The sequence below is a fragment of the Salvia splendens genome, chromosome 4 (assembly GCF_004379255.2).
Source record: "Salvia splendens isolate huo1 chromosome 4, SspV2, whole genome shotgun sequence".
NCBI classification, from domain to species: Eukaryota; Viridiplantae; Streptophyta; class Magnoliopsida; order Lamiales; family Lamiaceae; genus Salvia; species Salvia splendens.
Genome location: NC_056035.1, coordinates 22162678 through 22234766, shown reverse-complemented (window position 1 = coordinate 22234766; position 72089 = coordinate 22162678). Strand labels below are relative to the sequence as shown.

General features: G+C 37.9%; 3 protein-coding genes and 3 pseudogenes across 6 annotated transcripts; 2 read left to right on the top strand and 4 right to left on the bottom strand.

Moving 5' to 3' along the window:
* Positions 1–1477, bottom strand: part of LOC121800835 — a 3171-nt pseudogene extending 1694 nt beyond the window's left edge.
* A 339-nt stretch (positions 1478–1816) lies between these two features.
* LOC121800834 lies at positions 1817–5655 on the bottom strand (annotated as a pseudogene).
* A 9764-nt stretch (positions 5656–15419) lies between these two features.
* Positions 15420–20152, top strand: LOC121797857 (nuclear transcription factor Y subunit A-2-like). Of its 3 annotated transcripts, none has more exons than XM_042196611.1 (6): positions 15420–15506; positions 16306–16538; positions 18826–18893; positions 18974–19030; positions 19098–19214; positions 19624–20152. In XM_042196611.1, exons 2-6 carry the CDS (start codon positions 16313–16315, stop codon positions 19807–19809), a joined length of 654 nt encoding a protein of 217 aa, XP_042052545.1. In that variant the 5' UTR covers positions 15420–15506; positions 16306–16312; the 3' UTR covers positions 19810–20152. The 3 variants fall into 3 exon arrangements, with proteins under 3 accessions (XP_042052545.1, XP_042052546.1, XP_042052547.1); XM_042196612.1 differs by having other exon boundaries at positions 15491–15506; positions 16244–16538; XM_042196613.1 differs by lacking the exon at positions 15420–15506 and having other exon boundaries at positions 15524–16538; positions 19630–20152.
* A 484-nt stretch (positions 20153–20636) lies between these two features.
* LOC121801527 (putative deoxyribonuclease TATDN1) lies at positions 20637–23821 on the bottom strand. The gene is made up of 12 exons (XM_042201035.1): positions 23716–23821; positions 23604–23624; positions 23423–23523; positions 23069–23126; positions 22947–22990; positions 22748–22828; positions 22481–22551; positions 22189–22299; positions 21665–21747; positions 21365–21581; positions 21035–21118; positions 20637–20907 (listed from the first exon to the last, which is right to left on the bottom strand). The coding sequence occupies exons 1-12, from the start codon at positions 23744–23746 to the stop codon at positions 20838–20840; spliced, it is 972 nt and encodes a 323-aa protein (XP_042056969.1). The 5' UTR covers positions 23747–23821; the 3' UTR covers positions 20637–20837.
* A 14381-nt stretch (positions 23822–38202) lies between these two features.
* Positions 38203–39508, top strand: LOC121799139 (annotated as a pseudogene).
* A 2307-nt stretch (positions 39509–41815) lies between these two features.
* On the bottom strand, positions 41816–56051 carry LOC121799137 (trafficking protein particle complex subunit 8-like). Of its 2 annotated transcripts, XM_042198478.1 has the most exons (28): positions 55748–56051; positions 55559–55653; positions 55125–55224; positions 54685–54789; positions 54382–54544; positions 53218–53338; positions 53084–53146; positions 52922–53002; positions 52746–52840; positions 52494–52644; positions 52007–52093; positions 51452–51571; positions 51250–51378; positions 51072–51169; positions 50860–50983; positions 49958–50065; positions 49227–49368; positions 47936–48046; positions 47769–47832; positions 47309–47384; positions 46291–46476; positions 46054–46164; positions 44788–44952; positions 44536–44694; positions 44023–44256; positions 43327–43494; positions 42692–42804; positions 41816–42572 (listed from the first exon to the last, which is right to left on the bottom strand). In XM_042198478.1, exons 1-28 carry the CDS (start codon positions 55908–55910, stop codon positions 42029–42031), a joined length of 3876 nt encoding a protein of 1291 aa, XP_042054412.1. In that variant the 5' UTR covers positions 55911–56051; the 3' UTR covers positions 41816–42028. The 2 variants fall into 2 exon arrangements, with proteins under 2 accessions (XP_042054412.1, XP_042054413.1); XM_042198479.1 differs by lacking the exons at positions 55559–55653; positions 55748–56051 and having other exon boundaries at positions 54681–54789.
* Positions 56052–72089: the final 16038 nt, after the last annotated feature.

Genomic DNA, 72089 nt, shown 5'->3' with positions numbered 1-72089 from the left:
GACCTTACCCATGCTCCTTTGTTAGCTCTTCTCAACTTTGACAAAACTTTTGAGTTGGAGTGTGATGCTAGTGGGGTAGGAATTGATGGAGTTCGCATGCAAGGAGGGAAACCCATAGCTTATTTTTCTGTGATGGTCCATTCTTTGTGTTGGAGCGCGTCAATGACAACGCCTTTGTGATCGACGTGTCCGGTGAGTACAATGTGAGTTGTACGTTCAATGTGGCTGACTTGAGCCCCTTTGATTTTGTAGGTAGTCCGAATTTGAGGACAAATCCTCTTTAAGAAGGGGAGGATGATACAACCCCACGTGGAGGACCTACGATGAGGTTCATTGCGAGGCGGATACGTGAAGGGCTCTTTACTTTTATTCAAAAGGCCATGCAGGAGGAGTCCATGAAGAAAAAGGAGTCCACGATGTGGATAGTGCCGAAAAATGAGGGAGGAAAGCTTCCACCCGGCCGGGTGGGATTTGACGCACCAAATCACCCGGTCGGGTGCTACTCGCTGGAGGAGCCGCAGCCACATTGTCCCACCCGGCCGGGTAGCCTCAGTGCTACCCGCCCGGGTGCCTCGTCGACGGCGTGAAGGAGCCAGGAAGACTCACCCGACCGGGTAACTTGTGGCAAACCATGCCACCCGGTCGGGTGACTCGCGTTGTTCGGATAGGACTTTGTGTCACACTTTTCTCAACACCTGAGATAATAGTACAAACTTTATGTTAAACTTTGTATTAAGACTTAAGTATCGAAAGAAGTTGATGTTGGTAGCATACTACTACCAGATTAGTTGTGAAAAAACTTCGTAATCTACTTAACACACATCATCAATCATTTGAAAAAAACCTCAAAACCAAGAAACCTGATAACAGAAACTAGGATTGGAATTGGCCAAATATTGGCTATTTTGAACCGAAACCCGAACCACTATGATCACTGGTCTTGGAACTGTAACCACCTGCGGTTCCAAGACAAGCAAGCAATCACAGTGTTACACATTATTTAAAATACACATATCAAGCAAGGTAATTTACTTAAAATAACCAAATCTTGTAAAATCTCTAGTTATTTTTATATTTTCCACACTAAAATTACATAATATTTACAACTTAGGAAATAATACAAGTGTCAATTTCGAACATCAAAAAATAACAACATACTAAAACAAAAATACTATAACTTTTATAGTTAGTTGCACATACATGTTAGTTAAGACTTGTGATCTTTAAATCACGAAAATGTCGTCCTGCAACTCATCTGACAACATTACTAGAGCTATGTAATTTTGGATCGAAGCTCAATGTCAGTTTGGAAGTAACATTGCTTTCGCTCTCTAATGTAACGAACATTACCTTTCATCATGCCGACAAGCATCTGGGAAATGTTCAACGCCATTCCTTCTTGTGTCATACAATTGCTTTCCGCGCCAAACATATCCCCAATCAGAGAGTGAGGCAAGCCTTGGCCAGGATCAGCCATTCTCTATATACAAGTAAACAAAATCTTGTATATCAATTTTTCTTATATATAGTGAGATATTCACATCATAAACTATATATATGAGCTATAAATTAAGAAAACCAACATGACTGTGTTTATACTACATGAATTTTTCAAATGAAAAAATTTATTTCCATCTTGTATTACTTTGAATTGAGATGATACATCCATTTCCACCCAGCCATCTGGAGAAGGCGCGTAGTCCACAACGCATAGCAAGAAATCGGACAAGGCCAATTGGAGCTTCATTTGGTCGTCGTATACACATAGACTCTTTACTTGCTCGGGAATGTCATGGATAAGATGCAAATCCTTTTCTCATAAAAAAATTATAGCTTGGCTCAATATAGCATTCACAATTATCTCGTGCTTCATCCAACCCGTCAGCTTTTCCATGACCGCATTCTATTCAGAACAACGTGCATTCTCATCAGAAGCGAATATGGGTGGAATCACATTATTTACACTTTGTATTATAGCCTTGTAGTCACCTTGCATACGGATGATATTAGTCGTCACTGTTTTCTCAGCGGTGATATCTTGACCTACAAAGCATGCCCCCACGACGTTGTTTCTGTAGTCCCAGCTAGTGCACGCATTTACCAGAACGTATACGACTGAGTTTGGTGCATTTGCTTCGAACTTCTTTAGCTGTATTTCCACATTTTTATCCTTAATACCTAGAGAAAGTCGAGATATGTGAGTCGTGCAATAATAAAAAATATTCGAGCACCATGAAAAAGTCAAAAAATATGAACATGATTAAACAAATAACAATATCAGCAATCTCTTACGATTATCGTTTGATTTTGAACACAGAATGTCATTGAGTAGATAGAAATAGCATAGTTAAACGACAAGTTACCTTCAAGAGCTCGGGCCAGAAGGTTCTAGACATCATCACGCGAATTCTCATGGACAACATCAAGAACTAGTGACTTCCCAAGAACTTCAAGCAACTCCAATCCAGTTAACTCACATATTTTGCAATTCCATCCATTTATCAAACCAGATGAGTCGATCCCAAGAATTGGAGCAACTGATGTTTCGATTAATCGAGCCATTTCAGCTGCCATTAGAGAAATTTCATCCACTTGTTCACCTTCCGGATCAGAGTTCACACCTGGTTTACAACCACTATCTTCACTCTCTTGAAAACTATCCCTCATTATAATTTGCAAAAAATGAATTACATTGATCTCTGCAGCCTCCCACGGCATACTCTTGCATTTCGTTATTTCAATAAAGGCGTTAAACAATGATCTGGGACGCATCTTTCCACCATCATCTTTTTCATCCGGATTTTGTTTAGCACCTCCCCACTTGATTTCCTTTGCAACGTGAGACCTAAACCAAAAGACGAAGTTTCGAGTGAAAATTCTTGCAGCAGCCATGCCACAAATGGCATCACCTAATAAGGCTGCTCGTGGATAGCCAGCATCAACAAGATTGTCGATACTCAACCCCATGGCATCTCGAAGTGTACTCAACAACCATTCCATGATATCATCCATCTGCATTTCTGTCGGAGTGACACCAAGCAATCAACATTTCCCACCGTAAAAGAGTGCATCCCCGTCACATTTCACAAGATCCATGATGTTAGGAGACTGAGTCACTATGCAAGCCGGAGCTTCTCTAAAGAGCATATCAGTCAGCAACGTCTGCATATGGATGCTCCTCTTCTCCGCCATCTGTGAGGCTGCTTGAATTTCCATGTGCTGCAAACCAAACGCATTCATCAAGAACTCACAAGCATACTGGAGAGGAAAAAGGGACATAGTGTGGAGACGTGTGGTGGCACACTACCAACCCCCACTACTTTCTCGAGCCACCATTCTTTACCATAACCGCCATCACCAACGAGGCAATAGACCCCAAGGTCTAGCAAGTTTTTATAGGAGGTCTGTGAGGGAGTTTTCTACTAAGGCCCCCTTTAAATCACCTTGTGAAGAAGAATGTAGAGTTTAAGTGGGGAGAGGGGAAGAGAAAGCCTTTAACACCTTGAAAAATGACCTTACCCATGCTCCTTTGTTAGCTCTTCTCAACTTTGACAAAACTTTTGAGTTGGAGGGTAGGAATTGATGGAGTTCTCATGCAAGGAGGGAAACTCATAGCTTATTTTTCCGTGATGGTCCATTCCTTGTGTTGGAGCGCGTCAATGACAACGCCTTTGTGATCGACGTGTCCGGTGAGTACAATGTGAGTTGTACGTTCAATGTTGCTGACTTGAGCCCCTTTGATTTTGTAGGTAGTCCGAATTTGAGGACAAATCCTCTCCAAGAAGGGGAGGATGATACGACCCCACGTGGAGGACCTACGATGAGGTCCATGGCGAAGCGGATACGTGAAGGGCTCTCTACTTTTATTCAAAAGGCCATGCAGGAGGAGTCCATGAAGAAATAGGAGTCCACGATGAGGATAGTGCCGAAAAATGAGGGAGGAAAGCTTCCACCCGGCCGGGTGGGATTTGACGCACCAAATCACCCGGTTGGGTGCTACTCGCTGGAGGAGCCGCAGCCACATTGTCCCACCCGGCCGGGTAGCCTCAGTGCTACCCGCCCGGGTGCCTCGTCGACGGCGTGAAAGAGCCAGGAAGACTCACCCGACCGGGTAACTTGTGGCAAACCATGCCACCCGGTCGGGTTGTTCGGATAGGACTTTGTGTCACAATTTTCTCAACACCTGAGATAATAGTACAAACTTTATGTTAAACTTTGTATTAAGACGTAAGTATCGAAAGAAGTTGATGTTGGTAGCATACTACTACCAGATTAGTTGTGCAAAAACTTCGTAATCTACTTAACACACATCATCAATCATTTGAAAAAAATCTCAAAACCAAGAAACCTGATAACCGAAACTAGGATTGGAATTGGCCAAATATTGGCTATTTCGAACCGAAACCCGAACCACTATGATCACTTGTCTTGGAACTGTAACCACCTGCGGTTCCAAGACAAGCAAGCAATCATAGTGTTACACATTATTTAAAATACACAAATCAAGCAAGGTAATTTACTTAAAATAACCAAATCTTATAAAATCTCTAGTTATTTTTATATTTTCCACGCTAAAATTACATAATATTTACAACTTAGGAAATAATACAAGTGTCAATTTCGAACATAAAAAAATAACAACATACTCAAACAAAAATACTATAACTTTTATAGTTAGTTGCACATTCATGTTAGTAAAGAGTGTAGCTCGACTTGTGATCTTTAAATCACGAAAATGTCGTCCTACAACTCATCCGACAACATTACTAGAGCTATGTAATTTTGGATCGAAGCTCAATGTCAGTTTAGAAGTAACATTGCTTTCGCTCTCTAATGTAACGAACATTACCTTTCATCATGCCGACAAGCATCTAGGAAATGTTCAACGCCATTCCTTCTTGTGTCATACAATTGCTTTCCGCGCCAAACATATCCCCAATCAGAGAGTGAGGCAAGCCTTGGCCAGGATCAGCCATTCTCTATATACAAGTAAACAAAATCTTGTATATCAATTTTTCTTATATATAGTGAGATATTCACATCATAAACATGTAACATTTCAGAAAACATTGAATCTATATATATGAGCTATAAATTAAGAAAACTAGCATTATTGTGTTTATACTACCTGATTTTCAGATGAACAAATTCATTTCCATCTTGTATTACTTTGAATTTGAATTGAGATGATACATCCATTTCCACCCAGCCATCTGGAGAAGGCGCGTAGTCCACAACGTGGTGTGATAGAATAGAGTAATTGTGTAATCAAGATAAACAGAAACGTAAAGACACACAAAATTTACGTGGTTCACCAATTGGCTACATCCACGGGCAGGAACGGAGAACAGATTTTATTCAGAGTGTTTTCAGATTATGGCTATAGATTTTAGATTGGATCTAAGATCACAGAATTATGTTCTCTACTCCCATATAAATATGCACACATGGGATCCTATCCTAAGTAGGAAACATAATCCTATCCCAATTAGGAAACATGATCTGAACAGATTCAAGACATACTAACAAATCTCCACCTTCACTTGAATTCTCCCTTGCAGATGCATCATTACAATGCCAGACGAACAAACTTCTCCATTCCTGCTTCAAATTTTCCCTGGTCCGAAAACCAGACTTCACGTTCAAAGCAGACATCTTGATCGATTAAGATAGAAACCTTAACAGATGCGGAATTCAAATCCCTAGTTCGAAAACCAGGCTCTGATACCAGTTTGTTGTGACATAATAGAGTAATTGTGTAATCAAGATAAACAGAAACGTAAAGAGTCACAAAATTTACGTGGTTCGCCAATTGGCTACATCCACGGGCAGGAACGAAGAACATATTTTATTCAGAGTGTTTTCAGATTATGTTTACAGATTTCAGATTGGATCTAAGATCACAGAATTATCTGCTCTACTCTCATATAAATAGGCACACATGAGATCCTATCCTAATTCGGAAACATAATCATATCCCAATTAGGAAACATGATCTGAACAGATTCAAGGCACACTAACAAATCTCCACATTGACTTGAATTCTCCCATACAGATGCATCATTACAATGCCAGACAAACAAACTTCTCCATTCTTGCCTCAAATTTGCCCAAGTCCGAAAACAAGGCACTCCCACTGAATTTTCGACCTTAACGTTCAGAGCAGACATCTTGATTGATTAACACAGAAACCCTAACAGATGCGGAATTCAAAACCCTATCCGAAAACCAGGCTCTGATACCAGTTTATTGTGACAGAATAGAGTAATTGTGTAATCAAGATAAACAGAAACGTAAAGAAGACACAAATTTACGTGGTTCGCCAATTGGCTACATCCACGGGCAGGAACAGAGAATAGATTTTATTCAGAGTGTTTTTAGATTATGGCTACAGATTTCAGATTCGATCTAAGATCACATAATTATGTGCTCTACTCCCATATAAATATGCACACATGGGATTCTATCCTAATTCGGAAACATAATCCTATCCCAATTAGGAAACATGATCTGAACAGATTCAAGGCATACTAACACAACACATAGCAAGAAATCGGACAAGGCAATTGGAGCTTCATTTGGTCGTCGTATACACATAGACTCTTACTTGATCGGGAACGTCATGGATAAGATGCAAATCCTTTTCTCTTATCAAAATCATAGCTTGGCTAAATATAGCATTCACAATATCTCCCAAAACAAACTCTTCGATTTTTAGCTCGGTCACGCTGCGCGACCAAAAAAAAAACATCGTGTAAATAATGTATTCGAATTCAATACTTTTACATGCAACTAACATTGTGCTAGATAAAAAGACTTGTCTTTCTTCAAAACTTCCTGCATTAATATTGTCGATGATGGATAAAATCTGTCGTTCACAGGCATCGCTGGTATGAGAAATTTCTTATGATCATCTGAAGTGAGTGAGCCTTGCAGGAGTTTATAGGTGAACCGGATGCCATTAAGAGGATTTTTAATCTCTTGCGTAACGTAATCCAACTCTTTCCCTAGCAAAACCTCTTCTTTTTCTTCATGGTTATCAATTGTGGGCTCCTTTTGACTTATCACTGTCGTCTACAAAAAGCACAAACATCCAAATATTTGTCCGCTCTCGTCTGCTCTCTTATACGCAGTCAAGTATACCTCGACAAACTCTCCTCCGCGGTTGAAAAAACCAAGGCTAGCTTTTCGGTTTCATGGCCACTGATAGTACGGTATAAAAGGATCATAAACTTGGTTATTGCGTCTTGGCCTTTCAATCAACATAAACTTCCGAAAATCTCCCCAGGCAGTGTTTTCCCAATTATCTCGTGCCTCATCTAATGTAAGGAACACTACTTGGAGGACACTTTTTTTTATCAAGTTTAAACCTTTTCCAAGTCTATATATATCCCATAACCTAATTCATAATATACACCTATTCATAGCCTCCAAAATTGGGGAGCCTCCACTCTTTAACCCTAATTCCTTCGTCCATCATTCCATCCACCATTCTTGGATATTGGAGCAAGGCAAAAGAAGACTAAAGATTGCACAACAATTCATCATTGGGTTTTGTTTGCTTTTTCTTTATGTTTTGTACTTTAATTTGTAGGTTTTGCTATTTGTCTATGAGTACCTAAACTATAAGAATTCTTGGGATGTGTTAGTAACTTTTATTGGTTTATATAATATCCGTTTTGTTCAATATTTGATTCTATTCTAAGTATTGGATAATTTTTCATATTTAAGTGACACATTCTATGATGATCTATTATTGACTTGCAACATAATCGTGAGAGGAGGTTTGCTTTTTAGAAGAGCTTATTTGGTGCTACAGTTAATTTCCCTTACAACGGTACTTTTAATTGAGAGCGAGAACAATAGGAGTCTTAGGTGCTTTTGGGAGTTATAAATTTAGGATTGACGACTCTAGTGTACGTGATCTATTCTATGTGATTATTTCTGGTGAAGTATGGATTGTCCTTTAATTCCATCTTTGCTTGATTAACTTCTTGAATTGTCCTTTAATTCCATCATTGCTGGATTAACTTATTTATTTACATGCTTTGTTTATTTATTTTCTGTCTAGTTAATTAATCCAACCAAAACTCTTGTTTCTCTAGATAGTATATGACGTTTAGTAAATGATAGCCAGTTGCAATTATATTCTCTGTGTTCAATATATCGCTACTGACCTTTAGCTATACTATTTCTGCCCTGCATACTTGCAAGTAGTTGTAGTGTTAAAAAATAGTGCATCGGTAATCAATGGTCTTAAAAACCATTAACTTTGGATGAAATTTGGTATTTCCCATTAACTTTGAAATTTGTACATAAAACCATAAACTTTGACGGGTCGTGTTATTTTCACCGATTTGGAATTTTTCCGGCAAAAACATCCTCCGTGTACAGATCGGAAAATCTACGTGGACAGTCAGATACATAATAATGATATTTTGGTCTCTAAAACCAATAACTTTTAAGAAAATCTGGCATTTCCTTCCCACGAAATTTTGAAAAAATATAGGATTTTGTGTTTCTCGATTTTTGGTTTAATTTACTTAACACATTTTTCTTTGGATTATGTATATCAATTACTAGTTTGCAGTATCTACATAAATCGGGAAAGAGATACATATAATGAACAAAAGAGATTATCAGTTCCATACATAAACTCGAATATTTTAGGATGTGAGTTTATAAATCAACTCCTAGATCGATAAAACATGTCTGATTTTGACAAAAAAAATACGTGGAAATGAAACCTTATAGAATTTGATATCCAAAATACATCAAAATTTTTACAGCAGAAGTCCAATATTCTTTTTAAACTTGGCTTTGCTGAGATGTGCACATGAGAATAAGTACGTTGCTGCTGTATATAGTCTTGGCTGCGGAGGTCGGCCTTGTTTCCCCTATCAAGAAAACAAAAATATGTATAAGTTAGTAAATTGATTAAATCAAATGAAATATATATATATATATATATATATGAGCAACCTTTTGTCGGATTAGCTCTGTGATGTCGTCCTTGTTTCCCTTTTGCACAGGCCACAGGTTCTCACCATTCAACGGTGGGATCCCAAATCCATATACTCCATCCGTCCCATTTTAGCAGTCCCGATCACTCATTTTATACAAATGATACAATATAGTTAAAGTGTAGAGAAAAGTCTTATCTATAGTATTCTCTCTTACTTTACCATTTCTCCACTTTAACTATTTATTATCATTTTTATAAAACGAGTGCAAAAAAATAACTGGGACTGCTAAAATGGGACGATTATACTTCTCCATTGTAAAGTACTCATTCACATGAGATTCGGCAGATTTGTTTCAGAAATTAAGTACTACACACGCATGCAAACATGGAATTACTGTATAATCCCACACCCAACAACCACATGATCTTGCTTCAGGTCTCACAATGCAAGCGCAAGCTCACCTCAAAATGACCCCCTAAAGAAGGAACAATAATACAATGCATCTTTCTTATGTTAGGACATAGCAACAATAGAAATACCAACAACATCTTGCAATTTCATATATTTTCTCTCCATCAACGAAATTCTGACATTTTGTAGCTGTTTTTCTCTTGCATTCAATACAGAGTAATGAATGACTTGCAAAACCTCATAAGATTTCTACCCATGAAATCATCAAAAGAAGCAAGATCTTCTTTCTTTAGTTCTTGGCAGGCCAGATTGTACGAAATTCGGTAAACACCATAAATTATAAATATAATTATATATAAACTATATTTTATATATTTTTAAATTATAAAATCTATTGTTAAATATAAATATAATTATGAATAAAATATATTTAATTTATGTTTAACATTATAAAATATAAATTATATTCTAAAAACATAAATTATCTATTTTCATTGATGTTGAAAGTCAGGTATACCGCAAAAGTACGGTATACCAAAAATGAGGTATGGTATCGGTATGAAATTTCGTCATACCGAAAATAAAGAATATTGACGTTCGATATACCGAAAAATTTGGTAAGGTAAATATATGAATTTTTCACGTACCAAATTTACGGTACGGTGGTTTCGGTAATGTATACCGTACCTACCCACCGTAATCATTCTTTCCTTTAGTCTTTTGGTAGTTGAGTGCATGGGATTACTAAAGAAAGAAAAAGTTGCCTTATTCAGTTTGCCGATAACGTCTGTGATCCATCCATATCCTGACGACAATTTTTCTGTACGATAATAATGTACAAAAATAAAATTTATAATGTGATTAAGAAAAGTAAAATTCCCACTTAGGTGTTGTTGGTCACTTTTAGGAAAGGGATCCAATTATTCAATGGTTGTAGTGTTAGACATGATTCCACTACTAATTAGTGCAATTTAAAAACTACCATTTGCTAAATACACCACATTTCTATATCAATAAAAACAAATAAAGGAAAAGAAAAGATTTTAGGAATGCAAATCCACATCCAGATTTTTTGTGGATATCGCTTTATCTTGCTAATTGCTATATATAATTACCTAAAAATATCCCACCATTCTTGCTAATTGCTGTACTACATAAAAATACACGACTTTCTGAAAAATATAAATAAATCATGAATAATAGTCAAATTCTCCAATATTTTACAAAAGTGGAATTATAAATTACTAAGTTTCAAAATTTTATAATTATTCCTTACGTAGTTTTTCAGGGTATTTTGTGGCAGCCAAATTAATTATCCTATCTTCGTATCTAGATAAACCCCACAACTTTATTATGTGCCACCACCGATTTGTTAGCACATCATTGTGGGTTTCATCTGAAAAACAATGTGCAGGAAAATTGCAAATTTTAAAACTTGTTAATTTTATTATTCAAGTTTTGAAAAGTATGGGACAAACCAAAATTTTGACAATTTTTTAAATTTATTTGATAATTCAGCCATTCAGCTATTGATATTTTAATTACAAATAAATATTTTTAATTTTCATCCCCATTCTTTAAACTGAATATCTGAATGAAACTGTTACTGCTTTTTTCCATCCTTTAATAATACTCCGCTAGAGTATGGTTTTTTTAATTCATGGAAAAACCGTCAAGAGTTTAGTGGCTGATTGTTACGGACTCAATTCCCACATCGGTTGTGAGAACAACTGATGTGGGGTATAAAGACTAAATGATCTCTCTCTTTCCTAATAGGCTAGTCTTTTAGGATGAGTTCTCCTGTTTGGTCTGTATCAATTGGTGTTTTCATTGAGAGTCCAAACGGCTCGGAGTGGTGGCCGGGCAAAGAATCCGCTGTGACCAACGTGGCCGTGACCAACGAGAACTCGGAGTGGTGGTCCACGGAGTGGTGACCTGACAAAGAATCAGCCGTGACCAATGTGGCATTGACCAACGACGACGTTGGCCCTTAAAGGAGGGTTGAATGTTACAGACTCAATTCCCACATCGGTTGTGAGTACAACTGATGTGGGGTATATAGACTAAACGATCTCTCCTAACAGGTTAGTCTTTTCGGATGAGTTCTCCTGTTTGGTCTGTATCGCTGATAGAATTTTATATTTTATACAAGAACTACATAATTTTTGGCATGTAACAATATCCTAAATCAAATTATAAGAATTTAATTCTACTACAAATACATGTGCCTGAGGCATATGCGAACTGATCATTTATAAGAAAATGGGTATCCAACTAATAGATAATTAAGGATTTACATTTTAAATTGGAATTATAATTTAAGTGGCACTTCCATTTTATGTTTTCAATGTTTTAAAAATACAATAGTTTGTCTATTTGAGATAATGGAGATGGAAGGAGATGGATGTGTTATGCTTTAAGTGGCACTCATCCATGATATCCTTTCTTGTTTGATGGAAGGAGATGAGTGTGTTATGCTTTAACTAGTGTGTCGTTATACTAGTTTTATTTATGCCCGGATACGCGTATGCTTATGATATTTCGGAAATATGTTGGTGGTTATCTCCATTTCTTTTTTAGTTGCTCTAAATAATCAATTTCAGAGAAGAAATTAAAGGGACGAATATGTGAGGAAGATGATGATGTGGTATTTTAAATTTTGATTTTTTAAAATTAGTCAAATTAAAATGACAATGTTTCGATTCCCACGTCAACACTAATCTGCCATTGTAATTAGTTTTGATATTTCATTTCGTGAAAAAACTAGAAATTTTAATATTCATGTATTTGTATTAAAAAAAGTATAAAAAACCTATAAAATGTTGAAAGTTTGTGTATTTACGAACAAATAAAAAATTACTCATTTGCATAGTATCTCGTGTGTACACTTTGGAAAGAATTTACCACTTCATAATTTTACTTCAGCTTAATATGAAATATTATGACATCATTTGCAATTGATTGACCTTGAGATCATGGATGATGTAACCATTAATATTAAAGATTAAATTAAACACCACATCATTCAAAATATATGTTGTGTAATCCACATGAATCTAGCTAATGCATGGGCGCTGATCTGTATTACAAACGATAACCCATAAATATTAAAACCTTTAATAAAAAAAATAAGTGAGATTGTATTAAATCCACTTGGCATGCCACTTCTGTGTAGTCGGGCGTTCGACACATGTCGTGCATGATTAACCTACATAGTTAGTGGCTGATTACTTTGCATATATATTCAACATGAACATCCAAATGAGAGATAATAAAGGTTACATAAAAAGCTAAAAATGCAAAAATCAAAAGATCAAAACATGGAAATATTGAATTATAAGCAAGTGATACGCTTAGATGATCCATCATCAAAAAGTGATACGCTTTATAAGCAAGATAGTGCGACAAAAGGATCCAAAATATATTGGTATGAATTGAACCAAAGACAATCAAAAAATGAATAATTAATTTCAGTGCAGATAATTGACTAAATAGCTAGTTAGCTTTTGGCAACGGAAAATGTAATCTTACGTCACAATATAATGTGGATGACTTTTTACATCAAAGTGGCTTCACAAAACTATTTATACCATGCAGGCTTTGGTAAGAAAAGTAAGTGTGATATTTATGTGCCTGAATTTGATAAAGTCTTTTTGATAAATGGAGATACTATTTCCTCCATCCTTACTCTAATTAATACATTTTCCATTCAAGAGAGTAGAAACAAGAGCTACTCTTAAGTAATAGTAGTACAATTTTCATAATTAGATATCTCATTCTACTTGGCTAGGGCCGGGGAAAAATACCGAAGTATCAAAATATCGGTCTTATCGTACCGAAAGTATCGATTTTTTGGTATACCGTAGTTTTCTGTACGGTATGATACCTTACCGAAAGATTCCAGTAAGGTAACGATATGATTTTTCAAATACCACGGTATACCGCTGCATACCGAAATTTGGTATATACCGTAAAATATAAATATAATTATATATAAAATATATTTTTTATACTTCTAAATTATAAAATCTATTGTGAAGTATAAATGTAATTATAAATAAAATATATTTAATATATTTTTAAAATTATAAATATAAATAATATTCTAAAAACTTAAATTTTCTATTTTAATTAATCTTGAAAGTCAGGTATACCGAACTTTGATACGGGATACCGAAAATGAGGTACAGTATCTGTATGGAAATTCGTCATACCGAAAATAAGGTATACCGAAGTTCGGCATACCGAAAACTTTGGTAAGGTAAAAGATATGACTTTTTCGTATACCGAATTTACGGTAAGATATACGGTATGGTGGTTTCGGTAAATTATACTGTCCCTACCCATTCCTATACTTGGCTTCCAAAAATATAAAATCACTATTTCTTCTTTCTATTCTCTTGAACGGCATATTTGTCATTAGGTTTAAAAATAGAGAAATAGCTATATAGAAGTGTTTACAGTAATCGCTTGATAATCTAATTCAATTATATGTCACCCCCTTTAAATTGAGTGTTACAAAGTACTATGTATACATGGTAAAACTTGAGGTATTGAATAAAATCAATTATTTTCTAGGATATAATCTTGGGCTCCAACTTTATGATTTGATTCTAATATTATTTTTCTTTTTTCTAACACTCCATCTCAAGTTGAGTAATGACATCTCCGAAACTCAACTTGCAATGCACGTTTGCAAGACTTCTTGAGTTGACTGTCTTTGTGAGGATGTCTGTCAATTGATCTTCTGGTCGAACAACTGAAAATAACACAACTCCAATTTTGCTATTCTCCTTGATGAAATGTCTATCGACCTCCATGTGTTTAGTTCTAGCATGTTGCACTGGTTCTTAGATATGCCGATAGTGGTTGTATTGTCACAAAGAGTTGACTCTTTTCTGGGTACCCGAAACCCGAAAATCACCCGCATCAATTATACATTAACCTATAATTTCAGGTATAGGGTATTCGAAACATGACGGGTATCGGATCAGCTACACCCGAAACCCAAGAACCAAATTTGCAACCCTAACCTTAATATTTTGGTGGATGGTTGTATTGTCACAAAGAGTTGACTCTTTTCTGGGTACCCGAAACCTGAAAATCACCCGCATCAATTATACATTAACCTATAATTTTGGGTATTGGGTATCCGAAACATGACGGGTATCGGATCAGCTACATCCGAAACCCAAGAACCAAATTTGCAACTCTAACCTTAACATTTTGGTGGACTTTCTTGTCGAAAACTTCATATTCTGCTCTGAATAAAAGAAGTCTGTTTCTAGTTAAATTGAAATGAAGCAAAAACTGAAAGATTCTTTGTACCCTATTCTAGAAAGTTCAGAAAAACTATATACAAAATAAAGATGCTCAAAGCCGCTTAAGACTTGAGCTTATCTATAATCAATTAATTTAGATAACAGATTTGTATAGGAACCTTTTAGGTCTAACTAGGGTGGTGAATAGTGATCATTGGTCTAAATATTTCATTATATAATGGTCATATTTTGTTGAATGTTACTGGTTTGAGATAGAGAGGAATATAATGGTAATATATATTAGTATTGTACTATAAAAGAGCCATCCCATTAAAATGGGGACCAATCTCTTTCACAACATTAGATCCCATTTCGATATTTAAAAGCCCTCCACATGTAATCCACTTAATATGCCTAAGTAAGCACTTGGCTTTCGCAAGATTGTCAACATCTCCTTATTCATTTTAACTATTGAACTGAAAATAGATAAAGGTGAAGAATAAATTAAAAAAAGAATTAAGCTAATTTTTTGAAATACTAAAAATATCAACCAATGATTTTCTCATAAGTTTTCTCTAGGTATTAGACTATTAGTTATTAAATGTGTATATAACCTCCAAGGTGGCTTATTTATTTTCATTTTATAAATAAATTATCCTGATGTATCCTCAGCTAAATAAAGAAAAATGTAGAGTTAAATAAAGAAAGAGGTAGATGTTAAATAATAATTTATATAAAAGAAAGTAAAGTTGATGAAAGATGCATATTATTTGCATTCGTGTGCATTTGTCACTATACATATATACTCCCTCTCTCTCTCTCCCTCTCTCTCTCTTGTTGATTTCGTGTTTGTTTTCTTCTCAAATCGGTATGTTTCTCTCTAGCTATCACTTTCTCTCTTATTCTTACTTGAAAGCGAAATATTTCAAGTTTTCTTCTCCTTTTTATCTCGATTTTAGTGAATAAATACATGCTACATAAACAAGCTTACAAGCATCATGAGATTATGAGGTGTAACTCGATCCATATGTTTTTATTTGTTTGTACTAATTGATAATTGCAGTAGTGCAAAATCAGCTTATACTATATATTTTTAAGTCCAATTTATGTGCATCGATGATATCTATATTGGTATGAAAATAGTAGGTAAAGAAAGCCGGCTAACACTTGCAATATCCAAAAATAAATTGGATAAGGTGTCCACTTTTGTTGTGCTCCTTTTGTGTGTGGATCAAGATCAAAACGGGAACGAAACAAGAAGAACGAATACACAACCGATTGAAATTTGAATAATATTGAAAACAATGAAAACTCTTATGAGAAGACCAATGGAATTCTTATTCATTCAAGTGTGTGGAAGAAACTCAAGCTGTTAGATGAAAAACCTCTCTCTCTAAACTAACTCGATTACAGATCTGGGAAAAACTTAACTTTTTAACTAATTTCCCTCTCTCCCTTTTTTATCATTCTAAATTCCGGTGGAAATTCAAAATATCAGAAATTTACAATTTTCATTTCAGTCCCTCAAGTATGTTAGTTGTGCAAATATGCCCCAAATCCCAACATTCTATCTTCAATTATTGTCATTGTTTTTCGATATTGCAGAGTTAATTCATCTTCCAAGAATTAAAGGCATTTTTAGGGTTAGTTGAAATTGGTTAATGCAGGTGAAAAATGACTTGGCACACTATATTCTTCAAAGATGGGAGTTCTCAATATCCCATGAATGGGGCGGCGCAGTCCGCCGTGCCCCGGTGGAGTGGATTCGGATGTCAGACGCCGCCACCATCCGTTTATGGTGAAGGGTTTATCCCATCAAAGGCCGCCTCTCTAGAACTTTCCAACTGCCAATTTGGTGATCATGGCAAACTCAACACCACTCACTTCACTCTTTTTCCTGGTAAATTTTGACTCTATTATCTTTCTCTCTATTTTTTTTATGGATAATGAATATAAATTTAAAGATGGTGTCACATAGGTAATCGAATCAGAGACTTTTAGTGTCAGACATTACCTCTGTAACGCTTGGCCAATTCTCCCTATTTCTAAATATGTGTGTGTTGTTTAATGGTCGATGGAAATTAAATGGATTCAGAGTCAGAGAAATTTTAGGTGATCCCTACCACTAAAAAAATGTCCTCTCATGGCAATCTTTGGCTATTTTAGTTAGATGCTAATATAATTTTTTTATGTAGATTATTTTAGTCTGAAATAGAGGAAATATTTTGAAAGGGTTAACATTTCATTCGATGATGAGTTACTTTATTTGGAAAGGATTAACTACTATAGGCTCAACTCAATTGCAAGTGAGATAACCCTTTCAAATGTAATGGTAACTCATCATCTAATTTTGATACTCCAGTCCCCCACTAGCTAGTCTCTCACCAATTTCAGGTTGTCTTTTTTATTCTTCGATTAAGTTTTTTGTTCCACTTTGCTATATATCTATACACGAATAATAGTAAGTTATAATATTGTTCCACTTTGAATATATATGATGGGACCCTAATTAATTTCAATCTCATACTACACATTTTTTAGTTAGAAGAAGCTGGATTTGTAGTATCTCTAAATGTATCCCCTATACCCTCCATTCCAACTAAATTGAGTCAAAAATTTTAAGTACAAAAATAAAAAATTCTATTGAAAAGTAAGACAGAAGAATAAAGTAAAAAAGATAATGAGAGAGTAAAGTAGGTGATGAAATAAAGTAAGAGTGATTAGATGTTTTGTTTTTTTGTCAAGAAAATGAAATAACTCAACTTTTATGGGACATCCCTTAAAAGAATACAACTCAATTTAGTTGAGACGGATGGAATATTTTCTTTTAAAATATATTCAATCTTATTATCTCTATTAAAATTAAAGAATACATATATAACGTCTAAGAAAATAAAAGATTAAAATTTAGTGGATTAGGCTTTTAACTAACGATATAGTAGATTTATGACCATTAATTATACTATATGTATAATCAACTATATTCTACGTAAAGTCCATAAACTCAATAGATTCATAATTTGTCAACACTTCACTATTCCACACCATCGCAACTCCATCTCCTAGAAGTTTCTATTACGACATATTTTGGCGATGTTTGATAGGGTATAATATGTTTTTTTTTAAAATCTATAGGTGATAGAAGAAGTGATCCAAGTATAGTAGTTTCAGTTCTCTATTTATACCAATGTCGAATATTGTTATATTCCTAATGGAGTACTATTTATTTATGTTTCAGTTGTAAACATGTTTCCTCAAATCTTTCAATATGAATCTTGGAGTGGGTAGACTATTTTCTAAGTCGGTTAGACTATTGGCCCAAATTTAAAGTCAGATATATTGTTGGGGTAGTCATTGTTTTGTCCAGATATATTGTTGGGTCAGTTAGTTTTGCCCCACAGTCGTCGATCCGCTCTGATACCATGATACTCCCTCCATCCTCCATTAACAGTCCACTTTTTTTTCGTTTGTCCTCCAATAATTGTCCACTTTCACTTTTTACCATAAACGATAAGTAGGCCCCATATTCCATAAGCTCATTACACTCACATTTTATAATAAAACTAATATATGAAAATGAGACTCATATTCCACTAACTTTTTTAACTCACTTTTCTTTACATTTCTTAAAACCGTGACGGAACCAAAATGGACAATTATTGGGGACGGAGAGAGTATAACTTAATAGGGCTCCATCCTAAAACCAGTTTGTGATAGGATGAGCGACCCATTAGTTTTTGCATCGATGTAGAATATTGTTATACTCCCTCTGTCCCTCCACAAGTGAATGATTTCCTTTTATAATAGATGCAACACTTTTTCTCTTAACTTAATTCGATTAATATCATTACCTTAAATCTCGTGCCCAAAAGAAATTGATCACTTGCAGCAAAATAAAGGAAAGATTTATTTTTGTTTCAATTGCCGGCCATTGTTTTAAAGAAAATTTGTCTAATGAATATAAATATAAAAATAACTAGTAATTCTAGTAATTTATGATATTAGAAATTGTACACATCACAAATTATTTATATAGTAATGCACATTAGAGGAAACGTTTGTGTAAATAAGAACTAAATCAAAGTAGTTGTCTGGAATTGATCAATGTTTTGAGTTAGTGTTTATCTCATTGAGTGTGTGGGTGAGTGAGTTACACCACTACTAATTATTGAAATACTCATGTATAGGTGAGTGTGAAAATGGGAAAACTCGAAGGCAGGTGGATTATCTAGAGCTTGGATTTGGACAGCCAGTGGTACACTTTTAATTGATACTACTACATACTAAAATGATGCTTATTAACAAAGATTAATTAAATCCTGAATTTTGCGTCAGATTTGTGCTACCAAATATCCATATCCAGCTGATGAATGCTATAATGGGCCTGTTGCGGTAATTGGGTTGATCATTAATTATAAAATTAAATAATTGTGTTGATAAATGTAAAGATTTATTTCAGGGGCGAATGATGCTGGCCCTTAACGGAGGCCCAATCTTGGTGAACGCAAAGCAGTACAACGCAATCATGAGGCGCAGGAAGAAGCGTGCCCACGCTCTCAACCTCAACATGCGTAAGGTCATTACTATTCCTTCCTTCCGTCTCATACAAATAGGTCCATTACTATTTCCACATATTTTAATAATTAATAGGTAAAGTAATACTCCATCCGTTTACTTGACCCATTTCTTTTCGGCCTCAAAATTTAAGAAAGTTATGTTTAGTGAGTTAAATAAAGTAAGAGATGAGAGAGAGTAAAGTAAGTATGACTAGATGTTTTTTTTAGCCAAAAACAGAAATGACTCAAGTAACTTGAGACAACCTAAATAGAATACGACTAAAGTAACTTTGGACAAATGGAGTACTAAAAAAAGTAGTTGAGTCACATAAATAATAAAGTAAAAGAGACAGATAAAAGGTTTTCATAAATAGATATAGATTATTTTAATGGGACGGACGAAAAAGGAAATTCAGTCTAATTCTATAGGTGCAGCCGTATTTGCACCTTTCGCGCCACCTCCATGCGAAGCGGCGGCCGAGGGGCAATGGCGGCCGCTTCCTCAACACCAAGAGCTCGGGCAGGAGCCCCGGGTCGGATGTGAGCAGCGATCACGAGGTGGGAAACGCTGCGGCGGCGCTGCACCTCTTTCAGGCCTTCCACCTCAAGGTCTGATGTGATGACGATGATGGTGTCATCACCTGGGCAATTCATCCTTGGCTATCTCAACATAGTTTAATTAAGTACGCAATTAGGGCTGTGCATCTTCTCATTAGTTGAGAAATGAGAATGCCAATTGCTCTTCTTTTTCTTGCTTTACTTTTCCAAACTCATGTGTTGCAAAATACTAATAGACTCGTCGACTCGAGTCTTAGTCTAGTGTTTTATGGTGTTACTTGTAGTATAGGTGTGTGCTAGCTATGCTGTATCTCTGTAACATATGCTTGCTTCATCTATTTTATTACTATATGTGATTATTCAATTAATCTCCTTATGTTGAGATTATTGTGTGCGGACATATTCTATTCGTCCCTCTGTTGTACAGGTTCTTTTTGGAACAGAACTTAAGAAATTGAAATTGTGTTAAAAAAGTGAGTTATTGGATTGAGTGGACTGAATTGATTTGTGATTTGGCTGATCGAGATTATGATTATTTTCATTTGTCAGTTACAAGATTTGTTTCGGTTAATTCTGATTTCTTGTTAGTTTGTAATAATGAAATTGGTTTTGTAGATATTGTATACCATAGACAGGATTTCAGATATGAGCAGGGTGTTTGCATCTGTTACTCTTTTTCATATTTTATTCTCTATTTAAACCTTTAAACATCAATTGCCCAAAACAAATGTCTCAACTACCTTAAAACAAAAGGAATACTTTTTTTTCAGACTCTTAAAAGTTAAAACCAGCTATCGTTAAGTGCAAAATTGCAAGTATCTCAACTTACAATTTTCTTCACGAGAAAATCAAATTGATTGTTTCGTGTTTGGCGGGAAAGAAAATGACAAAGGAAAAACTCATGTTATGTCTATCTAAACCCAATAAGAACTATTCATAGATTAACAGAACAAGGACTCTACATATTTGTGAACATCAGGATTCAGTTGCCCTTCTGTACACTGCATATGAGATAAAGCTGCATTCCTTCGTTTCGCTGTTTGGACACTGGTTGGTTCATTTTCATCGAGAACCAAGTATAACCTTCAAGAAGTATTCTCACCAGAGCCAAGAATAGCATCTGCGGCCGAATCCAAATCTTGTGGAAAGAAAACCCTGTACAAGGAAGCGATTCAGGGTTTGCTTATTTATTTTCTGAAGTTACTCTATAGTTATTTAGTCTGAACATGTGGCATCGAAGCGCATACTACATCGAAGGTTTATGCATCGCAAGAAAAAGTACCTGCAGGTGTTGTGGTACATTGTTTTGCCAAGCTGACCAATATCTGTGATACCTTTACAACCAGCCACCACCTCAAGCACTTGGCTGCATGTCATTCAATATGTTGTGTGAAACTCCAATTCGAATACGAGAGTATACAAGGAAATTAAGCGAATGCGTCTGATATTTTATTAGGAATTTTATGTTATGAATACAATCACGAAAAAATGACACAAGTCCATAGAGCAGGACTCATTTCAAAGATGCTGGAAGTTATCACTAGAATTTAGGAACACAACAGCAAATCCAAAAAGGGTATACAATTATATTGGGAACTGATTGTGTTCTTACCGCACTAAGCAAGGTTCGTTGCGACCTTTGACTATGCACTCTGGGTCATACTTCTCCTTCTTCTTGGACTGCCAAGAAGATTGTACATATTTAATACCAGCATGTGTATTTTTGATTTCACAGTATGGCGAATCAGTTTCAATCATCAGTCGCTCAAGAGGAATTCCTTTCACAATGTCAAGATTCTCGGCTGTTCTCAGAGAGCAACCATTAAGGCCTACAAAGAGTAAGGAGAAGATTGGAAAGGAAAACCAAAGTAATGAAAGGAATTTCCTCATATCTAGAGCATAATCTATTCACCTATGAATAGGTTATCGAATGAAAGTAGACGATCACGATCTTCAGCACTACCAGTAAAAGAGTGAGCAACCCCAGAGAAGAATCTGCCAGAACAATGACAAGGAATAATGAGAAGTGCTTAAAGCTGTAGCCCTGAAAGAGTATTAGGAAAATAAAGAGAACACAATGTATTTATATGTAAAAGTCTTAGATGTTTGAGGTTTGGAAGGGGTGCTATCATGAATATTTAGAATGAAAGAAAAAACAAGAATCGTATACTGTCCAATTAAACGACCAAAAATATGCAATGCAGTGTTATCATATATGATGGTTTTGATAGATCAGCAGTTCAATACCGATGACATCCTTACTTGGATTGCAATCATATATAGTAGGTTTAAGTGTCTGAAATTGTAATTGTAACATCATTACTTCTACTTGGCTATGCGCTACAGTATAAACCTATTAGCTCTTGTATTATCATGGAAACAACTAAATCAGGGGTATAAGCCTATAAGCTTTCTCCAAATGCTACTAACCAATACCTATGTTTGTTTCGCTCAAGAATATTGCAGAAATCCTCAGCAGCTGTTCGCATGTGGAGAAACATTGGCAACTTCATAGCATGTGCCAACTCAAATTGCTTCTCGAAGTACCTTATTTTAAAAGGCAAGTAGCATAATGAAAGACATGGCAAGTAGTCAATAGAGGTCCAGAAATGACTTCTGCCTCTTTTATCTGATGCAGTTCTTCAAGACGGAGACAGAAGAAGAAAATGGGGAAAAATATCTGGAAGAAAGTAAAATGGAAAAACATGTTTTTCAAGCAATCACATACTTTTGTTGAATTTCTGCTGGGCAGAAGTGAAGCCTATCATAATCCAATCCACATTCTCCAACTGCCACCACCTTGTTGGAAACATTGATATTGACACAACTTTTTATTAGTTACAAATAACAGGCATAAGCCACCTCAGCAATAAAAATATAATAGCATGAAGCAGTAAAGAAAAATGCTTCACATGGAAGTGTGGAACACTTCAAAGGTCTCTATAAGGTTCAAAAATCATTTTTCATCCAAAGAAAGAAGGGAATAAAACACTACCTTTCCCTTATCAACTCCCTCTCTAGCCAACGACAAAAGAGCCTGAAAGTGTTTCTCTGGATCACCACTATCATCAAATTCCTGGTCCACAACACCAAAGTAAATGATGGAAATATCTACAGTTAGTAATAACACAGAATCAGAGATTACATCAAATTAGGTGCTTCCTCAATATATGAATTTAGGAATGAAATCTCACTTTACATCTTGTTGGATGTACACCAACTGTGCAGAAAAGTCTTGCTGCAATAATAAAATATCAACAATATTAGCACTTAGAGAAGAATTATAGTCACAAGCAAATGGAAAGCATAAAACTACCATCAGTTTCAGCAATAGCAAGAGCTTCTTTCGACTCCTCAAGGGATCCCCCTGTCACCTGCATATTCAACATAATACGAATCATGCTCCTCCTCATAAGAAATCTCGAATCTATTTCTCATCCGGTTTTTTAAGTCACACGTTATACCGGCTTGCGCACCTTTGAAGAGGTAATGTCATTATCTAACCTAAAACAGTCTTCGTTCCCAATTAGTCACAAATCAGCTACAAACATGAATACAAATGAAGGAGCAGAGTTTTCAATTTGTCTACTATAGTAAATCCTTATGCAAAATGCATCTATGATCTCTCCATTTAACAATCCAAAACAGCAGAAAAAGTTCAGGCACTTACAATAATCCGATGGACTCCGGCGCTCCAAGCCCTACTAAGAACAGCGGCGATATCAGCTGCGTGATATTGTTTCCCGTTGTAAATTCCTCTAAACATTCCATCTGTCGATTTGAAGAATAAATTTATACTTCAATACATGATTACAACATCTAAAACAGAGAAATCCAAATTTTAAAACAACCTGTGAAGTTGACGGCAATGTCTGCAATAGAAACGAAAGAGATGGAATCACAAACTACATTTATAGAATTCAGAAAAGAAATTAAAGTGAAGTTGAGGAATGAATTATTTGCCTATCATTCGTAAACTCCCGCTGCTCGCCATACCTAATTCTTTCGAGAGAAACGAGTTTACCTGCTAGCCTAGGACTACATAAAGAGTCGCTCTTATATTTTCGATAATAAAGGTAATGCGACATATACAATCACCATTCTCAACAAAATGTTTTGAGAATAGAGGCTATCTCATTCAGTATTCTTTCAATATTGAATTTTAATACAAACATTTAAAACAACGCGAATTTTAATACACAATTGATAAAATAAATGAGAAAAATGAGTAAAGTAAAAAAGAGGAAAATAAAAAATAATGAAAATAGAGTTAGTGGGCTGTGGGATTTATGTCCTAAAATAGAAATATTCTAAAGTTTCTATTTTAAAAAAGGTCCAAAATTAAAATATTTGTTATTTTTGAAAAAAATAGAGGGAGTATCTTTTTCCTTGTTGTATAGTACTTTTATTCATGTGTGTTTGATAGAGCTCCGCTTGTTATAGGAAATTCCGAAATTGTACTGTTTACATATTATTTTACATATTTGCCCCCAAGTTAAATTTCTTCTACCTTATTTGCTCTCGTCTGAACCTAAGGGTGTCCACTATAGGGGGCGGACAGCCCCCTCCCACCGCCGCCCCCCTTCTCGAACCGCCGCGCCGCCGCGTCAGCCGCGGCTATAGCAATAGACAGCCGCGGCTATAGCCCCACTCCTTCTCTCTCTGCCACCCTCAGCCGCGTCCTCGCCCCGCACGCGGCTATCCCGCGTCCGCCGCCTCCCTCCCCCTTCGCCGCGTCCGCCCCCGGGGCGGACACCCTTCCCACTATAAGCCGCCCCGCTTCCGCCCCGCTTTCGCCCCAAACGCGGCGTCCGCCGCGTCCACATTATAGTGGACGCTCTAAAATATATGCTAATTGGGTTCTTATCTTTATTTTCACTCACACTTATATTCTCTTATATGCAAATTGGGTTCTTATCTTCATTTTCATTCACACTTAATTTCTATTGTTCCCGCCCTCTGTATCTGAAGTCTGCCTTTTGCAAGTTCTTGCAGAACGTGGTTGAGGTCGGAATGACGGGTAATTTTTCACGTTGATCCCAACGAATCACATGTAAAGAATTTTAAACACATTTCATTATGCAATATTTTGAGTGTTGAATTGATTTTCTACTTTTATTATTTGTCAGATTTGTTGGAATCTTGAATTTAAAATGTCCGGTCAACGAAGTTTGACCAATAATAAATGTGACGAGACATTTAATTTTTGGAAATTAAATGATATAGCGTCGATCTACGTTCCGCGTAGATGACCGTAGTATATTCACTTTCTCAAATCCGATTCCCGGTGAGTGAGAAATAGTGGATAAAAGTTGGTCACATTGTAGCTTTTGATAAACCTATGAGTTGAAATTGTAGGGAGTAATTAACTAGTGTTATTTATCCCACATAGGAGACGAGACACATCTTTAAATGTGTATTTATTAAGTGACTTATTACACTTAGTAATTATCGTGGACTAAGATGGGTGAAAGAGCCCACATGCGCGCCGAGCCTAGCCGTGCCCATGCCCGCGCCCATGCCCTTGGACTTAGACTTGGACTTGGCAATTGGGTGGTCTTTGGGCTTGTCCCTGGATTCAGGCTTAATGTTTTGGACCACCTCAGTTTTGGGCAGCAGCCTAATCAACTCGATATGCTGCGCCTTGATAAGCAGCCTGATCAACTCGGCCTGCTGCGCCTTGAGCGACGCCTTGATCAAGTCACGAAGTCCCCATGTGACGGTTGAACTAGGGCGTGTACGGCGTCTAGATTCAACGTTGACCACTCCAGCTTTCAAACTCGTAACGGCCGGCGGTTACAGGCCCGCCATAATGAGCCATGATGACAACCATCAAGGCTGAGTTGACCTCTACAGTGACTAGGCCTATAAATAGGCTAGCCATTCCATGCATCAATATAGAACATTCACAAAGCATATAGCATCATAAGCTCTCTCCCTCTCCTGTATTGTTTTTCTGTCGAAAGCTCTGCCCTCTCCTCCATCCAGTTCGTCGGAGCTCTGTTGATTGCGGTGCTGCTTCACCAGAGACGTAGCCGTTTTATCTTTGGGGACGACACGCTAAACCGAGAGCACTACCGGGGCGTATCTCGTCTTACGGAAAGAGGCCTCCTCAACTCGGCTAAGTTTTATTTCTAGTTTACAGTTTCGATTTCATTGTAATTTTCAGTTTTAGTTCTTCCTTCTTGGGTTGTATTACGCCCGGTATTGTTTATCTCTTGTGATCCCAGTTTGAAGTAGAATTCCCAACAGTCGCAAGACGAGATATACTTGTCGTTGAAGGTTTCGAACCTTAACTGAACTTAAAACTATCGAAACTTAATACCTTTGCTGGAGATGTCAACTGAATCCAATACCGTCGCTGCCACCACCGCCTCCGCATCTCCATCCACCATGTCGACCACTGCACCGGGCAACACATCGTCGATTCCGACGATGATGCCCACTCCCAGGCGCTATCCATCTTCATCAACAACGCCTTAGGAGTGTGTTAACCCCCTTGGGCCCACTGGTGGATCCACATCGAGTGGATCGGTTGGTTCCACTTTTAGTGGTTCCTTCGGATCCTTTAATGGATCAAGTGCTGAGGCCTTCGGGTCTCACACGAGTGCTGGGGCCTTCGGGTCTCACACAAATGCTGGGGCCTTCGGGTCTCACGCGGGTGCTAGTTCTTTCGGGGCTGGTACGACCATGGCGGGCTCTATGCCCAACATGAATAGTGGGGTCTCTATGCCCAACCACGTTGTTGGCTCCTTCGGGGGCAACAGAATTGGTTCCTTCCATGGACCAAGTACGGCACCTTTGGCACCAAGAATGATTCCACCTGCCGAGAAGCCACCAAAGTTTGGAGGATCTGACTTCAAAAGGTGGTACCAAAAGATGTTGTTCTACTTGACAACATTGGGCGTCGCCAACTTCCTCACGGAAAACGAGATGCCTGCGCCAAGCGATCAAGAGACTAGGCTCGAAGTCATGGCGGACTATGAAGCTTGGAGAAAAGGAGATTATATTTGTAAAAATTTCATTCTAAGTGCTTTAGATGATAGTCTGTACAATGTATACTCCGTTGTAACCACATCTAAAGAGATGTGGGAAAGCCTAGAAATGAAGTATAGTATAGATAATGGTGCAGGTACTGAACAAGTTGTAGCATCCAAATTTATGGACTACAAGATGGTCGACTCTCGACCCATCATGGAGCAAGTTCAAGAGCTCCAAATGATCATCCACGCACTAGTGGCTGAAGGGATGACCTTGCCCGACAAATTCTTAAGGTGCACGATCATTGACAAGCTTCCTCCCAGTTGGAAGGACTTCAAGAGCTATCTCAAGCACAAGCGAAAGCAGATGACCCTTGAAAACTTGATCGTGAAATTGCGTATTGAGGCTGATGTGCGCAAAAGCGACCAAAAGGCTAAGGGCTTTAGCCCACTTGAAGCCAAAGTCAATCTGTTGGAGCGGGGCAGTCCCTCAAACAAATGCCCTCGCCCAAGTCAAAAGGATAAAGGGAAGGGAAAGCAGCCTGCTAAGAAATTTGAAGGCGAATGCTTCAAGTGTGGCAAAACTGGCCACTTTGCCAAAGACTGCCGAAGCAAGAACAAGAAGCCGGCATCCCACGTCGTTGAGAAGGAGTTCAAAGACTGGGATGAAAACAACCTCATTGCTGTGGTCACCGAAGAAGCCAACTTGATTGAAAACAAGGGAGGTTGGTACATCGACACTGGAGCAACTGCTCATGTTTGTGCCGATAGGAGTAAGTTTTCAACTTACAATCCTGTTGATGGGAGGAAGATCAACATGGGGAATCAAGCATCATCCGAAGTAAAAGGAACTAGAGATGTGATTCTCAAAATGACGTCTGGCGTCTCTGTCAGGCTGAAGGATGTGTTGCATGTGCCCGACATCCGAAAGAACCTAGTCTCTGGATCTATACTAGTTAATAAGGGTTTTAAACTTGTATTTGAATCCGATAGGTTTGTTTTGTATAAGTTTGGAAAATCCCTCGAAAAAGGTTGTAACCGATGAGCTCTTCAAGCTTAGTGTGGCTACGCGCCATGGTCTCAACCCTTTGGCTATCAATAACAATGCGTCTACTTCCTCTTGTGATTGAGTATTCAAACTTGTGGCATTGTAGATTGGAACATATAAACATAAATGCCATTAAAAGATTAGTAAATCTTGATTTACTAAAGGCAAATGAAGTTTATAGTAAAGATAAATGTGAGATTTGTCTTGATGCTAAAATGGCTAAGTTACCGTTTCATTCAATTGAAAGAAACACTAAACCCCTTTAATTAATTCACACGGGCGTATGTGATTTAAAGATTGTGCAAACTAGAGATGGTAAAAAGTACTTTATCTCTTTCATAGATGATTGCACAAGGTATTGCTACATTTATCTTTTAAGAAGTAAAGATGAAGCAATAGAAGCGTTCAAAAATTATAAGAACGAAGTTGAGAATCAACTTAGTTGTAAAATCAAAACGATTCGAAGCGATAGAGGAGGTGAATATGTAGCCCTGTTTGAGGAGTTATGCAACACAAGTGGTATAATTCATCAAACAACTGCTCCCTATTCACCCCAATCTATTGGGTTTGCAGAACGCAAAAATCAAACTCTAAAAGAAATGATGAATGTACTGCTTCTGACTTCGGGATTACCACATAACATGTGGGGGGAAGCTGTTTTGACAGCCAACTATATCTTGAATAAAATCCCTCTCAAAGGAAAAGATATTACTCCTTATGAGTTATGTAAGGGAAAGAAGCCATCCTACAAATACCTCAAAGTGTGGGGGTGTTTGGCAAAGGTGATGGTTCCTCCGCCCAAAGAAGTTACAATCGGACCTAAAACAGTTTTGCATCTTCATTGGATATGCACTTAATAGTAGTGCATATCGATTTGTTGTCCACAAGTCTGAAATACCGACTGTGACCGTGGGAACAACAATTGAGTCAAGAAACGCGGTATTTGTTGAAAATACATTTTCTTGTAAAAGGAAGGAAAACATAGCATCCAATTCTGAGACAAGAATTGAGGATGAAACCACTAGTCCTAAATCAGCGGATGAGGAACCTGAATTGCGCAAGCGTGCAAGGCCCGAGCCAAAGGATACAGTACTAAGACGTGGTAGTAGGGTCAGAACACCAAAAACATTTGGTCCTGACTACATTGCTTTTATGTTAGATGAAGAACCGACATCTATAAAAGTAGCCTTCGATGGCCCAGACGGGCTACATTGGAAAGAAGCTGTTCAAAACAAATTGATTCAATTTTGCTAAACCACACTTGGGTGTTGGTAGATCTACTTGAAGGTGCGAAACCTCTAGGTTGCAAATGGTTACTTAAAAGGAAATTTAAGGCAGATGGAACAGTGGATAAGTATAAAGCCCGACTAGTAGTAAAAGGTTTTAAACAAAAGGAAGGTTATGACTTCTTCGATACCCATTCACCTGTAACAAGTATTACATCTATTCGAGTGTTTATCGCTATTACTGCATTACACAATCTTGAGATTCATCAAATGGATGTAAAGACCACGTTTCTAAATGGTGAACTAGAAGATGAAATTTATATGGAACAACTCGAAGGGTTTGTAGTACTTGGACAAGAGAAAATGTATGCAAGCTCGTAAAGTCTCTATATGGATTGAAACAAGCGCCATTGCAGTGGCACTTGAAGTTTGATAATGTGATGTTATCAAATGGGTTTAAAATCAACGAGTGCGACAAATGTGTCTACATCAAGAGCACTAATAACGGTCATGTTATAGTGTGTCTATACGTTGATGATATGTTAATCATGGGGAGCAACACTCAAGTAATTAACGATACAAAGGTCATGTTAAAGAGAAACTTTGACATGAAAGACATGGGTCTAGCCGATGTAATTCTTGGAATGAAGATTCTAAGAACGTCTGATGGAATCATCTTAACACAATCCCATTATGTTGAGAAGATATTGAATAAATTAAAAGCCTATGATGGCGTGCCGGTTAAGACTCCAATTGAACTCGACGTTCACTTGATCAAGAACAAAGGCGAGCCCGTTGCACAAGAAGAGTATGCACGGGTCATCGGGTGCATTATGTACTTGACTAATTGCACTCGACCTGACATTGCTTGTGCCGTAAACAAGTTGAGTCGTTACACGAGCAATCCAAGCAAAGAGCATTGAAGAGCTCTCGTGAGGGTTTTGGGATATTTAAAACATACTCAAAATCTTGGGCTACACTTCTCGAGATACCCCCCGGTACTTGAAGGGTATTGTGATGCAAATTGGATATCCGACAATAGAGACTCACTTTCAACAAGTGGATACGTCTTTACTATTGGGGGTGGTGCTGTATCGTTGAAATCCACAAAACAGACATGTATAGTCCGATCAACAATGGAATCGGAGTTCATTGCCTTAGATAAGACTGGTGAGGAAGCCGAGTGGCTTAAGAACTTCCTTGAAGATATTTCATATTGGTCTAAGCCAGTGGCACCAGTGCTGATCCACTGCGATAGCCAAGTGGGTATTGGAAGGGCAAACAATGGCTTCTATAATGGTAAGTCTCGACATATACGTCGACGACATAACACCGTGAGACATTTGATCACAACAGGGGTGATTACAATTGACTATGTGAAGTCAATAGAGAATCTATCGGATCCACTAACCAAAGGGTTAAACCGTGATCAAATGAATAAGTTGCTAGAGGGAATGGGTTTGAAATCCACAAACTAAAGAATTCTCATAGTGGTATCCCAACCATGATGACTGGACATCCCAAGAACTTGGTTTAAAGGGACAACTAAGCTATGAGAGTTCATGAGAAACACTCAACTATATTTATTCCCTAGAGAACAATAGAGTGTTGGAAAACTTGCCTAGTGGTGAGGCTAAGTCTATGACTTTTAATGACTCCTAAGTATCTCGGGGAGATTGAGTTCTCAAGGAGACCGAGTAGGGAAAGATTGTGACATCCCTAACCCGAAACATGCATCAATTTGCATAGTTATAATATTATTTGTATAATTGTATGTTATATATATAAGTGTGTATGTGTACGTGAATTTTAGATAGCTAAAATAAATGTGTAACGTGTGTATATGTGCATGAGATATATAGTACTACTATTATGTACGTACTTATATACACATATATAAGTTTAATATATGTGCATGTTTTTGGATAACCTAAGGTTGATATACATTAAATAAATATATGTTGTACGTGGCATAGAAAATGAGCATTTTAACATATTATTGTGTTGCCTAAATTTTTATAAAGGTTACACGTTTTAGTTTTTATTTTATACGAGTTTTTCTTATAAAATACAAAATAAAATATAAGGTGAGTCACCTAATTATGCCGTCAATGTACATGACTATAGAATATTTTTGTTCTTTATTTTAAAGGATGAGAATTAGGTAGGGGGAGGGGAGTAAGCTACGGTATACATATAATTTAGAAGGAACGAAAGCTATTAAAACAAAATATGAACAGTAGAAGAACAAAACAATAAGGAGAAGATTATTTAGGATTTAGAAACAACAACCATATAGTATATACAATCTGAGGGTGGTAAACAGAAAGAAGAGATTTGAGTTTTTGAATTGATTATATCGTGATTAAGATCAAGGAACGTAGATCGGGAATCAAGAGTCGTGCTCAGGTGTGTATAAATCACACTTTTAGTTTTACATGTGTTATGTGGTTGATTGTTATATGTTGAATTGGAGTGAATTATTGGATTATATGGTGTGAAATTGATATGATTATGAATTGTTTGATTTTGATGGTCGAATATGATATGAATATTTGATTGCTGAAATGGACATGTTTGTTTAGATATATTAGATAGTTTGATGGAATATGATATGGATATGTTATTGGTGCAAAGGATATGTTTATGATACCGATTATGTGAATCATTGGATTAAGGAGGATCTGTGACCGCCTTGTACTGGATCTGAAATTTTAGAGGGACCTATGAGTCCAATTACAGAGAGGCATTTGGGTCAAATACAGAGGGACCTATGAGTCCAATTACAGAGGGACCTTCGGGTCATAGAGGAATCCCGGGCAGATACCAGGCTTGACTGTTACAGAATAATAAACTGAATAGAGTGACATATGCATATGAATATGAAATGGTTTGTTTTTAAATTATGTTATATATTTGTTTCTGATTATATGTATTGATAAAAGAATATGCTTGATGTTTGTATCATGTGAGACTAAATGTGGAAATTTATATATACTGAGTTGTGGCTCATATAAACCACTAAATTTTTCAGGAATAAGATAGCAGTAAAGTTTTGACTGACATGGGTCATAGGAACTCCACGTGTTATCAGGTTCGGTGGCTGACGCATATTGGCAACCTTCTCCTCCTCATCTTTTTGCGTGTAGATAAATGTATAGTATATAGAGTGGTGAGAGGGTTCCACTACTTTACAGGATATTTTGAAATATGTAGCGGATAAGTGTTGGTTTGAACTTATATAATATGGGTGTTCTATGAATTAGACACGTGTATTGATTGCTTTTATGATAATGGATTTATTTATTAAAAGAGTATACGTCAGAGGGGTTGAGGTGTGACAGTTTAGGTGGTATCAGAGCGGGGATAGAATCCCGCTGGGACATAGTATTCATGTATATCATATGATATATTTATGTTATAAGTTTCATTTGCATTTGTATTGTCATGAACATATCTTATCTCACTGAGGAGAGAAGGGTCAGCCGCCCTGCATCATCAATTAATTATAGAAACATCTCATAGACATATTGCATCATATGGTGATTTCCTGTAAATACATGGACCAATGATGAGTCAAAGAGGTAGAAACATTAAATAGCACCGAAAAATGGAATTGTTGACTTTATGAGACTACTGATCTGACCGAGGCCAAGATATGGTTGAAAAGTATAGAACATGTGTTCAATCAGATGAGTTGTATGTCAGATGAGTGTTTTGATTATACTTGTTTCCTCTCTTGTGAGAGTTTTTATCCAATTCCTAGTTTTCTAGGTTGCTTGATCATCAATTCATTCAATCAAGTATGATCAAGTATAGGTATGCATCAAGAGTTTGTGAATTCCCTTAAGTAATGGAGCCATTAGTTGAATCTAGTACGTTGAAGACTGCTTACAGTATTTTCTCCATCAATGGATTTTGCTAATATCAAATTCACATTTCTTCATTTCTCATCTCTCATCAAATCATTTTGGATCTAGGTTTTTAAGGCTAGATCCACCTTATCCTTTTGTTGTTTTTGTGTTTTGTGTTCATTTGCAAGATCAAGCATCATCTAAAGGTATAAATCTAGGGTTAATAGATCTCAATCTACATGGATTCATATCATTGTCATACGCGGATGGGAATCTGACAATGGTTTACGGTCAAGATATACCTCTCTAGTTGAGGAGGCCATGAAACGAGAGCTCCCAAATTCTGACTTGAAGGTCAACCCTCATATCAATTCCAAGCTAACGCAATGGAACAGGAACTATTAGTCCCTTGGTTAAATTCTCGAACGCAATGGAGTGGGGTTTAATGTGCATGGAGATTACAAAATTGGCAGTGATAAAGATCAATGGGAGCACATCATGAAGGTTGTTTCCTCACCTTTATTATTGTTGTAATTTTTGCTTGCAGTTGACATAATGTGATTATGATTTGTTATTATTATCTTGGATCAAGTAATATAAAGGTGCTAAATTAAATGTTCTTCTACAACAAGGTAGTAATGCTCGATTCGTGATATACAAGTCGTAACCTCTTTAGAAAGATTGGAAGATAGTATTTGGCAAAGACCGTTGGATAGTTTTTGGCAAAGACCGTGCCAAGTGGTGTGGTTGAGGACACAAATGACGCCTTTGACACTCTTGACGAGCAGGATCAGAACCAGGTCAACAAAAGTAGTGTGGGTCAGTCTATGAAAAATGCAGGGGCTAAAGAGTACTCTACTATCTACCCAAGCCCTCAGCAAGTGCATCCAAGGACACCGGATGAAGTTAGCACAAGACAAAGCACACATGCCTCAAGCGAAGCCAAAAAACTTGAAAGAAACGCGTCTATGATTCTATCGGATTGATTGAAATGCTTGGGAAGATGCAGGATGATACTAATCTACGACTAGACAAGTTGACCAGCCGTATAGGGTATGAGTTTGATGTTAGCAAATCCCGAAAAAAATTGTTCGAGTTATTGGGTACAATTCCAGGCTTATCTATGGTGCAGTAGATTGACATTGGAGAGATTATCCTTGAGAAAGGGGAGAAAATTGATCTGTTTATGTGTCTGCCTGAGCACGGTCAGCTCACTTACGTGATGCATGCTCTTAAAAAGCACGGTGCAGTATGAGCCTTTCATTGTGTCTTTGGACAGCTTTTAAAGATCTGATCTGCCTTTACAGTTTAATTTCTAATGATGTTTTACTTTTCGATCTTTAGTACTTAAGTGATCTTTTTTGATGCAATGAACTTTATATTTTCCATCGGCATGGGTGGATTTGGTTTGCTTTTGTTATTTGCTAAGACATGGACATGGACCACCACGGCCATCTAACTTAAGGTTATTTTGTAATCTATGTTTTGCTGCATCAACTTTATAAATTGTATTGCAGTGACTTATTAAATTTGTTGCTAACTTTTCTTTTTCTTTTTTTTTCATTCTCGTCCATCTCATTCCCATATATATGAGTCTCATTAAAAGATAATTAACATATTGAACACTTGCATAACCAAAGATAATTTACATGTTGAACAAAGTTAATCAGTTCCATAAAATAAATGCAACGAGACTTAGGGAGCTTCTGTATCCGCGACTTCATTCACATTCCGACTGACTGAAACAGCATCATCATCGCTACTATCATTTTCATCGGCTCCCATGCCCAAACCTTCTATACAAACAAGCAAGAATAATGAACATCCATAAATCTATAAAATAAAAGAGTTTTGAGTTTCATAACCAAATATATAGTGCTTTTTTGCGCAAAAGTTAACAGCTAGACCGAAGGGAGGGAAACGAATTCTAGCCCAATATTGTTTATAGAAAAAAGAACCCATGTCTCTCGTAAGTGAATATGAGTAAGTCATCTCGCCAAAGTGCACTATTGATTACCATCTATTATTTCAATAGCGGCCGACCAAATAGCCCTATGGTGGTTTTCAGTTGAACAAATCTACGAAAGTGGTCTATCAAGTTAGACGATAAAACGTTCAGGGATTTGCTCCACATTGCAAAAAAATGTAATGGATAAATGGTCAAACACATCAGAAGAAGATGACAACCCAAATTCATGAGTTCTTACAAGAGTATGTGAGCTATCTTGGGGGAAAAATAAAAGAGTGAAATTAAGAAAAGGAGCGGCAGCAGCACCCGCATTTCCGTTGGCCATTTGGTTGTAGGTAAGTAATATTTCGAAAAAAAGAAAAATAAACTCAATGAAAGCAATAGAATTCAAGGGTAGGTGTATATAATGATAGCTTTCACATGTTGGTGGATAAATTTATTGAAGCATTTATGAGATATGCCAATAAGTTTTGCTCTTTCACCCACGTCATGGTAGATTTATTAAATTGTGAAATTTAATAAAACTTTAAAATAAACATGCATTTTAATTTCCCTCTCGATTACATGCAACACAACAGGAAATGAATAGCATCCTAGTTGTCCTCATGAGGGTTTTCATGAGCTAAACACAATCAAAACATTTCTTAACCACCTATACAACAAACTACTGAAAGACATTAGATGAAGTAGATCTCCATACACATAACATGAAATGGAATGGTTGATAGCCTAATAAAAGAGGTGACATCGAGAGGACATCATCAAGCAAGTACTTCGTATGTTTCCTCTGTTATCCGACGGGGCTCGCTGATGAGGCACATGAGCTACCACCTGGAGAGGCATTCGGTATAGGCGTCCGCCCATAATATAGTAGTGGGGTCGGATGTTCGTGTTAGTTGGCTTGCAATCCCTAGTGCGAGTAATTTCATCGAATAGCTTCCTATGAGACTTGAGCCCTTTGGCCTCATTGGCAATGCCATCTGAAATTATCAGCTTAGTAGAAGTAGCAGGAATCGTTTATCAAATAAGACAATCACATTATTCATTTTTTCTTCTTTAATTGTATCAATATATACAGTTTCATCGTTCTCAGCTCCTACATTCTGAGCTTCGTACCCTCCATCTAGTTCTTTCTCAATAGGATCAACGATCATTTCTCCACGAATGAAGTTATGGAACAAGAAACAACAAAGGATTAACCTAATGTGTGTTCGTATTGGATAATATGATCACTACCTAAGATACCCCATCTCATTTTGACGACACTAAACGCTCTCTCTATCACATTTCTCGGCTTTGTGTGTCGCAAATTGAACATCTCTCGAGAGTTTTGCAGCACAACAAGAGTGGGTGGGACGGGTCCCCACTACTTAAAGATGATAACGAACACCTTTGTATGGGGTTAGGAATCCATCACTATTTACATAGCCATTATCACATAAGGTAATTTTGACCTAGCTTCAAATAATGTCTTTGTTAATTCGTTGATATGGTTTCTAATGAAAGCAAGTTAAGAAAAAAAAGGAGAACGACTAAACCTTTAGGTACTTTGATACTCCTTGGTCGTGTCACAGCATCACGGAGCACCCGCGCATCACCTACAGAACCCTCCCGGTCTGGCCAATACATATGTGGAACATATGTCCTTGGTACACACAACTAGTGTATTTGTAGCCACTTGAGCCATCCTTATGTGATACCGTGGTTTGAGCCATCCACTTGAGCCATCCTTATGTCATCTTAATACTCCCTCCGTCCCATAAAAATATGTGCACTTTCCATTTTCGTACGTCCCAAAAAAATATATGCATTCATTTTTTGGAAAGTTATATCAATTTAATAATATAGGTCTCACTATCCACTAACGCTACTTTAACTATCATTCGTTTCTTCTCTCTTACTTTACCAGACCATTCTCCTATGTATACTCATATTTTTATGGGACGGAGGGAGTACAATCTTTCTCTTTCAAATATTTCTAGAGTTTATTTCTAAATTTTATTACGATTATTATTATACATTTACAATCTTATATTCTTATCCTAGAAATATCTCCTCACCAGAAAATGTGGTTTTAATACTTTCTTTGTCCCAAAAAAATAAGAACATTTAGGACGATGCGAAAATTAATACATAATTGTCAAAAATAAGAGAGATTAGGAGAAATTTAGTTAAAATAGTTTTATTGGATAACATAATCCATATTTAATGTTTAACTATGGATCCTAGTTATATAAATAGTAAATAAATTAATATATAACGATAATAGGTTTGGGAAAACTTTTGATAAATGAAAAATAAGATAATTTTGTAGGACGAACAAGCAAGGAAAGTGACGGAGGGGGTAAAAAATGAACACAAACGCAGGCGGCTTTCCTCCTAAGAGCATCTCCAATGGCGGCGAGCGGACAGGCTAGCCGATTCCCGGTGCTGGCCGGTCCGCTCGCCGAACCATTGAAACCGGCGAGCGCCATTTCGGCAAAAAAATCGGCGACCCGACGCTAATTTTCGGGCGCTGGCCGATCCGCTCGCCGGTCGGCTGGCCTCCATTGCAGGCTCCCGATCGGCGAGCGATCGGCCAGCTCAATTTTTTTTTGAAACACTATATATACGTGATTTGCACGTCATTTTCATTCGCACCACTTGTTTTAACGAGTTTTCTCTACATCTTAATTTCTGTACAAGAGCAACAACGTGAAATGAGTAACGCGGGTGGTAGTAGTGGTGGTAGTGGTGGTGATGCTGAGAGTACGAACGACAAATGAACGAAGAGTTGGAGGCCTATACGTCCCGCGAGATAAACCGGTTGATATAAAGGGCCTTGCAGCCGGCGGTACCTCGACCTCCACCCGTTGTCCACCGAGGAGCAGTGATTGATCGGGATCACGTAGCTGCACATCAGCAGCTATATGAAGACTACTTTGCGGAGGAGTCGCGGTTTGGGGCGCCTCTTTTCAGGCGGCGTATTAGGATACGTAGGGCAGTGTTTATGCGTATCGTTGATGCTTTGGAGCGTCGATATTTGTGTTTCCGGTTCAGGTGCGATGCGGCTGGCAGACCCGGCCACACACCTATACAAAGGGGGTACCTCACGATGAAGTTGGCCGCCTCAAGGCACATGCCGACATGCGCCAAGTGGATGCTCATATTCGACACCAAAAGGATTTAATTGAAGAATTGTGGGCGCGGAGGACTGCACGTCGTTAGATTTTTTTTAATTAATGTAATTTTTTTAATTAATGTAATTTTTTTTAATTAATGTATTTTTTTTATTTAAATATTATTATTGAATTTTCCCGTATCTGTGTCGTAAATTTAATTCCGTATTTTGTGTGATTGTTAATTATTTGTTTTTTATAATTTTGTTTATTTTGGTTAGCCTATTGCTTGTCCAGTTGCTTGTCCTAATGATGTAATATGAGAAGTTTTTAGTGCTGATGATATGGCAGAAAGAGTCTATGGCTAGTCTATGGCTGGCCTATTATCATTGGAGATGCTCTAAATTGTCAACATCTGTCTGCAACTTGTAGAAGAAGAAGAGAAGAACAAGGTAATTGTTTGATGTGGTTGAACCAGCACGCACGACACAAGACTTCATTCACCACTCCTTCACTCATTCCCCTTTTATACTTCCAATTTCCGAATCCAATCCCTCAATCCCCACAAAAATTGAAATCAATTTCCACACAAAAATGAACGATCTATTCTCCGGATCCTTTTCCCGCTTCCGCAGCAGCAGCGGCGATCCACAACATCGAGCTCTCCACCGGCGGCGTCAATCTGGACCGCTTCTTCGCCGACGTGGAGGCGGTGAAGGACGAGCTCCGCGACCTCGATTCGCTCCACAGCCAGCTCCAGAGCTCCCACGAGCAGAGCAAAACTCTACACAACGCCAAGGCGATGAAGGACCTCCGATCTCGCATGGACGCCGACGTCTCCGCCGCGCTGAAGAAGGAGAAGCTGATCAAAGTCAAGTTAGAGGCCCTGGACCGGTCCAACGCCGCGAACCGGCTGCGGGCCGGGCAGCTCCTCCGTGGTGAACGGGCTCCGGAAGAAGCTCCACGATGCGATGAACGGGTTCGCCGAGCTCCGCGATCGGATGTCGCGGGAGTACCGCGAGACCGTCCAGCGGCGGTACTACACGGTGGCGGGGGAGAATCCAGAGGAGGAGATTGTAGATCGGCTGATTGAGAAGGGGGAGAGCGAGACGTTTCTGCAGAAGGGGATCCAGGAGCAGGGGAGGGGGCGGGTGATGGAGATCCAGGAGCGGTGAGGGAGACGTTTTGGGATTGTTTTGCTTCTTCTTCTTCGTTTGATCATCCTTCTTTCTCTCCGCCCATGGGACAACCACAACAAGAAGTGATCATTTTTTTATTTTTTTCATTGATACTCTCGGTCCCATAATAGAGTCACGTTTGTTTGGTGTGGCACGGATTTTTAAAAGATATAAATAATATTGAGTTAGAAAAGTTAGTGGAATAGAAAATATCTATTTTTTATATTGATTTTATAATAAAATTTGAGTGAAGGGAGTTAATGGAACATGAGACTTACCAATTATGGGACAAAGGGAATAGACAAAGTGGGATGGAGGGAGTACATATTTTATGTTTTTTATATGCATTTTCACTAGGGATCTAACTACTCCTATCTCACAATAAGAGTCATATATTGTCGTTTTGGTCTATTCCATAATAAGACTCACATTTTATGTTTTACCATAAAATAGTAAGTAGATCTCATATTTCACCAACTTATTTCATCCACATTTTATTATAAAATTAATATAAAAATATGAGCCTCATATCCTTTTTAACTTTTTGAATCTAATATTATTTTTTAAAATAGTGATTCCTATTATGGGATGGAGGGAGTATTTTTTTTTTTTACCAACTCAGACTTCCTATGATTACTAACTTGGTTTCTGTAGAGAACAAATATAGTCAATATATTTAGCTGATGTGTGGAAAAAAACATTATTTGTCTAGTTCGTAAAAACCGAAAGATTGGTATATGCTTATTAATGCCAAGTTGCTTGGGTCATACAAGGTTCAATCAAACGATAAAATATCTATGCCACTTGATTTAAATGTGTGGGACGGTTGCCAATTGAAAGAAAAAACTTTCTTATCGGTTGGATCTATTTAAAATAAGAGAGAACATCATTTTTGGTCCACGAACTTTGCTAAAGTATCATTTTAGGTCCGTGAACTTTGAAAATATCATTTTAGGTCCGTGAACTTTGAGTTAGTATCATTTGAGGTACTTTTTACTATTTCTAAGTTTTTTGGACGAAAATACCCTCAATACCTTAAAGTTTATATATTTTTAATAAATTTATCATATACTCATATATTTTTATAAATATCTTTACAATATATTTTTGACAAATTTTCTAAATATAATTTAACCTTAAATATTATCACTTAAAAAATTGCTTCTTCAATTTTTTATATTAATTTTTTTTTAAATTGAATAAAGAACTTTTCTTTAATAATAAAAAATTGAATAAAGATCTTTTCTTGAATGTCACAAAATTAAATGATAATATTGGAGGTCAAATTATATTTAGAAATTTTGTCAAAAATATATTGTAAAGATATTTATAAAAAGATCTTTATTCAATTTTTTATTATTAAAGAAAAGTTCTTTATTCAATTTTTAAAAAAATTAATATAAAAAATTGAAGAAGCAATTTTACTTGCATGTCACAAAATTAAGTGATAATATTTAAGGTCAAATTATATTTAGATAATTTGTCAAAAATATATTGTAAAGATATTTATAAAAAATATGAGTATATGATAAATTTATTAAAAATATATACACTTTAAGGTATTGAGGGTATTTTGTCCAAAAAAACTTAGAAATAGTAAAAAGTACCTCAAATGATACTAACTCAAAGTTCACGGACCTAAAATGATATTTTCAAAGTTCACGGACCTAAAATGATACTTTAGCAAAGTTCGTGGACCAAAAATGATGTTCCCTCTTAAAATAAATGAAATGCGACTCATGATAATGTATTTGATCAAATATATTTACGAATGATGAAAAATTAGATATTGTGTGATAAAGATAATTAGTACTACTACTACAGGATGCATTATAATGTTAATTTTTCTTAAATTGTTAACTTGCTAATTTATAAATGCAGTGTATTAAAAATGTCAACACGATCACATTAAAATGTTAACACAAATTTGTGTTGACATTTTAATATACTGTGTTGATGTTTTAAAAATCAATGCCAACAAATATATTAAAATATCAACTAAGTTTATGTTGACATTTCAGTATGATCGTGTTGACATTTTTAATACACTGCGTTGACGAATTAGCAGAGTTAGTAACTTAAGAAAGTTAGCAACGGATCACGCCCCTGCTACATACGATATAAGTGTGCTATTTGCATGATGGAAGATCTTTACATGTATGATGGAAATGAATTGGTAGACAATATAGTACTATATGATGGAACTAATAATTTTGAATGATGGAATGTCTATGTGATGTATGGTGTTATTCATAATTAGTGGAATTCAATCTAATTGACTACAAAGAATGACTTGTGTGACTATAACATTTCATGTCGTTGCATCTCATTGCTTTTAATTTTAAAAGAAATGATTAATGTGATAATAGTATTCAACTATCTATAAATAATTATTTATTATGCATAAAGAAGTTATTGTTCTCTAAGTTTCATTCAAAATTTTCACCTTTCATTGTTTCACTCAAGATGCCCATTTTTTATATTTAAAAGAAAAAAAAAATCTCTCTTCTCATTAAAATATTCAACTACTTTTTTCTTTCACATACTCCACCTAACAACTCCTAAAATCTCGTGTCATCAAAAAATGTAGATATCTTATGTGAGACAAATGTAGTATTTGATAGAAGTAGAACTATTGATTAGAATATCAAATAAATATTGTAGAACAGAAATAATCGTGCTTTGCGAAATCAGGTTGGTATCAGAGACAGGTAGAAACGGTCACATAAATAAATTCCCTCGAAAAAAAAAACATGTGATTATTTGGAGGATCCTTCAAAAAGTGCAATGAACTCTTTTGCTGTGTTTTCTCTCTATTGCTACAATAATACATTCAATCACTGTCATTTACAGATCGTATTTGTAAAGTCACTACAAACAATTTCCCTTTACCTGACTGATACCACGAAAATAATTTAACATTTCAGCTTTGTTCTTTTTGCAGCACTGTAATATGGTAAGGGCGGCCATGGCACGAACCAGATCGCACTCTTGATTCGTTTCCATCGTCTCCTCCGTCACCTGCCCGTAAATTCCACTGCAACGAGTAGTTCGATAAGTCAAACGTACCTTCGCAAAACACTGAAATCTGGAGAGGAACTTCAGCAGAAGACAGCGGCTCAAGATTGATCCGCGTAGAACATGATCCGGACCAAATGAATGATGAAACGCTCTCAGGCGATAGAGCCTTCCCAACTCGGCCCCCCATAGAATCAGGTGTAACTTTAGCATCGGTTAGATGAGATATATCGTGCCAACCATATTCGTACCCAGATACAGAAGCAGTCTTGGTGATTGAGTTCGACCGAGGTAAGGAATCAAGGGTGTTAATTCGAACTGATACAGCATCTTCTAAGGAGTTGTATACAGTCATATTTAGATTTATCTCACAGAAACCAGAGGAAAAGTCATGGCTCGCTGACCGAGGACCCTCCATTGACCACCATACTGGGCTGCTACTTCCAACTCTATGTAAACAGGAAAATAATTAAAATGAAGACCGAAATAAGGATTCTGTAGTCAACAGCTAGTATATGCAGAAACTTGAAAGCTTCAGCAGAAGACATTATAAGAAATGTAATTTTACCGGCAGTGGCACGTGTAGTGAGATAGAATTTCTGCAGTGGTTCTTGGTGGCTCAGCATCACTATCATCCTGCGCCTCAGCTATCAAGATGAAATCAACAGTGTTCCCATCACCCTATGACATTCCAAGTAAGATTAATTGTAAATATGGGATTATGAGGGAGACCAAAACAGAACTAAATGATTGATCATCAGAATTATTATCAGTCATTTTATTACACCTTCCAACAGCAGCGACAGAAGATTATACAAAATCCCTCCATCCCATAAAAATAGAGACTTTTCCATTTTGGTCCGTCCCATAAAAATAGGCCCTTTCTATATTTGGTAACTTCTTTTTATCCAATGAGGTGGGCCCTATTCTCCATTAACAATACTCCAATTACTTTTTCTTTCTATCTCTCTTCCTTTACCAATTATGCATTATAACCTGTGCCGTCACAAATGTCTATTTTTATGGGACGGAGGGAGTACAAAACCTGTGGAGTGAAAAGTTATTCTTATACATGCAACTTAATAAGCTCAGTCCTCTCTAACTACAGTAGCATACTAGCATCAACAATCGAGAATATTTAAGAAATGTCTACCAGATCATAGTTTGGGATTCAAAACAAGGGAAAATTAAGCAAACCTGTACCTTGTCATGCCTTTCTTGATGCAATCTTTCTTGATGATGAAAAAGATCAAAAGGTGATACAGATGTATCAAACAATCCACTGGACTCGCTACCAACAAGTCTCACATCTGCTATTCCCTTGGCAAGAGAAGACATTTTATCTTCAGTACTTCCTCGAGTTTTGCAATTCTGAAGCACAGTCACTTAAGAATGTAAGCAAGGATATAACTTCAAACAAGATGTGGAAAACAGGTACAGTTAAGGCAAGTACGAAAATAAAATAAACAGTTTCTAGACCTATTCTTAGCAGCAAACATCCTCATAACTACAGTTCATTCAACACGTATGATCTCTTCCGAGTACAGCTGATATGTCATAATAACCTTGGCAATAATATGGGAGATAGGATAAGGGAGTAACTGATATATGAATGATAATACAATGTCTTTTCAGAATGAGACACGCGAGAATTAACTTGAAGGAGGAAACAAGTGTCTCCAAGGAAGTAACTGATATAAGAGTGATAACACGAAGTCTTTTCAGAATGAGACACACGATAATTAACTCAAACAAGGAAACGAGTGTCTCGTGGGTGATGGTTATGCAACGTATATTGCAGAAACATATGCATTTGCAAAGGACAGTTATATCAGGAATAACATTCTTAAGAGGCACCCACAAATAAGATAAGCAAGACTCTTGATTTTTGCTACTAACCTTTAGCCTGAAAAAGCATGACAGAGACTGACCAGCCATCAAAAATCCCAAGGATAAGTTAGGTCCTATTGGCTGCAGCAGTGCAAGTTCCCACTGATCCCCAACACATGATAACTGATGCACCTGGAAATTCTGTGAACTGGTCCTGTTGGTAGCATCCATACGAACAAGGAACTCGTGCAATCCGGATGGAGAGGGGCTGACTCGATATGACACTTCCAGAGATGGCAGCACCTAGTTGCAGGAAATAGAAGACATGTCAAAGTGGAGACATATTTTTTACATGCATTAACCATATTATATGCCTAATTTAATATGTACTTCGAGAAAATGAAATCTGATCAGCAAGCCTACATTTTTCATGAAGATACATTTATGAGATTAGGAGAGTAAATATCAAACTTTAAGATCAAATCGTAAAATACAAGGTTGCATCAAGAAGTTTTATATAGTTTATGTTTCATATGATTGGTAAAAATAGTCAAAAGATAATTTGCTCCATCGTCTAGTTACCTCCACATTGTAATGCATGCGCAAAGTTCGATATTTTATGATTGATGACACATCTTCTGTTTCGTAATATATTGTTATATACAGTGAAATGCTTCCAGAAGCAGCAGCCCTAAACCAAAGGGGCCACTTAACGGGTGTTTGCCAAGAACTTGCTATGTTCTGCAAATAGGAAAAATAATAGAATTAGTTAGGTTTACTGAACAGCCAAAACTGCTGGTAAAGCATACTAGCACATAGGTGGAGTGCATCGACCTCGGGGAACATAAATACAGTTTTTGCTGTCTTGGGTGCATCAAAGATAGTGCAGCTTCGTGATGAAATTGCCTGTTTTTTAAGATAAGTAGGGAATTCCAAGTTCACCACTTCTTGATCTGCAATATCTAGAAATCTTGGATGACTGATCTTCATCTTCAAGTTCTGCCAACATATGGTGTTTTAGGCATAGCCATGTTAGAAGAGATGATGCTATACAAAAAAAAAGCTGTTTTATTGGTCATGAGGACAATTATCAAATGATTGCAGAGACTATGTCAACGAGCATTAAACGAGTACCAAGAGGCAAAGAAGCAGGCACTTCACTGAAATAACAAGAAACTGTGAGTAAATTGATAAATCTAACAAATCTCAGAACATTATGAGAGAAAGTGACCAATAAGAGAAAAAAAGAGGATCCTGAATTTCTCTTGGTTAAGAGTTAAGACCACAAACCGAAAGTCAAATGATAAATCCATAAGAATTAAGCTTGTATGATCTTGAATCATACTACAATATAATACTCCCTCCACCACTTAGAACATAGCCCATTTATTTTCATCACGAGTTTCAACAAATGTTAAGTGTATAGATGAGTGGGAAAATGGGCCCATATTTATTGTAGGGATATGTATCTAATTGCAAATGCTAAGTAAGTGTGTGAACCATGCTTGGGTTTATGTAATATAAGTTGATAAATTGAGGATCAAATATACTCGTTGCATCCCATTATTTATGAGACGTTCCTTTTGGGCAAGGATATTTTAGGGGAGTTGAAAAGTGGTGAGAGATATGTAAGATTTAAAGTTGAGAGAGTGACACAGGTGTTTAAAAAGGAAATGTGTCACGTTAAAGTGGTGGGGTAGTTACCAAAAATGGAATGGGCAACGTTTCGGGGAACATACTAAAATTGACAATGTTTTGAGGGACATGGAATAGCATAATTAAACTCTTCCTGTTGCACTGAATTAATAATCACGAAAAATAGAATGACTAAAACCCTCATGTCAATTTTATATCCAAAGAAGTCCCATGTCTAGGGAACGTTCCATATAACTGGGAAAATATTCAATGATTGATAAACTCTGGGTCTCCTATTCCCAAATATGAAGCAGTTACTTATCCTTTTAGCAATTATACAATGAAACATCAAATGCATCTTTCATAAGAAAATAGCAGTGTCACATTTTACATGATGCAAATTGTCAATAACACCATCAAGAAAAGGAAAACATAAAAAGGTCCAGAATTACATAAAACATTTACCTTCACAGGAGTTTTTGATGGATTCCTCAACTCCATGGTAAGACATCGAAGATCTCCAGTATAAACTGTGCGAGGTAAGCTGTGAATGGTACCCTCAAGCCTTGGTAGACTCTGGAACATCAAACGCATTGTAACAGAACCATTATATCTTTATCAACAAACACTAATACAGATGAAGTACATCATAGATAAGTTCCTCCAGGAAAAGCAATAAATTAGGAGGGGGGGGGGGTTTACCTTTATCACCAAGAACTCAAGGTTATCTTTCAGTGACTTTTTTGGCTTTCTTTTCCCTTTAGCAACTTTCTTTCTGACTATATCTGACTGAAAGTTACAAATTCCAATTACCGAACCAGAGAGTTTCCACCGAACGCCAACTAATTTTAAAGTGCCCTCTACTTTGGGAGTGACTGTTAGCTGAATCTGAAAAGAAAGAAAAAGGAAGAGAAAGTGCGCTTATAGAATACCAGCAGATGATAAGGCTACCAAGGGTATATCACAGTATATACTTTCTGCTTGACAAAAGAACTAATAAGAGAAAGTAAATTGACATTTACCATTTGGCAATTTATGAGCATGCTTCAAGACATAAAATAAACTAAATGAAATCAAAACTTATCAAGCAAAAATAACCGAGGCAACCAAGAAATTGTCACATTATACAAAGTTTTCCCTCTGTCCACAAAAAAAAGTCTCATTTGTGGACGGCACGGATTTTAATGAGAAATTGGAAAAGTAAGAGAGAAGGAGAAACTGTAAGTAAAGTAAGAGAGAAGGAGAAACTGTAAGTAAAGTAAGAGAGATATGGAGAAAGAGTAAGTAAAGTATGGAAGAGAGGAGAAAAAGTGGGTAAAGTATGAGAGAAACTTTCCATTTTTCAGAAATGGACTATTTTTTGTGGATATCCCAAAATGGCAAAATGGGACTATTTTTCATGGATGGAGGGAGTATAAAAAAGAAAAGCCTGTAATATTCTGAGACTTGGTGAAGAAGAAAAAAAAGAAGATTCTGGTATCTAGTATGTAATCTGTTGATTCTTGATAAGCAACACCAAAGGTTTCATCCTTCTTCCCAATTTAGTACAAAACTTTGCATGCATCTTCGTCCAGCCTTCCTCATTGTAAGACAAATTTCCATTGGTAAATGAGAGAGAGAGAGATATAGAGTATCAAAACAATCAGCACCTTCATATAATGTACTTCAAGGGTGCTATCACTGATAGCTAGTTGACTATATGCAAGGGTTTAAAGCTCACCAATACGGTTTCTCCACCTTGCATTGAAATGTTGACTTCTGATAAATCGAATAACGATGCATCTGTGCTAGTCTCCCTGCATTCAGATAGTAATGGTATCACTGCATGATTGAAATATCTAGAAAACAAATATACCTCCGTATTTTAAAAATAACAACTCTTCCCTTTTTAGACCGTCTTTTAAAAATAGAAACTTTCAAACTTTCTATTTTAGGAAATCTTTAAACCCCTATACATCAATTTATTTACCACTTATACCACTACAATAAAGTGGACCCCACAATCCACTAACATTAATTCCATTACTTTTTCTCTAATCTCTCTTACTTTACCAATTTTTCTCTTCCTCTCTCTTACCTTACCAATTGTGCATTAAAACCCGTGCCGTTTCAAATGTTTCTATTTTAAAATACGGAGGTAGTATGAGACTAACTAGATCCAGAAAGCATCGTAGAGATACCCAATAACTGAGACAGTTCTCAATCCCGTGTCATTCTTATCTTCATCTAAAGATCCATTCGAGGCTGAAATCACAAAACATAGTAATGACGTTGATGCTGGATTAGTATTGAAAACCAATCAAAGAACTTATTTAAGCATAAAGCTATAAAATAGACAGGAACATACCTGGGTCACTTTTATCACTTTCTGTTGAATGCTTGCATATCAGAGAAACATTTGAAACTGATATAGGGATCTGAAGAGGGTTCCTGAAACTAACTTCCACCTTGATAGCTTCTGCAATATCATAGAGAGCAAAAGAATGTAAGCAAGCCCAAAAAGCTGAAATTGGTAGCACATTAGAAGTAACAAACTTTTTAATCTATTTGTCATGTTTTACTGAATATGTTGTTGCTATAGTTGAGACTGAAGAATCACTCCTGTGGTGCTGGAGTTGACAAGGAAAATTTTGATGCTAGATAATGAAGTAACTCTGTTCAAGGACCTAAGAGAATACTCAATAAAGATGACTGGACAGAAAATGGGAAACATAACTCTTAATTAACAGAACTCCTTTGCATGTGGGACCTACTCCTTTAGAACATGTTCTAAACATTGCATCAGATGAAACATTCCTAATTGCTTAGCTCAACAAGGAGCTGCTTTGTTTTTGCCCAAACAATCTGGTAACATCACTTAAACAAGTACTCCCTCCGTCGCACCATAAGCGAGGCGCTTCATTTTTGCACTCGTTTTGGAAGAATAATATAAAATAGTTCAAGTGGAGAAAACATAAAGTAAGAGAGAGAATAATGTAGTTAAGACTCTTCTCTACGTTATTCTCTCTCTTACTTACATATTATCTACTTTAACTATTTTATATAATTTTTCCAAAACGAGTGTAAAAAAGAAGCGTTTTGCTTATGGTGGGACGGAGGGAGTATCATGTTGAAACTGTCTTTATTCTGCAATCTTGGAATTACAGGTGACAGGCTGGCGTTCTGTTCATGCAAAATCAAGTCATATCAAGCATACTTTAATCATCTTCCAGACGAACCAAAGCTTCAAGGCTTCTACAGTGAAACTCTCTCATATATCAAGTTATAAAGAGGAAGTTCGCAATGCTAAGCCACAGTTACTTTGTGCATGTTATTGTTATCATATTCTTCTGCTAATATATAGCTTCAAAACCAGAACATATATTTATGTAAATTTTGTAAACCACATGAATTTCTCAACATATATGGTTTCTAACACTACTTCTACCACCTTTTCCCCCTCTCTCTCTTACTTTACAAATTGCGCATTACACTCGTGCCATTTACGACTTAGTCTATTTTTTGTGGGAGGGAGTATAAATTTTTAACTTAAATGTAATATCACCTTCATACCAAACCCGTGCCATTTACAACTTAGTCTATTTTTTTGGACGGAGGGAGTATAAATTTTTAACTTAAATGTAATATCACCTTCATACCTCCAGCAATGCAGACATTTGATTCTTTGTACTTCTTTGGTAAAACCTTTGATTGCAACTCAAGCCAGTTACTCTTCAACCCTGCGATTGATGGAGTCATGTCCTCCTCCAGCGCCTGCCACAAGCTTTCCTCAACATTGGCCTGAAATATGTAAGTATCAATTGACGTGCAAATAGACATCTATGTGTGAAAATTGGAGGGGTGGAAAATAAATTTCATGACAGAATAAGTGATTGGATATTCTTTAAGTTCTGCATTGACAGGTACATTAACAAAAAAAAGTTGGCATAAGTGAAAAAATGGCCAACTTTCGAAGAAATCTAAACGTCATCACTATAAAAGCACTGATATCTGAACAACTGAAACATGTAGTACTAGTAATCTGATAAAGATCAAACTGACACCACAATCTCACAAAATAAGCATATTATGAATTTAAAGGCAGTTCATGCGCATTTACATAAAGCATCACTGATCTATAGATACAACAATGTAAACAATCAGGCATACAAACTCCAGAAGTACATTTTGCTAATTCAGATATGAAATGAGAAAAATAACAACAGATATGGATCCAAAAACTTTGAAGAAATAACAAACAAGTATTAACTACTAAGTTCTTGTGGAAATAGAATAAACAAGATTTGATGCATATGGATGGTCAAATGTCACTAAAAACAAACGTGCGCACCAAAGGCTTGCAATTAAGGAAAAGTATGAACTAACTTACAGCTGCAGGAGATACATAAGTGCGATGATCTTCAAACACGACTTTGATTGAAGGAAAGTTTATCACAGGCAACTGAAGTGTCAACACCTCAAATGTTTTCCCTGTTTCCTACATAATCAAGTAAACAATAGATATTAGAGACATTTTAGGTAAATCTGAACATAACACGGAGATGATAAGGTGAGCAAAAATCTCTAGAAGATCATAGAACACTAACACTTAGTACAAGGGTTAAAAATACTTTAATTGGCAGCCAAACTGAGTATGTCTCGATCAACACTCTAATAGGAACTCAAACTAATTAGGTTTATCTCTGCACTATAATAGGAATACAAACTAATTCAGTTTCTATCTTAGTGAAAGCAGTTAAAAGGATATGACAGCTTAAGAGCAACACAGATTTGATGTTACAATTGACAGGAACCAAGAGGGGTGACAAACCCTTGCTGTCACAAAGTGCGAATAGGATGAAGGAGACAATGGAGACTTCATTTAGGATTATAAACTGCCCCTCATTTTCAAATTCAATTTATTCAAATAAAAAAGGAAGAATTCATAAATTAGCAATTTAGAACCCTTTCCTAGGAGTGAGAGAAACAGAAAATACCAATAGTAGAGGAAAATTCAGTTGATCATGCATTTTGATTATTAACAAAAGCAGCTTCCGTAAGGCAAGAGTAAAACTGCCAGGTGTATACGGTGGCAGTTAATGGTAATTGGTAAAAAGAAAAACCATAACATTATTCAATGTTTTTTATTCGGTGTACGTCTTGATCCATATTTCGTTGTATTTGGCGGCTTTATGTCACTTATTTACTTTTTTATATGAGGCCAGAGCTATGGACAATAAATATAAAGAAGTCAAAGGTTTGAGAATGAAAAAAAGCCCCTTGGCTTCAGACCTGAATAATTTGAAAAAATTCACTCAGGAACAACTCTTGAGTGAGCTTGTCTTGATGACCACAGGGCAAGACCTCTAACACATGTTTGATACCCTCATCGAACATTCCAAGTATTGCATACCACCTGAAACATTCCTCAATTTATTGGCAAACAACTCTCGTGATCAAAGCCATATGATTTTATGCAAAAATTAGAACTGTCAGGAGTTTACTTTCCAATATGGAAATGGACATGATCCCTGATGTGGCTCCAAGCTGTGTCTTTAAAGACAGAAAGGGCACCCCTGTATGTTCTCACTGCATGTTTTATCTGATGAAAATGTAAGGTGAAAACTTCTTAACATCATAGTATCATTATTAGATTGATAATAAATTAAGAATAATCATTACCTGATCACATTTCTCGTAGAGATCACCAGACAGAACAAGGTGAAACCCATATTTCCTTAACATGGCTGGTGTAGACATCAAGAAGCAGTATGCGGCTTGCTCAAGCATCACCGCAGAATTCAAGGGTTCCTAACAATGATAGGTTTCAGAGAGTAACATGATAATTTTCCATCTATTTAGTGTGCATAATTATGGGCATTACCTCACCAGAGATTCGGAAGTAGACACCAGCAGCGTCTTTGTACTGATCTCTAGCCTTTAACATCTCAGCCCACCAAATTCCGCAGCGTGTGACGTTCCGCCCACATGATGAACCAATTTTCTGAAGTTAATGGTTTGTATTAATTGAAGAAATTCTAGCTGGACAAACAATAGAAATGCCTATGGAGCACAGCTCTTTTATCTTGCATTTTGATGTCAAATAGAAATAAATCAAGGACTTAACTCCATTAACAGATAGAGAATCAAAATTCATTAAGTCATTTAGATTTCAGATTGTTGAAGAAGTCAAAACTAAACCATTTTCCAACGAGAATTCCATAGATAACCATTATTTCCTCAAGTGGCTGGTGTCCTATTATCTTTATTGCACCATAAGATTCTAGGAAATAGGAATTACATATTCTGGTGTCATAATATAACATCATTTTTCCTGGAATCCGTACAATGCTTTATTGAGAAAATCATAAATTTCAGATGCATGAACCAAAAAAGGGATGGAAAGGCGGGGAGAAAAGCTTGTCAAGTTTTTCATTACCGCATATGTGGTAAATGCATTTTCCATGCAGTACTCAGCATCTTTTCTTGACTGATCCAACATAAAATAAGCCAGTCCCATCATCTCCTGTGCAACCAAAACACTCCATGGAATGTAAGAAAAACAGACATTTGTATAAGAATATCCAGCCATTTAGATAGGTTAGGGATAGAAAAATTATAGGAGGCATATACCTCATAGTGCCACCACACTCATTAATGAACATACTAATAACAAAAATTTTGGAAACCAAACATGCACAATTGCCTCTGGTAAGCCAATCTTAACTCTCTTCACTTATTACAGAAACAGATTTAGTAACACGCAAGCCGTGGGTTTGAGACAGAAAATTACACCATATTCCACTTGAATAAAATTTAATTCACCCCAATGCCTGTACTCAGACACACAGACAGAATATCTCATGGTCATGCTTGCAACCAACCAGAAGAAAAGGTTGGAAAATTTAAAAGGAAAACTGAAATACCTGAACACCAGCATAATGCTTCCAAGCTTTATCAAGTTTGTAATCAGTAGAAATAAGTCGATAATTCGATAATGCCAGTTCATAGTCTCGCAACATGAAAGCATAGTCACCCAACACTCTTATCTGAGATTCTGTCGAGTTAAAGGTGTACCTATAACAAAGTTTAAGAAAGACAGGTTAGAGAAGTAAGGTAAAAGGAAGAAGAATACCATTAGCAGCAATATTCTATATTGATACAAATATTGAACATACATAGGTGCACTAGGATTCTCAGGTACATCGTCTTTCCCTTTTCTCCACCATAAGTTTTTTATCTGGTTTCTAAAGCCCTTCCTTGTTGCTGAAACCTGACTTAACAACATATTAGATTAGGTTAGAGCTAGACCATACTAACAGAAACATATAAATCAGACAACTGATGAAGATACCTGCTGGTTAAGAACACGAATTTTCAGCTCCATAAGAGGGATTATATGTTTAGATGAGAAATCGTGCATGGTATTTCTCAGCTGCAAGATACAAGAAGATTGATCACATCATGTTAAAGATAATATCCTTCTGTATGGGGATCTATGGCTGCAAATAAATACCTCTTCTATATCATCCTTGTTGAGGAAGCAACCGAACTGTTTTTCATTTGAAGCACTATTTTCCTGAAACAAAAAAGATGTAAATACATGAGTTTATTAGGACAGGAAAAATCTCAATCATCAATCTTCCTCACATGAGATGCCCATGAATTTTGTTGATGTTCTTCCGTGCCGTCAACAGAAGAGTTTATACACAAGAGACGACAATCACTTGCACCAAATGTACTCCTCATTTCTGCCAGAATTCCAGTAGCTCTGCTCAGAGAGAATGAACATAGACTCATATCAGCATTTGAAACTTGTCAGGTGTTGTTAAAAGAAAATCAAAGACAATAGCAATGTCATTCCTTGTTGCATTCATTTTACCCACCATCTCTACCAGAAATTATTATGAATGTTCTTGAACAGGACAGTATTTATACCAGTATGTTCTTATAAATGAATTATCAATCTACCAATCAATGTTCGTCACAGTAGATGATAAAGGCATAATATATAATTGTTGTAGTAGATGTATAGTACTCTCTCCGTCCCATAAAAATATGTGCACTTTCCATTTTCGTCCGTCCCACAAAAATATGTGCATTCCATTTTTTGAAAGTTATATCAATTTAATAACGTAGGTCCCACTATCCACTAACTCTACTTTAACTACCATTCTCCTCCTCTCTCCTACTTTACCATACCATTCTCCTCGTCTCTCTTACTTTACCAATTTTGTCTTAATTCCCGTGCCATCTCATCCGCTCATATTTTTATGGGACGGAGGGAGTATTATTTAAGGAAGAATCTAAATACAGTTGTCCCATCGAAGGATAAGTACATCCCATTAATGTTGCAGTGTGTACCCACAAATAAAGAGTACAAGTATACAATTACAGTAAAGTTTACCCCTTTGAATATCATGTATGAACATATATTAGACATAGATATACACAAACTCATTGTTCTCATACGTGATTAATAATGTAATACTCCCTCCGTCCCAACTAAGTTGAGTCGTATTCCTTCCTTTTTGGTATGTCCCAACTAAGTTGAGTCATTTCCTTTTCTTACAAAAAAACAAAACATCCAATCACTCTTATTTTATTCCATCACCAACTTTACTCTCTCTTTATCTTTCCTACTTTATTCCTCTCACCTACTTTTCTACACAATTTCTTAATCTCCGTGCCCAAAAGTTTTGACTCAACTTAGTTGGACAGAGGGAGTATGTGAATCACATTTACAACCAGGATTCAATCCATAAATGCAAAATATCTGCGGTTTAACTTAAGAGTAGAATGATCATCGCATACTTTTCTTGTATGCCTTCTTGATTATCATGTACAAGCAAGTAATACTTCAGAATCTTAGGATCCATGGAGCCATCGTTCAGAAGATGAGGCAGCTGAGTTGTGTTGAAAAGATCAACGAATTTTCCTACAGGATCTTTATCCTTTGAAGAGACAGCAACAAGGCCTATTTACATCAATTTGAAATGTATAACCATCAGTTAATACCTCCAGGATCACTCTCAATACAGCATATTGAAGAAAAAAGATCAAATAACAGCTGAATTTAGAAACACGCAGTCCAGGTACAAGCCAATACAGACTTACAAGCCACAGGATGATCAAAACCTTCATGTTCTGAGAAGGCAGCAGCATTTATAAGCTCTTTGTTAAAATTCTGAAACCATGACGGCACCAAGTCCTGCGCAGATGCTGCAAAAGACCTAATATCAGTCCTCAAAACTCATAGCTAATATTACTACTATATAAAATGATGTCACTTTCTGTACAGTAAAAAAAGAGATACCCTTTTTAACTGAAAAGTAAATATGCTACAGCAGGACGAGGATTACCAATCAAAAATAAAAGAGACACTGAAACTAAAAGGGAACCACACCCAACAAAATTGATTATATGGAATCCATGGACTTAACGATGACATAAACCCTGTTAAATAGAACGCTTAGAAACAATTTCGTCTCTTTTGTTTTCAATGGAGTCAAAGAGGACCTCAGCATGAAATCTTGCGGGGGGGGGGGGCAGCTTACTCGTAATTACAGACTCAATTCCTGCTTGACGTGAACACAAATCAGATATCTCTTTATCTCCCGCATGAGTGATTACTTGTTTTAACCTCTCCTTTGCTGCCTGGATTGAGGAAGATAAGATTCAGAGGAAGACTATGAAACACCGAGATGGAAATCTCTACTTGTGAATGAGACTAACATTCCCTATTATCATCACAATTTGAAAATTGCAGAAAAACCTCTTCAGTTCTATCTCATCGAATCCCTCCTACAAATCTTCTAGCATCAACTATTATAATTTATGTCTAAGAACTGTATAGATATATAGCCATTAGCAAATTCAAGTATGCATATAAACAAATAACACAGACACGAAGCATGATTCAGTACACAAAGTCAACTTTTCCACGAAGGTCCGAAGCAAATGCAAGAGAAAATACTCATATTGAACGTACCTCAGTACTCCGCTGCCGAATATCCGAATTATAAAACAATCTGAATTTGAATTTCCTCAATCTGTACGGCTGATCACTAGCCGTCCTTACCGGAACTGAAAATTGAATAAACCAAAAACGCATATAACCAAAAAAAGTAAACATAATCGAGCACGACAGAATTGTGGCCCAAACATCACAGATTGTTACCGTCGATGTTATTGAAAGTGCTGTAGGGGGACAGCATTTCAATTAGGGACAAATTATTTCTCCGGCAGGAATCCTCCACGAAAGGCGTGCGGAGCACCATCACAGCCGGGCTGATCTGGTCCAAGAGCATCCTGCCGAGCTTCGTGTTCGCCGGATCCGCCATCCTCCTCGGATTGCTGAGCCAAAAAAAGAGCTTGTATCAAATACACTTGGACGGGCTGAGTCGCTGAGTTGACTCGTTTTGCACACAGGGGCTCAGATCTTTGAGGTTGAGGGGAAATAGAAGGAAGAGCTGTGTGGGCGTGGGGAAGGTAACTCTACTGCTTATGGGCTTATGTAAGGCCCAATTCAATATGATGAAAATGGGCTTCGGCCGTAGAGATACTTTTCATTTACCAATCCTATCTCCTATGTATATCGGGTAATTCCTAATATCTAATTTTCATTTTCTGCTGAGAATATATTAATTCTTTTTTTTGTTAATTTCATAGGTGGGAGGGGGAGAGGAGACCACCTACTGCACATACATCTGGGGGTGTTAATTGGATTCGATTAGATTTCGGGCATCGAGTACATTCAATTACCAGATTGGTTAGGTTGCCGAATTCCACTCAATCGAGTGAAGTGAAGTGAAGTGCAGCAACAAAGGCTCTACAGTGGTTAGCACGACTCACTTATCCGGGAACCTAACTTTCTCTTCTCTATTTTTCTTTATTTTACCCATACTACTATATATAACTATCTTGACTTATTTTATTCTATGTTTGATGTTATTTTTGAAAGACTCTTATGAGCAAAAGCCGTCATTCTTTGTAAGGATTCAATGATTGTAAATGCATTGCCCCCTAGATCGAGTGTTTCTAATTAGGTGGAGCCTAGTGAAAGTAAGCAATGGGGTTTCCTTACACTCCCTACGTCCCACGGAAATCACTTTCCTTAAATGCCACGGGATTTTATTTTACTTCAGTTTATATATTAAGTTGAAAGAAGAAAGTATAAAAGTATTTTTCATTTTTAGTAATAGGTTATCTTGATTTTGACAAATTAAAAAGTAAAATTGGTCATCTTTAGTAGGGCGGAGAGATTTTTTTTAAGAGGAACCAAGGATTCCAAAGGAAAATGTTATTTCATAGAACTCTTCATCATCTTTTTTTCTATCCATTTTAGGGGTGGCGAAACGGGTTACCCACGGGTACCCGCACCTAACAAGTCGGGTACCCATACCCGATTTCAGCCAAATTTGTTGTCTCAATACCCGCCTCGCAATATATCAGGATTACCTGATATTCGTGTCGGGTATCTCGTACCCGACATTGCGGGTACCTGTACCCGATCTGAAACCCGGATGCTAAATATGACCCTTCAATCGTGCAGAAAATGCTTCAAACCAAAGGTTGAGTTCATGAAACCAAAATGAATTTTGAGATTGTTGCCGCGTAATGATTTCAGATTTTTGTTTTTTAATTTGCTCTTCAATCTTCATGCAAAAAAATCAACTATCAACTATGCACAAATGTGGTGATTTCTAGTCTCACTTTGAAAATAATCAAAATTTGATCAAAGTATGTATGTGTCACGCCCGCATTTTCTAAGGATAGAAAACACGTTTGATCGCGACTAGGGGGATTAAAGAAGCGGGGAAGAAAGGGGAAAACAACACAACTCGACCATAGCTCGAAACAAATGGGAATAGCTTGAATAAAATCAGAGTATCTCAACAATTGACAACTCAAAGGGATTATATCTCAACACTACATAAACTCAAAAGAAACAATATTTAGCGGAAGCATTTCGAGAGTAGAATAATGCTATGTATGAAGACACAACATATTCTAGACATTTGATAGACATTCTTCACTTTTATGCTCAACACCCACCACGCTCGTCGCCGCTCAGCCTGCACATTTTTAAAAGAAATGCAGGGCTGAGTACTTGATGTACTCAGTGAACAAATGCCAAAACAATTTTATAAAAACAGTTATATCATGCCACCATTGAGTGACCTCGGGGTTTTAACTTGAAAAGGCCCGAGACACTAAAAATATCTCAAACACAAACTTTCAACTCATCCTCAAATCCTTTTTCCTCATCATTTAAAACACAACCATTTCTCCTTGATTTATTTAAGAAACTGCCATATCTGTTCTTTAGGGTGCCGTGTAAGGGGGCCACTTTCCTCGAGCACGACAACCAGCCAACCCGTTCAATGACTCACGAACCTCATCGTGTACACTAGTCCGAGTAGGGACGCACCCTTGCTAGGACCCGAATTCGTTTCACACATAGCCCTATATCCTAACGGAGCAAGCTCAAACAAACTAGGCATCAGGCAACAATCTCAACATCACACATAGCCCTATAGCCTAACGGAGCAAGCTCAAACGAACTAGGCATCAGGCAACAATCTCAACATCACAACCTCGTCAACATCAACAACATACTGTGAAACGAGATTGTGGCCGCAAACTCGATCACTAGACCGGCCGACCCAAAAGACGGCTCACGATCCCCATTGGTGTACACTAGCCTGAGTAGGGACTCACTCCCTAATCAGACCCGAATTCGATTTCAATAGGTCTAGTAGGGACAACTCCCTTGCTAAACAAACAGATAGGCATTTCTCAAAACAAAAACATGGCATGATATTCCCTTTGCAAACTTTATTTTCCTCAAAAACGTATTTGAAACACAGATTACTTTTCTATCAAGGTCGAACATCAATTCACATCAAATCAACAAAGCCAAGCAATTTATAATATCACTCAATAAATCAACACATAGCACCACACAACATGCGCAACAACACTTTCACTTTGATCACATATCTCGCCTCATCATTGGAATAAATATAATAAATCAATCACACATAACATGATGCTCAAACCGATATATTAAAACGAAAGCTCTTGAAAATACTTTAGCTCGAAAGCCCACCTCGTTCGTTTAAAGCTTTAACTTGTGCTTCATTCCATCCTCGAAAAGCGTGCGTGAAAAGCCTTCGTCATCATGAGTGTTCCCCTTAGCCTATCTCTTTTTAATTTGTAATCTGGCCCATGAATTCATGAATTCTAACCCATAAATCCTTATTAATTTGTTGACCCAAAGCTTTAACTGAAGACAAGGCCCAACAAAAATTTGGTACAGTAGCCAATTACAAAAAAGAATCCACTTATTTTGGAAAACTTCTCCCCAAATTCACCTTACCACTTTCTCCCTCTGTTCTAAATTTTCACTTCTCATCCCCTCCGTCGTCTTCTTTCTCCCTCAAATCTCGACTCTTCTTCACAAATTCTGCGCCGACGTCAATCGTTGCTCTAGCCGGCACCTTGCCCACTCCAGCGACCTCCCCCTCCCGCGGCTGTTGCTGCTACTGAGAACAGCCGCTGCTGTCCGCCGCTACACCGTCTCCTCCGCGCCGCTGCTGTCAAAGTGTTGCCGGCGTCGTCGCTGCCGGGTCAGCCGTTGTTGCTCTCTTCTCCAAGGCGTCGTTGCTGATCCGTCGTTGCTGCTGCAGCTCGCCCTCCAAGTCCGACGCCGCCATCGCTGAACCGCTGCACGGCGGCTGTCCTTCGCCCCTGTTCCTAATCTCTCTCTCGCCCGTATCTCTCTCCTCATCTTGCGCTTCACCGCTGCAATCGTGCTCATCATTTTTTTTTCTCCACCTTCAGCGGCTCTTCTTGCGGATTTTCGTCCTCCGTTTTGCTGGTTTTGCAAGGAATTTTGATTAAGATTTTCGATCTCTTGATTCCAGCCGTCGCCGCGAGACTCCGCCTACGTCATCTCCTCTCTCCCTGTTCCTTCTCAGATTCAAAACCGCCTCCATAAATTTGGATGTGTGTAACGTGAAAGTAAATAGATTATTGCTAGGGTTTGCTGAAACTGATTTGGTTCCTAATTTTCAGCTAGCGCAGATCGTGGCCTGAAAGATTTTATGGAGCCGAAATTTTTGTGTTGGCCATTTAATTCTTTATGGAATAATAGGGCTTCGAAAAGTAGTTTCATAAAAAGAATTGGGCTAGGAAAAATAAATGAATTGGGTAGAAAAAGAATGATTGTTATAGGCTCCAAAATGATTATATACTTCTATCGACAAACGAAACAAAGGTAAAAAATTTCAGGTGCACAAACGAGTCACTACGAGAACAAATGAAAAGGGTAGAAAAAGTCGGGGTATTACAGAGTGTGCATCATATTTGTATATTTAAATATATAATTTGCACATTTCCAAATTCCAAATTCAAAATTACAATGCAAATTAAAATTTATTGTATTATTTTAATTGTAAGCTTTGAATAGATTAAAAACAAAAATAAGTGGACACTCTATAGCTAGTTCGGGTGAGTTTTAAATGTATGTTCATTGAAATATAAAAATATTTCAAAAAAACTCTTAACACATTTTTAGATTCTATAAAGTAATAAAAGATTGTATATTACTAAAACATGGGTATTATCGGGACTAACGGGTATACCCGATCCCGCCCCATTTCCCGTTATCGTCGGGTAGCGGGTATCCAATACCCGACGGGTATCAGGTCGAAATGGGAATAACCCATTACCCGCTACCCATTTTGCCACCCCTCCCTATTATGTGATCATCTATCTTTTGTGTAATTTGATCTAAATCTATAATGTAATTATTGGAAAAAATCCATCTACATGAATGCTTGAGGATTAAAATTAATATCACATGAGTTGTGTCACGCCGATAGCAAGGCTAGCTCACCGCTTCTTTCTTTAAAATTAATCAAATCATCAGCATCGTGCATCAATGCACAAATTAAAATGTTTTAATTATTTGGTTGTTATAGAGTTTTGGGTTTAAAATGGTATAAAGATTTGGATACGTGAGTCAATCCGTCAAATCAAAATAAAAACAACATCAAATATGATGTGACCTATTTATTAAGCTACTCAATATTACTCCCTCCGTCCCATAAAAATATGTGCACTTTCCATTTTCATTTATCCCATAAAAATATATGCATTTCATTTTTGGAAAGTTATATATTAGTCTCACTGGTGGATATGCTTGGTGATTAAAAAAAAATCTGAAGTATGAAACCAAATCTTATTATCCAACATTCAATTTACCTAGTAATGTACTATTTGATTTCATGGATTCAAAACACTTACTACATCATTAACAAACACTAATAATAATATTATGTGTACCGAAAGAAAAATAATAATATGTGTACCGAAAGAAAAATTAAAATAAAAGGATAAAGGCTAATTTTGTCCCATCGTATAGGGTGTTTACTCAAAAATGTCACATCACTTTGATAAGAGCACCCACAACCGTGCTCTGGTCAACGAGCACGGTTGTAGGCCCAGCTCCACTTTTTCTGTCTGCTCTTAAGCAAGAACACAACACCCACAGCCGTACTCTTCCGCAAGGACGAACACAAGGGTCCCACCATTCTATTATTCAATTTAAATAAAAACATTTCCACAAAATTAAAATACATTACACATACCCGGAATAATATTATAAAATACAGTAAAAATTAAAAATTACATAATTAAAATCCTAAAAAATAAAAATTACATAATTAAAATCCTAAAAATTAAAAATTTCATAATTAAACTCCTAAAAATTAAAAATTACATAATTAAATTCATAAAATTAAAAAACTCACTACTCGTGGCCGAATTTCGCCCACATGTGTTTGATTAGGTCTTCTTGTAGCTCAACGTGGGTTCGGGTATCGCGCATTGTGTGCCTTGTTTCGATCTTCTCACCCACCGTCGTATGCACACCTCGGCGTGGGGGAGACCTCGCGCTTGAGCTTCCGGCTTCATCCTCGTCGTAGAAGCTAGCCGCCCTCGGTCCTTCGTCGGCTATAATCATGTTGTGTAAGATAATACACGTGTACATGATGTCGGCGATATTTTTCACGTACCACAGCCGAGCCGGGGCCTTCACAATGTTGAATCGGGCTTGAAGGACCCCAAAGACTCTTTCGACGTCTTTCCGTGCGGACTCTTGACGTTGCGCAAAAAGAACCCGTCTCGGGTCTTGCGGGTTGCTGAGCGTCTTCAGGAATGTCGACCACCTTGGGTAGATACCATTGGCGAGATAGTAACCAATGTGGTATACATTTCCGTTGACGGTGAAGTCGATCGCCGGTGCTATACCATTCAACACATCATTGAAGAGGGGTGAAGAATAGAGCACATTCAAGTCGTTGTTGGATCCGACAACACCGAAATATGCATGCCAAATCCATAGGCGGTAGTCGGCGACCGCTTCAAGGATAAGTGTTGGGCCGCCGCCTTTGTGGCCGCTTAAGTGTTGCCCCCTCCAAGCAGTCCGGCAATTCTTTCACCTCCAATGCATGCAGTCAATGCTGCCAAGCATTCCGGGAAAGCCATGGACTGATTCGTGAAGACGAGGCAACCGTTGGCAATCATCGGTGGTGGGTGCCCGTAGGAATTCATCACCGAAAGCTGTACGAACGCCCTCGCAAAAAATATTAAGACAAAGGATTCCAATGGACTCACCGACATGCAAATACTCATCGAAGAGGTCGGTCGTTTGCCCAGTAGCGAGTTGTCGGATGGCACACATACATTTCTGCAACGCCCAGAGACTTTGCCGACCGGCTGCATCTGGTCCTGTTTGGAAGAATTCAACATGGGCGGATAATGTGTTGACAATACGCATAAACAAGCGCTTTGACATGCGAAAACGGCGCCTAAAGTAATCTTCCTGAAACCGCGGCGGGTCGGCAAAATAGTCGGCAACGAGCCTTTCGTGGGCTCCCTCCCGGTCACGATGGATGTAGCGGCGAGTTGATCTAGTTGGTTGAGGAGGAGGGGCGGGGGTATTCGCTGCGACATATGCTTAATAAACGGCACGGTGTTGTTCGTAGTATTCTTGTTCTTCGCGCTCCGCTTCCGCAATGAGATTGGTGAAATTCATTTGAGGTTTTGAGTGAGAGATGAAGGTGTAGATAAGTTGTATGAAAAATATGAATGCGAGATGAATGAGAGATGATATGATATGAAAAATGGATGATGAATGTGTGTATTTATAGATGATTTTAGGGAAAAAAAATCAAAAAATCAAAAAATACAGAAAAGGGGCAAAAAATAGCCATTTTTTTGGGATTGGGAATTTTTTTTAATTTCTTGGTATTATTTTCGATTTAAAAAAAATTAAAAAAAATGATTTTCCAACGGATATGCCGTTGGCCAATCACACGCTGCCACGTCGCCTGCTCGCTGGCACGGACGTGCTCGATACATCGAGCAGCGCCGTACCAGCAGCAAGAGCGCAGCGGCGGATAGCGGTGCCGCGCCGCTGGCACGTACGAACGGACGAGCGCCTGCTCTCCGTTGTGCATGCTCTAATACCTCCGTTGTGCATGCTCTAATGCGACGGGCCGGGCTCAAGTCCCCTGGAAAGGGGCGCTGGAGAGGGTGAGAGCCCCGTCTCGAGTATTTATATTTTTGTTTTTTAGAATAAAAATGCCTCGCAAAATTTTGCGATCGGAAAGTTTGATATGATGCCTGATTTATATTTAATAAAAAAAAAGTTAGAAACGCCGAAAGAGACTCAATAGGATAGTGATCGAATAAATTGGATGAATGCTCACTCAACTTAAAATTTGTAATGAGATAATATCATTGCAGAGTTCTAATTTCCATTTATGCATATTATATTATGTGATCATAGCTAAATTCTTTACTTAAAATTCAAAGTTATATTCAATTAAATTGATTTTCTTCATTGTGAATATCATAAACCTTTATACACCTAGTGTTTCGATATCACAAAAGCTCTTGTTCCGATATCACAAAAGAGATGTGACATCCATCATAAAACGCCACGTTTATCAGCAACCATCCAACCTAACCCAATCACCCACTTCTTCAATATTTAATTAATTTATATCTCATCCACATTATCTTACACATCATCAATATTCATCCAATCCAACCACACCGTTTTTTATGATTTATCAATAACCACCCAACCACTCAATTATATATTTATTTTATATTATTTTTTAATAATAATAATATTATTATATAAAATATTTATTATTGCGCAGTAAAATTTAGAAAAACACAATGACAAACTAAAAATAATAAAAGCAAACAAATAAAAAACATAAATTACAATAATTGAAATACGAAATTGAAAATACACAATTGATGATTAAAATCATCAAAAGCTAGGGAAATAATCTTCAGAAGGATTAAAATTTCGGGAAGGGTTGAAGTTTTGGGAATGATAGAAATTTGGGTATCGGAGAATATATTATTCTCATCGTCCTTCATAGTTAGCAACAAAGTGAAACTAAAAAAATATGAAATTGTAGGGATCAGATCACTTATGATTCACTAATTACCGGGACCTCTTTTGTTTATGTCAAAACTGAGATGGTGATAAGGCTAATTTCATGCATCGGTTAGGGGGTTAAATTAAACAATTTACGGGGTCTAACACATCTTTTAAGCCAGGTGTGTAGAAGAAATCGCCAGGTCCAGGAATGAAGGTAGATAATCGCCTGGCGAAGGATTTGGCGAGAAAGTGAGCATAATAAAGGAAAAATTACCAGACGGAGGAGATCGCTAGCTGGAGGGCAGAACAAAGATTTCAAGAGAAGGCTTCTAGAAGACCGCCTCCACATCTATAAAAGAGAGAGCATGCAACACTAAAGGGGGATATATATATATTTTTTGGCTCTAAGCTCACTTTCACACACTTCTACACACACTTGGGGTAATCGGAAGTCTAGGGGTTTTTGGGGGTCATTTTCGGTTTGATGTTGTGTACCACCGTCCTTACGTAGGGAGAAGAAACAATTTACTGCTTTCATTTTAGTTTTCTGTTCGGATTTCTACCGAGTCTTCGCTGTTCGAAGCTCGACTTTCGTATTTGCTGAAATATTAATGATCTATCTATGGAATTTCTATTTTCTGCCATGATGATGCTGATGTTGAGTTTTAATTATGTTTGATTCTGAGTTTTGTGGTTGTTTACTTGAATGGATGCTTTTCGCACTTGATCTGGTGAATCGGAGTTGAATCGAGGTTGGATTATCGTTGATCGGAGTGGATCTGTTGAATCAGAGCTCATGGAGTTGTTTTTGGTTGTAGTTTGGTTCGGATTGCTTGGATCCAGAGTGGATTGAGCGTCCGACGTGTGGATCTGAAGCTGAGTTGGTTGATTGTGCATGAATTTGATGACTCGTTACTGTGTTTCTGTTTGCTTAGTCTAGTAGGTGTAGATCTATTCAGTTTCTGATTAATAGCAGCGTTTTCGACGTCTGAATTATGTTGTTCTGTTTGAATCTGGGTTGTTACTCTATTTTCTCCATGATTCGAGCTTGAATTAGGTGATAAGATGCAGATCGTTGTTTGTTAAATTCAGAGTTAGTTATTAGCAGTTTTTCATTCGTACTTTACCTTTTCTGGAAATGGTCCCCACTGCATGTTTGATCTCTATTTAGTTACTTTAGGAAGTCGTTTACTAGGCCGAGGAAGTTTGTTTGAGACATTGTAGTTAAGATGATGTTCCATGCCCACATGATGTTTTCAGTTTACTAGGTCTACTGTCAGTTTTCTTTTCCCCAGCCTAGTTATAATTTTCTCAACCCAAATTTGCGTGGCAGCAGCCAAACCCTTTTCCAGAATCTCTTGAATGCTTTCTTACGAATCCATCTTCGTGGGATCGACCCCTACTTCCCTATACTAATTCATAGTATAGCGGGTTGAGGGTTTTTTGAACGCGGAATTTGTGTGTCCGACGACCGAGACTCCCAAGATCCTCTGAGTTCCTAGACCTTGTGATCTAGCGGATTCTCTAGGCTTGAGAGGCTTAACCTAGAACAAAAGCACACACACTTTCTATAAATGCAAACCAAAGCAAGCTTTCAAATGGCGCCGTTGCCAGGGATGGATGAAATAGTTTATGATTGTGTTTAAGATTTTGGCGTATATAGTTTTGATTTTTCTTTTTCTTTATTTCCAGTTTATGAGCAGAGGCTCACGGTTTGGACATTGGAGTAACTCATCTGGGTGGAGGAACGATCGGTTTATTTGGCAGGTCAATGAGACAGCATCTATGGTCACCACCAGATCGGGGTTAACAACGGGAGATCCATTTCCGTTTGGGTCAGCAAGTGACGAGGATTGGAGTTCGTCAGGAAGGGAGGATCCTGAGTCGTCATCAGAAACAGATACAGAGGCAGACGAGATTGGAGACATGGCACAGGTATGGCGCAGGTAGTTGATTTAGATCCTGAGATCGGTTCGCTCGCTGCCCATCTAGATGGTGAGCCAGCCCAGGCTATAGTCACGAATCAGCGTCAGAGGTCCATCGATATCAAGACAAATGTGCTAGGCATTCTACCGACGTTCTCCGGGCGTAGGAACGAGTGTCCATACGAGTTCCTGAATGAGTTTAGTAAGCTGTGCAGTATACAGAAAAGGCTTAACTATGCAACAGAGGAAGATTATCGCCTACGCGTGGCTGCCTCAGGATTCCATCCGTACATGGAGAGATTTCAAGTTGGAGTTTCTGGATTATTTTTTCCCTTCAAACAAGACAAACGCCCTCAAGAAGGAAATCGTGGAGTGTAAGCAGGAGTACGATGAATCTCTGAGTCAATATTGGTCACGATTTAAGGGATTATTAGATGCTTGCCCGAATCACAGAATGATCGAAGCAGAAATTAACTATTTGTTCTATGAACGAGCAACCCCTGATTCAAAGGATCTGATGAATTCCTCGAGCGGGGAAAATTTTACAAAGAAAAAGGGAAGTGAAGCGAGAGAAATCTTGGGGAAGTTGATAGAGGCCAAAAAAGTGTACGACAACCCGAGGAACATTATGAGGAGAGGGTTAGCGAATGCGCTGAGGGAGCAAGATGACGAAAAGGTCGAGGCTAGAATAGATAGGCTTGAGAAAGCACTCTTGAGTGCAATCGAGAAGGCCAACCCACCAGCCTCACGAGAGAAAGAGAAAACTCCGGGTCTAGGAGAAGCTCCACCCCAGCAATACTATTGCCCTCAAGAGGGAGATTACCAGGCCCACGTGAATTCGATGGGGAGTTGGAATCCAGATGGGAGTTGGAATCAAGGGAAACAGAAGGATGCACCATGGAGAACCCATCCCAATTTTAGATGGTCTGACAATGACCCGACTCAACCACCTCCATAACAGAACACCCAGTTTACACACCAACTAGAATTGCAGACTATCTGGTCTGGGAGAAATCAGGAGGGGCAGAACAACTGGAACAACCGGAATCAGGGCGATCATTCTAATTGGGGGAACAAGAATCAACACCACCAGGGGAGCTCTTATGTATCGCCACACCAAAGGAACTATCCAGGAAATTATCAGAATTCTCAACCCAGTTATCAGGGGAACCAATGGCCAGGAAATCAGTTCAACAACAGTTCAGGAGGTCAGAGAAACTTTCACCAGAACCAAGGGAGTGGACCAAACTTGGGTTCAGGACCGAATCCCGGCCAACCCAATTCTAAGCCACAAAGGAATCTAGATGAAATGGTGCATGATCTAGTCAGTTCTCAACAGCATATGCAGAATAACATGCAATCCAACAATGATGTGGTGCATAAGCTTCAGGACGCTCAGTTGGAGCAGAAGGCAGCAATGGACATGTTGGCAAAGCAATTGTCCCAGATCTCAACCTCCTTGAACGAGATGTGAGGGAACAAAGGAAAGATTCCTGCCTTAGTAAGGCCACCAGATAGAGCTAACATCAGTTAAATCACTTTAAGATCTGAGCGAGGTTATGAAGGTCCGGTGATGAAGATGAATGAAGAAACACCTCCCGCGGAAGGCAAAGAAGGGAAGAACTCAGTTCCTGAACCTGGAAATTCGAAGATACGGAGTACCGTAAGAGGAGATGACCTTCGGAAAGGTGACCTGGGGAAACAACTACCTAGTGTGGCTGAACCATTTTTCCTAGACCCAGAGCCAGAAGCGGAAAATGAAGTAGTGAGGAAGAAAACGGGCGAGCTTTCAGCTGGAGGGTCTACAAGTGCAGGGAAGCAAGTGAAACCATTTCCGCACCGAGGAGAGGCTAAGAAGAAGAAGGATGAACCGGTGGATTTTTTGGATATCTTTGGAAAGTTGGAGATAAACCTACCATTCTTACAGGCTATGAAATTGCCGGTCTTTAGCAAATTCATTAAGAAGTTCATAGCTGGAAAGACAAGACCTAGTGGGAAGATCCTGATCGGAGAGAATGTGTCAGCAGTGATTCAGAAACGCAGGATACCTTCGAAATGCACTGACCCAGGTATGTTCACCTTACCCATTTCCATTGGTGATGTCAGAATTGAGCATGCTATGTGTGACTTAGGGGCGTCGATAAATGTTTTACCGCTTTCCATATACAAAAAATTGGTAGGAGGGGGAATAGTGGATACGAAGGTGGTAATCCAATTGGCGGATAGGTCGTGCATTTGTCCAGAGGGAGTTTTAGAAAATGTCATAGTCAAGGTGCATGATTTTCTGTATCTGGCCGATTTCCATGTTATTAAAATGAGTGACAATGAATCCTCTGAGTCTAGCGGTGTGCTTCTAGGTAGACCTTTTCTGCGTACCGCTAAGAACATTATCGATGTTTTTGATGGAACCATATGCCTGGACTATAATGGGGAAAAATATACATTTAGCATAGATGAAGCAATGAAGAAACCATTAGATGTTGAAAATTTGCATGCTGTCGATGTTATTAACCCCCTGGTCCAGGAATATCTTGAGACCGAGTTGATGCAGGAGCAGATTGATAATTCAGAGTTAAGTCACTCTATTGACAGAGAGGTAGCTGGATGGTGTGAGGCAATGCATATAAGGGAACTAACGGATGAGGAGCTGGCCGAAGCTATTTCGGAGTTTTGTAAAAATCCGGAGTCAGCCAGGTCAAGGGGATTAGCCCATATGGCTAGCGTGGAAAATTCTTCTGGATCTGCAAATGGAACGATAACTGATGCGACAGAAACAAATCCCCTGCCTCAGGAAACAAGTACCCCCAAGAAGGAACTGAAAACGCTCCCACCAGGCCTCAAATATGCCTATCTGGAAGGAAATGAGACTTTCCAAGTAATCGTCAACAACAACTTGACCAAGGAACAGGAAAAGGAATTACTAGAGGTAATCAGAAGGAACAAGAAGGCCATAGGATGGACTCTCTCAGACCTAGTAGGGATCAGTACTGATCTTTGCATGCACCACATCAGGTTGGAAGAAGGTGAAAGGCCTATAGGGACCCGCAACGTAAGCTGAATCCAAACATGAGGGAGGAAGTTTTGAAGCTGCTTTCCTTAGGTATCATCTACTTCATACCAGATAGTGAATGGGTCAGTCCGAGTCACATGGTACCCAAGAAGTCAGGAATTCAGGTAGTTAAGAATGACAAGAATGAATTGGTGCCCACCCAACTTGTCACTGGGTGGAGGATGTGCATAGACTACAGAAAGCTGAATGAAGCAACCAGGAAGGATCATTTTCCATTACCCTTCATTGATCAGATGCTCGAGAGACTGGCTGGAAAACAGTACTTTTGCTTCCTTGACGGGTACAGTGGATACTTCCAGATCTATGTAAATCCCGAAGACCAAGAGAAAACTACGTTTACGTGCCCCTTTGGCATGTACGCTTATAGAAGAATGTTGTTTGGTCTGTGCAATGAGCCAGGCACTTTTCAACGCTGCATGATGAGTATCTTCATGGATGACTTCACCATGTATGGGATCTCTTTCGATTCCTGTTTGGCTAGCTTGGACGTAGTATTAAGGAGATGTTAGGAGAAGAATTTGGTCCTTAACTTCGAAAAGTGTCATTTCATGGTACCCGAGGGAATCGTCCTGGGGCATGTAGTCTCGGAGAAGGGTATACAGGTGGACCAAGCAAAGGTCGATGTGATTTCGAAATTGCCTTATTCTACGAATCAGAAAGAAGTCAGGGGGTTCCTAGGGCATGCAGGTTTTTATAGAAGATTCATCAGGGACTTCGCAAAGATCGCTCAGCCACTCACCCATCTTTTGCACAATGATGTTGATTTCGTCTTCGACGGAGAATGTAAAAAGGCTTTTCAATTATTGAAGGATAAACTAGTGTCTGCCCCTATCATCAGGGCACCCGACTGGAGTCAGCCGTTTGAAATAATGTGTGATGCGAGCGACTTCGCAGTGGGAGCGGTACTAGGTCAGAGGATTGATGGAAAGAATAACGTGATCTTCTATGCGTCGAAGACACTCAACCAGGCCCAGAAGAACTATGACACCACGGAAAAGGAAATGTTAGCGGTCGTGTATTCATTTGAGAAATTTTGACCATACTTACTGGGGTCGAGAGTGATAGTTTTTACCGACCACGCAACTATCAAGTATTTACTGGCGAAGAAAGAATCAAAGCCAAGGTTAATCCGGTGGGTGTTACTTCTGCAAGAGTTTGACTGGGAGGTGAGAGACAAAAAAGGGACGGAGAATAACGTGGCTGTCCATCTGAGTCGGATCTTCCAGGGAGAGACTGAGGAAGCTATACCAGACGCCTTCCCAGAGGAACATCTATACTACATAGGAGAATCTCCTAGACCTATCAGTTGGAAGGAAATAATGGCGATAACAGGTCCAGGAGATGCTAAGAAAGGGAAGTGTCAGCTGAACGCTGAACCATGGTTCGCAGACCTAGCAAATTACTTGGTCCAGGAGAAGTGCCTAGTTCATAAGAAATTTCCATGGCCCAGAAGATGAAGCTTAAGAGTGAGGCTAAGTATTATTTTTGGGACGATCCTTATTGTGGAAGATGGGAGCTGACCAAGTAATTAGGAGATGTATTCCCAAATGGGAGTAGAAGGATGTACTTAATCATTGCATGCGTTGGCATGTGGAGGTCATTTTGGGCCAAGGAAGACTGCGAGGAAAGTCCTAGACAGTGGATTTTATTGGCCTACAATACACAGGGACTCCTTTGAATTCTGTCAAAACTGTGAGCGATGCTAGCAAACTGGGGGAATTTCAAAGAGAGATGAGATGCCGCAGGTCCCAATAATCGTCTGCGAAATCTTCGACGTCTGGGGGATGGATTTCATGGGTCCATTCCCATCTTCGTACGGAAATACGTACATCCTTGTGGCCATAGATTATGTGTCAATGTGGATAGAAGCCAAAGCTACCACTTCTTGTGAATCCAAAGAGGTGGCTAAATTTCTTAGATCTAACATTTTTAACAGGTACGGTGTGCCCCGAGCCATTATATCTGACCAAGGGATGCATTTCCGTAACCGAACCATAGAAGCTCTGATGAAGAAATACAGAGTCCACCACAGGCTTTCTACCCCTTACCACCCTCAGTCTAATGGGCAGACAGAGATCTCGAACAGGGAGATCAAGGCAATATTGGAAAAAATGGTGAACCCGTCAAGGAAGGACTGGAGCAAGAGACTCGGCGACGCATTATGGGCTTACAGGACTGCGTATAAAACTCCTATTGGGATGTCACCGTACATGCTGGTGTTTGGCAAGATGTGCCATCTGCCCGTGGGAGTGGAGCATAGAGCGTATTGGGCGGTAAAGGAGATCAATATGAGTCTTGTGAGGAAGAGAGGAAACTGCAACTTCAGGAGTTGGAGGAGTTAAGGCTTGAGTCGTATGAGTCCGCAATGTGGTACAAGGAGAAGACAAAGCTGTGGCATGACAAAAACCTCCGAGTCAAGGAACTACATGTGGGTCAGAAGGTTCTCCTTTTCCAGTCTAGGCTCAAGCTGATGCTTGGAAAGCTTAAGTCCAAGTGGATTGGGCCATACACTATTGTTGGCCTTCGAGCAAATGGAGCTGTGGAAATCCAGGGAAGTGCCTCGAACTCTATCACTTTCCTTGTTAATGTCCATCGAGTGAAAGTCTTTAGGGATAATTCGGAGTTGTGTGTAGTGGAGGAAGTGCCACTACGCACACTCTCTATTTTCATCTAATCGGTCTAGTGAGTAAGTATTCTCGGTGAATTCCTGGGTCAGGTAAATAGGAATACATTTTTTTAATCTATTCACTGAACTAGGGGATCTCGAGAATACTAAAATGAAAGTTTAAATAGTTTTATTGCTTTTCCAAAAACTTAAAAATATTCCAAACAAAGAAAAAAACTAATCTTCCAAAAATATTTTCGAAACACCAGACTTCATAGGGAAATTGTTTTGTCTCATATTGAATCCTTGACCTGGGAGTCTGGCGTTTCAATTTTGTTTTTCATTTTTTTTTCTAAGTGTGGTATTGCGGAGAATAGTATTTACATGGGGGGAGGAGAGATTTTCGGACAAGATGTTTAGGAGGGAAGTTGTGAAAATTTCGAAATT

What these genes read in the sequence shown, in the direction of transcription:
- LOC121801527 (XM_042201035.1), bottom strand. Translation starts at nt 23,746, where the DNA reads ATGGCGAGCAGCGGGAGTTTACGAATGATAG. An exon ending in TGCTATTGCTGAAACTGATG is followed by an intron (nt 22,991 to 23,068) that starts GTAGTTTTATGC and finishes TTATTATTGCAG; the next exon opens with CAAGACTTTTCTGCACAGTT. An exon ending in CCAGCAGAAATTCAACAAAA is followed by an intron (nt 22,300 to 22,480) that starts GTATGTGATTGC and finishes TTTTAAAATAAG; the next exon opens with GTACTTCGAGAAGCAATTTG.
- LOC121797857 (XM_042196611.1), top strand. Translation starts at nt 16,313, where the DNA reads ATGACTTGGCACACTATATTCTTCAAAGATGGGAGTTCTCAATATCCC. An exon ending in GCTATAATGGGCCTGTTGCG is followed by an intron (nt 19,031 to 19,097) that starts GTAATTGGGTTG and finishes GATTTATTTCAG; the next exon opens with GGGCGAATGATGCTGGCCCT. An exon ending in TCAACCTCAACATGCGTAAG is followed by an intron (nt 19,215 to 19,623) that starts GTCATTACTATT and finishes CTAATTCTATAG; the next exon opens with GTGCAGCCGTATTTGCACCT.
- LOC121799137 (XM_042198478.1), bottom strand. Translation starts at nt 55,910, where the DNA reads ATGGCGGATCCGGCGAACACGAAGCTCGGCAGGATGCTCTTGGACCAG. An exon ending in TCTACGAGAAATGTGATCAG is followed by an intron (nt 51,170 to 51,249) that starts GTAATGATTATT and finishes CATTTTCATCAG; the next exon opens with ATAAAACATGCAGTGAGAAC. An exon ending in AAATGTCTGCATTGCTGGAG is followed by an intron (nt 48,047 to 49,226) that starts GTATGAAGGTGA and finishes ATGATATTGCAG; the next exon opens with AAGCTATCAAGGTGGAAGTT.